This window comes from Alnus glutinosa, chromosome 1 (assembly GCF_958979055.1).
Source record: "Alnus glutinosa chromosome 1, dhAlnGlut1.1, whole genome shotgun sequence".
NCBI classification, from domain to species: domain Eukaryota; kingdom Viridiplantae; phylum Streptophyta; class Magnoliopsida; order Fagales; family Betulaceae; genus Alnus; species Alnus glutinosa.
In genome coordinates this window covers 51693094-51763390 of record NC_084886.1, presented here as the reverse complement: position 1 = coordinate 51763390, position 70297 = coordinate 51693094, and the positions used below count along the sequence as shown (strand labels likewise).

The 70297-nt window shown below is 35.2% G+C and overlaps 8 protein-coding genes across 12 annotated transcripts; 3 read left to right on the top strand and 5 right to left on the bottom strand.

Moving 5' to 3' along the window:
* The first annotated feature begins 5655 nt into the window (after window positions 1-5655).
* On the top strand, window positions 5656-7488 carry LOC133862488 (ethylene-responsive transcription factor CRF3). The gene has a single exon (XM_062298328.1). The coding sequence runs from the start codon at window positions 6163-6165 to the stop codon at window positions 7189-7191; it is 1029 nt and encodes a 342-aa protein (XP_062154312.1). The 5' UTR covers window positions 5656-6162; the 3' UTR covers window positions 7192-7488.
* Window positions 7489-21938: 14450 nt separating this feature from the next.
* Window positions 21939-25443, bottom strand: LOC133857935 (plastid division protein PDV1). Its single transcript, XM_062293331.1, has 2 exons — window positions 24954-25443; window positions 21939-22773 (listed from the first exon to the last, which is right to left on the bottom strand). The coding sequence occupies exons 1-2, from the start codon at window positions 25296-25298 to the stop codon at window positions 22258-22260; spliced, it is 861 nt and encodes a 286-aa protein (XP_062149315.1). The 5' UTR covers window positions 25299-25443; the 3' UTR covers window positions 21939-22257.
* A 4842-nt stretch (window positions 25444-30285) lies between these two features.
* Window positions 30286-35492, bottom strand: LOC133861544 (low affinity inorganic phosphate transporter 4-like). Its single transcript, XM_062297332.1, has 2 exons — window positions 34068-35492; window positions 30286-30480 (listed from the first exon to the last, which is right to left on the bottom strand). Exons 1-2 carry the CDS (start codon window positions 35490-35492, stop codon window positions 30286-30288), a joined length of 1620 nt encoding a protein of 539 aa, XP_062153316.1.
* A 4745-nt stretch (window positions 35493-40237) lies between these two features.
* LOC133857912 (mitochondrial carrier protein MTM1) lies at window positions 40238-46960 on the top strand. Of its 4 annotated transcripts, none has more exons than XM_062293321.1 (11): window positions 40238-40363; window positions 40623-40891; window positions 41392-41481; window positions 41930-42058; window positions 42408-42467; window positions 42654-42824; window positions 43924-44023; window positions 45190-45281; window positions 45380-45529; window positions 45766-45824; window positions 46360-46960. In XM_062293321.1, exons 2-11 carry the CDS (start codon window positions 40652-40654, stop codon window positions 46490-46492), a joined length of 1224 nt encoding a protein of 407 aa, XP_062149305.1. In that variant the 5' UTR covers window positions 40238-40363; window positions 40623-40651; the 3' UTR covers window positions 46493-46960. The 4 variants fall into 4 exon arrangements, with proteins under 4 accessions (XP_062149305.1, XP_062149282.1, XP_062149299.1 ...); XM_062293298.1 differs by having other exon boundaries at window positions 45187-45281; XM_062293315.1 differs by having other exon boundaries at window positions 40289-40363; window positions 40627-40891; window positions 45187-45281.
* A 1660-nt stretch (window positions 46961-48620) lies between these two features.
* Window positions 48621-49438, bottom strand: LOC133862480 (arabinogalactan protein 41-like). The gene is made up of 2 exons (XM_062298318.1): window positions 49204-49438; window positions 48621-48922 (listed from the first exon to the last, which is right to left on the bottom strand). Exons 1-2 carry the CDS (start codon window positions 49310-49312, stop codon window positions 48849-48851), a joined length of 183 nt encoding a protein of 60 aa, XP_062154302.1. The 5' UTR covers window positions 49313-49438; the 3' UTR covers window positions 48621-48848.
* Window positions 49439-50566: 1128 nt separating this feature from the next.
* Window positions 50567-55200, bottom strand: LOC133857898 (uncharacterized). Of its 2 annotated transcripts, none has more exons than XM_062293277.1 (4): window positions 55084-55200; window positions 53877-54590; window positions 52217-53300; window positions 50567-51004 (listed from the first exon to the last, which is right to left on the bottom strand). In XM_062293277.1, exons 1-4 carry the CDS (start codon window positions 55145-55147, stop codon window positions 50818-50820), a joined length of 2049 nt encoding a protein of 682 aa, XP_062149261.1. In that variant the 5' UTR covers window positions 55148-55200; the 3' UTR covers window positions 50567-50817. The 2 variants fall into 2 exon arrangements, with proteins under 2 accessions (XP_062149261.1, XP_062149268.1); XM_062293284.1 differs by having other exon boundaries at window positions 53877-54579; window positions 55084-55162.
* Window positions 55201-56202: 1002 nt separating this feature from the next.
* On the bottom strand, window positions 56203-60683 carry LOC133857889 (uncharacterized). The gene is made up of 4 exons (XM_062293265.1): window positions 60569-60683; window positions 59356-60091; window positions 57328-58399; window positions 56203-56741 (listed from the first exon to the last, which is right to left on the bottom strand). Exons 2-4 carry the CDS (start codon window positions 60071-60073, stop codon window positions 56555-56557), a joined length of 1977 nt encoding a protein of 658 aa, XP_062149249.1. The 5' UTR covers window positions 60074-60091; window positions 60569-60683; the 3' UTR covers window positions 56203-56554.
* Window positions 60684-61117: 434 nt separating this feature from the next.
* On the top strand, window positions 61118-67935 carry LOC133857881 (dihydrofolate synthetase). The gene is made up of 10 exons (XM_062293253.1): window positions 61118-61487; window positions 62066-62163; window positions 62309-62459; window positions 62793-62855; window positions 63077-63238; window positions 65099-65290; window positions 65452-65551; window positions 66081-66212; window positions 66845-66976; window positions 67447-67935. Exons 1-10 carry the CDS (start codon window positions 61200-61202, stop codon window positions 67797-67799), a joined length of 1671 nt encoding a protein of 556 aa, XP_062149237.1. The 5' UTR covers window positions 61118-61199; the 3' UTR covers window positions 67800-67935.
* The last annotated feature ends 2362 nt before the right edge of the window (window positions 67936-70297 follow it).

Genomic DNA, 70297 nt, shown 5'->3' with positions numbered 1-70297 from the left:
TAGAGAAAGAGAAAACAGACACCAAAATTGTTCGGAATGCATTTATAAATACAACTCGAAACACACTCGGCCGCAGACCACCCGGTGCTTTGTCGAATTTGGTGTACTTCGTTACCTGTCTTTTCTAATGCATGTGGTTCATGCACTTGGCTCAATCTATACAGGTGGGCCACACTCCAAGAAGCTGCTGATTTTGTCTGATCTGCTAATAATCCATGATTATTATCTCTCTCTCTCTCTCTCTCTCTCTCTCTCTCTCTCTCACTCTCAGTACACATTCCGCTGAAACGTTTGCAAAATTACCCAACTTATAGATCTTGTTCTTGAGCTAATTAGATTCTCAGTTTGATCTTTATTAACCGACTACGACAGTTCATCTTTTATCAAAGATTTTTGTCAATGATTTGGCCTTTTGGTTTACATGGGCATTTGGATGACAATTCATGTTGTGTCGAGATACTATATAATTAAGATTATATAAGTTAATTTTAACACTTTATTTAATTAAACAGGTTAGATCATTTAATCATAACCGTTAATTTTGTATTTGGTTCGCAAGTTGTGTAAAAAATGGACAGCCCTAAATATCATATGTCAAACTCGAGTCGTGTCAAGTCATAAAATTATATAGTTTAATCATAGCTTGATCAATTTAATTAAATGGGTCAAACCCAGCCTCAACCGTGATTTACTAATTTCATGTAGGATTTGTCTTGAGTTTTCGAGTCGTGTAAAAAATTGTGTGTTCTAATTGGACATCTACTCGCTAGGATTATTAATTAATTGCAATTAGAGCTAAAGGAGAGGCATGCTGTGCATAATAGGAGAGATTTATAGGGCCACCCATGACCTAGCATTTGGGATTATATCCATATAGAGAGATATAAATGTTAGGTACTATAATTCTATTTAGCATTCATCAAACAAATTAACAAAATGCTTAGAGCACACAACTTTTATTATAATATCCTTACAAATTGATGTAATAATCTATAATTAATAAGAATGATTAAGAGTGAATGCATGATTTACAATTCAGCCACTAATTAATTAAGTTGGGAACTCAAAATTTTTGCTTAATCATTCAACCAATTACAGGTTGTTATGTCAGTGTGTGTTATATAATTGTAGTAATTAAAAGCTATAATACTCTTAAAAGCCTCAAAATTGTAACGAAAGCAAGATATAAAGAATATAATTGATATCTTAAATTGCCATCAAACAAGGTCGATCGCATGAGAGGCAGAGTTTTCTACTCCACAAAGCCCTGGAGAGTAGAGATCGATCGATCGATGTGTTGTAAGAATTCATGTGACATACAAAATGGTACAAAGACATAATCATGTGAGACCACCATCGCATAATTAGCTCCATATAGCCCACTTGTGCTTTTACGTGCAGGAGTGCTACGCATGACGTGGAATTTGCCCCCAAGTTTGGCAACAAATGCTTACCATAGTCTATTCATATATATATATATATATATATATATTTTAAGGATGTATGGCTAGACATATATATATGAATGCCAAACCATACACATAAAAACTATTTGTCTAGAGCTTTTTTTTATTTTTATTTTTTTTTTTGTCAATTTTAAAGTAAATATAAAAAAACAAGTCGGCTGCTTTGTTTGATGCACCGTTTGAGTTTAGTGTTCGATTGTTGTACGTGAATTGCCAGTTATATAATAATACTCAGCCTCTCACTCTCTCTCTCTTTTGAGTCAAATCGATCTCTAGCACTAAAACATGACTGTCTTACAAACAATAATTTTTATTTTTATTTTTATTTTTTAAAAAAATGACTGTCTTCATTGTTGCAAGCAAGAAACTATCGAAGTTCAAATTATCTTAGTTAGTTCCTTAGTTATTGGAGCTTTTATACTGGCATGCAAATTGATGGTGACAATTTGACGGTATTTTTTTTTTTTTTTTTTTTTTTTTTTTTTTTTTTTTTGACATTAACACTGCTTCATCTTTAATTGTTGGACCACGAAAACCATCCAATCTGATAAATAAATGTATTTTTTACTTTATTTTATTTTTTTCCATGTTATATATATATATAGAAGTTTTCTTAATCCTATAAATTAATGGGTTAAAGGCAATACTTTTTAATTGACTTTATGCATTGCTAGCTATTAATTAAGTGGCCAAATTAACACTTGGGAATTCAGATTGTCTCGTTGATTATTATTTATTTTCTCATAATCGAACTTCAACCACTACGTACAGTCTACAATCTACATCCACCTCATGAAGATTAAATTCTTGTTTTTCTATTCCCGGTAAAGCAATTTAGCAAAATATCCGCTGATAATTATTCCTTAATATCAATTAACGGGTGACTATGGAAGGCATGCAAAAAGTGATCGAGGTTATTTATTTTATTTTATTATTATTATTTTTTTTTTATAACAAGTGAGGTGTTCGATTTTTTGTGTAAGGACAAACAATACTTAATTTTCTCTATATTTGAGAGAAAATAAAACACTAACCCGTTATGTCTCATGGAGGAGATGGAGAAAAGAAGCAACCAAGCAAATGAAGATTAGTTTGCTGGATGAATTTGAAGCATTAACATAATACTTTTAACTTTTAACTTTTTTTTTTTTTTTAAAAAAAAAAAATCCTTTTAGCCGATCCAAAACTTCTTATTCCCAAAGTTTTAATTTCTATTTGAAAAAGAAAAAAAAAAAAAAAAAACAATTTACATTGTAACATTTTTTTAATGTGATATATTAACACATAATTTTATTCTTAAAGTTCAAAGCTGTACCAGATCGATCGAATTGCTATGTAAAGTTGTATTTCTTAGTAAGTCAAACTGATCTACCAAAATATGCCAACCATCTATTTAACCTTATCGAATTGTACGGAAAATCACATTTATTCACTTGGATTTTGTGTATCTGAAAATTCGGTGCTTGACCAGAAAAAAAAAAAAAAAAAAAAAAAAAAAAAAAAAAGAAAAAAAAGGGGGAAATTAGAAGCCGTTTTCTCCAACTAAAATCAAGTGGGGGAAGGTCTTTTCATTTTCCACGAGGATCATCATGAGCAATGTGTGTGCCATTGAAAAAAAAAAAAAAAAAAAAAAAAAAAAAAAACAAAAGAAAAGTTTTGTTTGGCAATTGGCATCAATTTAACCGGAAGAGGTGGGAAAGACTGTTAGGTTGCAAAGCAGTAAATTTGCATCGCAAATCTCGTCTCACGCGCCACTTGACGGGTTGTATTATACTAAATTACCTCTAATCTCAAACTTGAGAAAGTACTAAACGTTTTGACTTTTGAGTAATGTTTTTTTTTTTTTACAATTTTAGTATAATTTTTATATAATTTTAACATTTTTTTAAAAAATTAATTATTAAATATTTAGGATTCACATATAGAAAAATATATCTAATAGTTAATCATAAAAAAATAAAAAATAAATGTTAAAATTATATAAAAATTATACAATAACTGTACATCAATCATTTTTAAAAGGTTTTTAGTTTATTTTTCCACGCCGAATGGTTTGGTTTTATTTGTCGAAGTATTGTTTAAGAAATGGAGAGGCAAGTATTGTTTAAGTTTCAATCTTTCAATTTTTCAGTGTTTTTTTATCATTTTTTTAAAAAATAAAAAATAAGTGTTTTAATGATAATCTCATTTTTGGAGCGTTTGGATGGAGTTAATCTTTAAGGATTTTTTTTGAAATCTCAAAAAATTATCTAATTTGGTCGTGCTTAAGACATAAGAATTCACATTTCGCCTTAAAAATGTTTAGTTTCTTTTAAAATATAAGAATACCCATCCCAAAAGGTTTATTAATTATAAGGTGAAAAAAAAAAAAAAAAAAAAAAACTTCGAAATTTTCAAGTAAATTAGTTTATTAGATAATGAACCTTCTAAATTTTCAAATCTTCTCCTCGATAGTTAGTGTGGTTAGTGTATACAGTATAATTATGTTGTTGTCTTGACGTGAATCTTACCGCTTTAAGCCTTTTTTTAAAAAAAAAAAGAAAAGAAAAATTTGACTACAAAGCGCTGCACTGAAAACAGTCTTTCATCTTTATTTAATTTATTTAAAAAATTTAAAATATTAATAAAATGATTAAATTAATTTTTTTTATTAATTTAATCTTTTCAGATGGGTGATAGTTTAACAAAAATTTACATATACATATTATAGTGGAGCACGTCACCCGTGTCCTATTAATAATGCTCGTACTTTGCTAATAGTCCCCTCTCTCTCTTTTTTCCCCCACACCCAAGACTGAGCAAAGGGAGGGATCTTTCACCATATTTTGGTTTCAGCAATGCTTAACGTTTTTTTTTTTTTTTTTTTTTGAATTGTGAGGATTCTTGTGGGTCTGTTGAATTTATGGGGCCATGTTTTTCTACATTTATTACTTATAAAAAAAAAAATCCTGTACATTTGTTATTATTATTACGTTTTAATCAATTCTTATTTTATCCAAAAAAGCCTAAAAAGAAAAGTAATCGTATCGGGTGTTTTATTTTTTATTTTTGAATAGTAAACGTACAAATTGTATAAACAATATAGACAAAAACACACATAAGGATATTTTGAAAAGAATAAATAAATTTTACCTAATATTTTCTATTTTGATGGGGCAAAAGCAGAAATAAAATAAAATAAATAATTTTCATAGATTCCTTGAAATTATATAGCAATCTGTGAAGATTCGATTTAGATCCTTTTAAGTTTTTATGGAATAAATCTGTGAAGATTCGATTTAGAAAAAGTATTTTACAATTTTGCTCTGGTACTTTATTTTCCATTAATTGGAATGAGGAACATATACGGCACGGGCTATAAGGGCGCGTGTGATCGACATACCTCGGTCATGGGAACAAAGAGAACAGAAATAACCCGGAGCCGTACAAAACCGAATTATAAATGGCGGCGAATTCTAGGTTGCCCGCCACGTTAGTCCTAGCTGTAAAAATGTAAATATTAAAAGATAAAAAAAAAAAAAATTAATCAAGAATAAAATTAAATTCAAAAACTTTTTTAAGGGTAAAAAATATTAACCCCTACAAGCCAGCACGACATGAATTATTCCACACCTTCGAATTACCCAACGTACCCTCAGAAAACATCGCCTAATTACCCAATCAACCACCCCACTCTCACGAGGTATTAACCGGTCCGTCTAAGGGAACAAACAGTAATTAAGCGTAGTCAGCCTTTTAAATGGTCAGATATCAATTTTGACCGACTAAAATTTTTGACAGAGCGGGTATCTTGGGCCTCACGTGACAGGCATCACAGTGTTCGAGACGTGTCATGTGCTGACTCAGCACCGTTTGATATAATCCCATTGGACCAGATCTCTGCATTGTACCCATCGTGAACACGTGTCAAGATCCCAAACCATCATCGGGATGCGGCGGGCCGCACACTATCCATCATGGTGAACACCCGGAATCTTTGGCCCGACCCACCGGCCCTCCGAATAGGTCCTACCACCCCCCTATTAACTTAAAAGTTAAAAAAAAAAAAAAAAAAAAAGTTTTTTTTAATAAGACCCAAAAAAACTAATAAACAAATTAATATGAATATAAATATTAAATAAGGGGTTTTGTGTTCTGGGTTTTGCGATTTCGGCTGTTGGGATCCTATAAAACAGCGATTTCAGTGTTTCGGTTTCGACCCCAACTGGACTCTTTGCTTTGCTTTTTCATACATCTTGCTTCGACTACCATTTTCTCTCGTCACAGAATATTTTTTAGTACACACACCTCCTCTCCTTTTCCATCTGGGTGGGTGATTTCTGATTCCTACAAGGAGCAGGGGATCTTTGGCTGTGATTTTCCAAGCCAATTTCTGGGTACTTTCTGTATCAACTAAGTGAATCGAGTCCAATATTTTCTTACCTTTTTGGTCTGGTACAGTCCCGTTTTAAAGTCTATTGCCTTCTGGGAAGTATTTATTAGGCTGTCTCTTTTCCTCTTCACCGCCTTCATGCATCGAGAAATTCTTGATGGGTTTCGAGATTTAAATAGTGTTTTTGATACTTTTGCTATTAGTTCCACCTTTTTGTAATCGGCCTTCTCTCCAATCTTCTGTTTCACGATTCTCTCGCTTTCCTGGACCTCTTTGTTCTCTTTTACTTTAGGAAGAATCTGGTGACAGCCAAAGAGAAAAAAAATGGATCAAGATCAAAGTTTCCTATGCCCGATCAAATACACAGAGCACCGAATGTCTACCAAAAAACTCACAAAGCCTAGAAAACAACAAGTAGAGCCAAACACTCCGAGGGTGGTACGGATATCCGTGACCGACCCAGATGCCACTGACTCGTCCAGCGACGAAGACGACGAGCTCTCCTTCTTCGGCCGCCGGCGAGTGAAGCGGTACGTGAACGAGATCAACATCGAGACAAGCTCCAAAACCGACGTGTTGTTGAACCAGAAGAAACGCCCAGCCGGAGAGTCCCTGTCTTCCCGCAGGCGGCCAGTGAAGGCAGTTCCAGCGAACGGCAAGAAGTTCCGGGGAGTTCGGCAACGGCCGTGGGGCAAGTGGGCGGCCGAGATTCGAGATCCGGCGAAACGTCAGCGGCTATGGTTGGGTACTTACGACACTGCTGAAGAAGCTGCCATGGTGTACGACAACGCTGCGATTAGGATTCGAGGACCTGACGCTTTGACCAACTTTGTGACTCCTCCACCTAAGGAGGAAAAGCCCGAAGTGAATGTGGCCTCCGTTTCCGGTTACGATTCAGGCGAAGAATCTCAGTCTCAATCTCACTCTCACAGTCTCTCTTCACCAACCTCAGTTCTTCAGTACAGAACTCATTCTAACGAAGAAGAAGCCCAACTGCGAAAATCCGAAAAACAACAAAAACCGGTGAAAGAACCAATGGTTGACAAGGGTGTCTTTCGAGAATGTCAAGCCGAGACCATTCTTGGTGATTATTTACCGCTTGATATGCCGTGTTTTAATGAAGTTTTCAATTTCTCGGTTCCCGACGCCCCAATACTCTCTGATATATTTTCCGGGCCGGATATGGTTTTCGACGAGCCGATACCGGGGGATATATTCAAGGAGGATATCGGTCTTTTGTTCAATGATAACACATTCGAAGGTTTCGGGTCCTCGTCCTCTTCGATGATGAACCAAGGAGAAGATTATTTCCAAGACATATTGTTCGGCTCGGACCCTCTTGTGGTCCTCTGAGAGTGCTTACAGACTTTTCGGGACGAGTGCTGTTGCCACCGTTGGCTCGCCGGTTTCTCGGCAGATTTTGTACCGGTTGCAACAAAAGTATCGGCTAGTTTTTATATATTTATTTTTTATTTTCTTTTTGTTATGGAAGAGTATTATAAACTATAAAGTGCTATTTATTCGTTTAAATATCTCCCTTAAAATTAAAGGAGATACGAGTGGAGTTTTGTTTTCGTTCTTTTGTAAGGCTTGCTAATGATTGTATAGTTTTGACGGGCTAATGGAAAAGTATAATCTTCTTCTCCATAATTACTGTTCGTTTTGAGGTTTAAGCTCATTATTGACCGTTTTGATAAAAATTATACGCTCTTTAATATGCTTTTGCCTAGAACTTTTATTTATTTATATATATATATATATATTTATGACAGATTTATATATGGAAAAGGTAATTTTGTAGCATTCCTTTTGCCCCCACACGAGCAGGCGCAATTAGCGGTTTATGGGCGCCTGGGCGGTCGATGGGGTCCGAGTCGGTGAGAGTTGATCCAAGTCTTGGATTTTGCTTTTGCTTTTCTGCAAAACTATTTTTTTTTTTTTGCTGTGTCACGCGTGGGAACGATCTGGAAAAGCCAAGTCGTGCTGCCGCAGAGCCAAAGTTTATTTTAAATCTGGAATGCGGTTGAAACGGCGCAGCGAGTTTCGGATTGTTACCAATTCTGCTAACAAGTTTCGTTTGGGTTTAAAATTTCTAAAAGTATGATTTTAAAATATATTATTTAAAAAAGTGATTCTTAAAAATGTAATCGCAGGCTAGTTTTTAAAATTTTGCGTTTTCAAAAAAAATACCACTTTGACTACGATTCGAAAAAACAGTTTTCTACGTTTTCAAAACGCAATTTTTTAAAAATGAAATTTTCAAACGATTCATTTTCTACGATTTAGTTTAAAATTACACTTTTTGTCTGCAAAAACGCAATCTCAAACACGCCTTAAATATGAGAAAGCTTTTTATGAGATTTATTCGTTCGAACACGAATTTCACTTTTAGCTCACCGGTTCAGATAGATAGGCTTTATAAAAGTTCTCTCTACATAATAAATTGTTGAAGCAAATAATTAAGGTATATTTGGCATTGCAATTTCGTAGATAAAAAATGCGCTTTTAAAAACGTACAAATTTTAAATGTAAAATGCAATTTTATCAAACAATTAACTACATTTTTAATAATCATATTTTCAAAATCGTATTTAAAACGTATCCTTAACGTGGAATTTATGGGGGTAGGGATAAGGACAATTAGCTTCTTTTTGTTTTTGTTTTTTTTTTTTTTTTTAATTGAACATTAAGGACGATTAGCTTATTTGCCTAACACTAGAGATATGATGATTTGTGAAGAGAGCCGGCGATGGAAGAGCATTGCTATTTGGTAGAGAGACTTATAGGCACGTTGTAGACTTAAATGACTAAGATGGATTAGTAGAGGGGGAGATGGGATTTTATGATCTAAAACCAACCCACCAACTGTTTAATTTAAAATTGGCTCAGAAAGTCAAAAAAGCAATAAAATTAGAGGCCAATAATTGGGTTGGATTTTGATTTCACTCAGCACGTACAGAGTGGCTAGGTTGTGTACTACGTACCGGCAACCCTTTTGCATTAGAAACTGCTTAGAGACTGTAAGATAGCTTTCAGTCTAGGGAGCATCACTAAACAGATTCTTCAAATTTCTCTCATAATCAAGGGACCATTATTATAAAATCAAATAAAATCAAAATCAATATAATGTAGGATGTGCTCTTCATTTCGTCAAAATTATAAGGTTGTTCTTCCTACTTCGCAGCGGATGTGAAAAAACACTTACAAGATGGACGGGTTATTCAAAATTTAATCCGGCATGCAAATTTGCTTGAACAATAAAATTGGTTGGAATCTTTATTAAATGCCATAAAGAGAGAGAGAATCACAAAATTTTGTTCTTTGTTATGGAATATAGACACCCGAATCTTCATAATAAGGTACCCCCAAGAGAAAGTCAATTACAATTAATTTATCCAATACACGCTTTTGATTATGTTAATATCTAGTCTAAAATCTATTCATAAATTCGGGTCAACCCGTTATCAATATTGTATGGAAAAATGGATATGGGCAAGTTGGTTACAACTTGCAAAAAATCTTACTTTTTTTCTTCACCATCTTTTTGGCTCCTATTTAATTCATAACAAGGGGGTCGACGGTGAATCATTTGTCTTTGGTAAGTTTTAATGCTTTTGCCAACTAACAAATTAAAAAGGATTTTGCAAGATTGCTTTCTAATTAATTTGCAATCACTCATTAACTTTAAATTGTAATAATCGACCCTCTTAAACTATCACGCACTCTAATTTTGACGGGAAAATAGATCACGTGACTTAAACATGACAAAAGACGTTTGTTATATCCTTATGAGATGTGTACAAATACAATTATATCCTTCGATTTTTTTTAAAAATAAAATTGAAAAGAAAAATACGTTCGCTCGGAATGTAAACTCAAAGCCAAGCTCTGGCTGCTATGAGTCTTTGACCATTGAGAACCACAACCTGACCGTGGCTCCCCACTCATGATATTTTATTATTATTAATTTTTATCTAATTTAGGGGTATAAAGGACATTTTGAGTCGCATGTGAGTCCCGTGAAGTAATTCTTCTCTATATTGACAAAGTGAGAAAAGGGAAAATGCTTTGGCAATTTAAGGGAGTTGATTGCAAATGAAGTGTTAAATTGAGGAAAGTAATAGTAATTTCTCCTATCAAATGAAAATGGTATTTGACAGAGTATATATGATTATTTAGGACAATTAATTGGTTTAATATGAATCTAATAATTAACAGGGGCGAGTGTTTCTTGGTGTTGATTATTCAAAAGGTAAGAGCAACAATTGCAGCTTTCAACACTCAGAGAAATTTGTAAAGACTTTGATTGAATCACATCAGAGCCAACAATGTCGGCGCCACTATCTCTTTCCCCTTCTCTACACTCATTAACTTACGTTGTGAAAAAGGTGTAATAATATTCCTAATTAACCATATATATATTTTTTTTTCTAATTACATTGTTGTACGTGCTAATACTTTCTCTCTTTAAGAACATATTTATTTAATGCTTTTTTTTTTTTTTTTTAATGTGGGGGAAACGTCCTTCTCCCATACAACTTTTAGGACTCATTTAGTGAAAATTTAAAAATAATGACTGATTTTTAAAAAATTGTATGAGAGAAAAGAAACAAATAACAGTTTTAATTTCATGTATATATATATATCAGGAGAAATGATTGTTGTACAACTATAGACACAATTTTCGTCCAACTTTATTTACGTGGCAGTTTATTTATTTTTTATTTTTCAAGAAAATAACCTAACATTCTCTCCTACGGGCTACGGTGGTTTCATCATTTTTTGAAAGAAAAATAAAATTCCAAGTAGGCAAAGTTGGAGGGGAGTTTTATTTATGGTTGAACAACAATAATTTCTCATAGGATATATAGGATCTATATGTTCATCTTACAGATTCGATAGTAGATTTAAAGAAAAAAAAAATGTATGAATATTGATCGGGGATGGATGAGGACGGAAAAAATAGCATATATGTATATATATACTCCATCCCTTATTCATCTTCATTTATCTCTTTTTAAAAAAATTAACCATTAATTAAATTTGTAGGTACTTCTAATGGTTGATTATTATTATTATTTAAAAAAAAAAATGAAAAATAACAAGGTTCTCATATATTGTTGTGACAGGAAAGGAAAGTATGTATATGAGTATATCCTGCGTGAGAGTATGAGTATACCTGCTGTGACACTTGCTTGACCACTACTCAAACAGAGGCATTGGAAGGACAAGAAAAAGATCCCATGATTATGTCTCAAACCGGATAATAATGCCGTTGTTATTATTTATTATTAAAATAGCAATTTTTACTCCCACGCGCTCTCACATGTTTACCCTTAACTAGAAAGAAACTTATCATTATGTCTTAACTAAGTCCTTAATTTTTTTTTTCTAAGCTTTTCAGTTTTCACGTACTAATTAATTATATTATGCATCTTCTAGACTTCTATGACGATGCCTTTGGTTCACCCACCGTATTAGATATCTATCTCATGCGTCAAAAGTTGTAGAGTTAGAGGTCTTTAAACTTATCATATATCTATCATGCTAATCCAATCTAGCTCTTGCACTTTAAATTGGGCTCCATCTAGATCATAACACTCCACCTCACTTACGTCCCGACATTCACGACATACAGTTCACTCTGTGATACAACTTTTACACCGACTCTGATAGAACTTTTCTATTGTGTAGCGACTTTACTCAGGTACTAGGTAGTCCTAGCCTTTTCATAAATTACCCCATTCAAAATTCAAACAAGCAACATGTTGCCAACTCTAGTACTAAATGTTGGGTATCTGATCGATAAGCCGAAAGTTTCATAGCTAATATGACACAAAAAAATTAGCTCCTTAATCTTATATAATATTATACTAAATTAGACTCCCACCAAAATCATAACACGTGGAGGGTTTGCTGTGGTAGTTTCCAATTTTTTTTTAATTATTATTTTCTTTTTTCTTTGTAGGACTTGGGATAGCAAAATTTGGCCTTATTTGATGCATAAATTGTATAGTTAACTGCATTTGTCTTATGAGTTTGAAAGGTGGTCTAAAGTGTTGGAGAATTTTAGCCACCGACTTGTGTTTATGGAGATGGAATTCAAAATGATGGGACATTAGAAGCATTAATTTCAAGATCAAGGTAGATCATGTGCTTAAAGTGTTGTTTGGAAGAAAATGTGAGTGCCGTATAATTATTAATGAATGAGCTTAAATTCCATTTGACTGCTACATATATATATATATATACATAGACTAATAGACTCTCTTCATCGTACAAGAAACAGTACAGGATCACTAGAGGCCATAGAAGCAAATAGACTTTTTATGACCGAGAGCTTTCTCTATTTCGGTTAGTCATGGAGGGGTCCTTTTTTTTGGTGGTTGCCGGTTGGTGCATATTTAGGGCATCGAAATTGGGGCAGCATAGGTTGTGCTATGGATATGACCCATTACATGTGAAAACATGTCCCATGCTCGCTGCCTTTTTTATTTTTTATTTTTATTATTTTTATAATATATTGGTTGCTTTATTTACATGTACGTTTTAGCTTATGGAAAATGTGGAACGTGCTTCTTTCTATCCCTTTGTTCACACGCTCTCTTGTGGGGTATTCATATTGGTTTAAAGAAAACAACATACGGAGAAAAAAGATGTAAAAGTCAAATTTTGATTCCTAAAAAGCGTACACTATCATTTACGGACAAGAATTCCCATCGTGCTGAAATGAGCTTTTATTTTTTTTAATGCCACATAGTATATGCTAAAATCGTGACATTTTTAAAATTTTTCTTTTTGTTGTAAAATAATGTTATATCTTCCTGCTTTAATTGCCCAGTTTTTTTTTTTTTTTTTTTTTTGGGTGGATATAGTATTTTTTTTAGAGAAAATTATTAAATGGGTCAATAGGATTTGAGTGATTTGACCATCTATCAAATAAATCCTTGTGATACGCCTTTATATTAAAATAATCACTCCGAATAAATTAGGAAAAATTAAACACCTTGGTTAGGGGTTGAGCCACCCCCCAAGGCTAGCTCTAGGGGTGGCTAAACCACTTCCCAAAGGCTTATGGTTGACTAGAAGGGGGTGACTCATTACCCCCATAAGCTCGTGGGTGGTCCGTCAATTTTTTCTCTTTGTCATTTTTTTTGTTTTTAGTAGATTTTTATTTAATAGAAAACGTAATTTCACAAGGATTGTCATACAAATAACAAAACTTTTTACGAATGGATTGGCCTGTGGGCTCAGTTAGTATATCCGATTCGAAGAGAGACCCATGAAGATCGGGTCAGCCATAACTACCTTGAATATTCTCTACAGAATCTTATGAATATCCTCGGTTAGCAAGACCGGGGATAAATACAGTTGATACCTCTTGGAACATCATTGTCCTGGGAACACGAGAAAGAACATGTACGAGAAGATTTGATCCATAATCCTTGAAGAGTTCTAGAAGGATTCTATCCCAAGTTTTCCGAGATGATTTTATCCCACAAGATACGATAAAAAGCCTATTTAGATTTGGCTAAAGGGTAGTCCAACCCTAACTAGACCTCACAAAATATAAGACTTAATCCCACACAATCTGAGATTAGGTTTCTAATTGAACTATAATCAGAGCGCTCCAGTTGTATCAGAACTATATGCCTATAAATAGGTACGAATAGGTTCCTAGTACTTGCTACTCTAGGTATAAAAACTCACCGTAAAGACTTAGGCATCGGAGTGAGACCCCATCTACACACCCAACAAGTTCCTTGTCTAATCTTTTTGTCTTGTAGGTTGTGGAGAGAGTGAATTTAAAGGCAACACGTCACCATATCAGAAACTGTATCAATAATTTATAAGATCAGTTTGAGACTCTGGTGATTTACTTGATACAAGATCAAACCCTAGGGATCAATTTAACAATTTTTCCTACTTTTTGTTTAAGAATTCTACTAGGTTAAAAAAACAAATTTTCTACTAAAAGCTCCACAATGATTTGAAAGTTACTTGGACAGGGAGATTTATAACAATGCTTTACAAGGGTGCTTTAAATAATACTTTCACACAATTCACTATACTACGAGACCGTTTCAACAGTTGAAGAAGTATATCATTAATTAGGTTACTAAAATATTTGAAATAAAATCGAAGGTATAATTTTTTTATTTATTTTAAAAAAATTGATGTTGTTTGAAACTTAAAAACAAAAACCATAAAACAAAAGCAAATAATGTAATGGTTACAAGTTAAATTCCTTTACATTTATATCTCCCACGGACAATCTTAAATCTTAATTATATTTTTCCTCATTTGTGTTTTAATTGTTATACCATCTTAATATATATATATATATCCATTCGATCTCCTCGATCGTTTAATTTTCTTTATGACCTCGCTCATAAAAGGGGTCATCAAATAAGTTACTTCCATCAGGTGCCATTTATATTCTTCATAAAAACAGTTACTATTATTCTTATTTATGGCATATTTATTAGTTCCAACGAAACAATTTCTGAAGTCAATAAATTTAGTGTCGAAGCATAATAAATCCCGACCGACCAGTGCCACGGTACTAAGAAACAGCCTTCAAAATTTACACATCCAAAATATTCATTACTACATTAATTCTTTTAAAAAAAATGTAAGATCTAGATTTGAGTTTATAATTTGATAACAAATCGATCAAAATTGTCGGACGTGTGATGTACGAGATAAATTTATGGAATTAGATGGGTATATAAATATGACACAGAAATGTTAATAAATTCACCACAGTGTGCAGGGCCAAAAGAACTGGTAATGAAGTCATGGCGTGTAACACTAGGAGCTCTCTACAGACTGGCAATGCCGTAGTGTTAAAGCAACTGATCTACACAAAAAAGGACACCAAGAAATCATCATGACATTATGATTGCAAACCAGTGTTTGAGAAATTTAAAAAATATCTTTTAATTTTCTGTCTCAATTAGTTAATTTCATGATGTTCTTCTTCACGTGAGATATTTAATCAATGTTTTTTTTTTTAAAGATTTCAACTACCATTTTGAAGGCTAGAACATCAACATGTGCAATATTGTAGGAAGATTTGGGGTAATAATAATAGCTTTTACTGCGATCACGTTCGGCAAGAACTGACACTTCTGGTAATTACTTAATTTTCAACGACAACCTTTTCAGTTACTCACTTGCCTAGTGTATCAATAGGCCTCTCTAGTACAGTAGTACTCTCTTGTTCATACTGAGGGTGGTTGCCCAATTAAGTAGTGCCAGTTCATTTTTCAGTTGCTTTTGCTAAATAAAGCCGTTTTCCCCTCAACGAAATATAATATATATATATATATATATATATATATATATATATATATATATATATATATATCATTTCTTACCCTATTCTTCCGTAAAATGCTTTTACTACATTTACTGACCGTCGATAGGTGTCCATTTGCTTCCATAATTTTCCTACGTTTTATTATTATTATTATTATTTTAAAGCTTTAACCAACCCTGTTTTTGAACTCTGTTCTTCAATATGAATGTAATGCTTCGTGGAATTGGAACTACTTGGTCTCCTTTTAGTTTGCTTTTGGAATAACTTAATATCAAATAATTCAACGCTTAATTAAACGGATGAAAATATTTCCTTCGAAGATCATCCATGTTATGAATAATAGCCAGATGTTTAGAGATTTGATTCGATTAATTAAATGTGTTGTGATCGTGTCGATCTATATATATATATATATATTACATCATTTGACACGACGACAGGAGCCGACTATGATTCGGAATTGCCATTCCTAAATAGTAATATATTTGAGAAGTTTTAGCCCATATCAAGTAAAATTTGACGGTGTTGGCCTGTTGGATAAAAGTTACCTTGGGCGCAGTACTTTTGCTTATAGGCGAAATGAAAGGTAAAAACAAGAAAAGCATGAAAAGAATAAAAAAGTGAAATTTCACCAATCAAGGGAGAAAAGACACAAGTTGATGTAAGGTCATGAGTTTCTGGCAAGGGAAAAATTTAGGCCAGGCTACCCCAATGGCTGGTTAGATTGGGCAGGCCAATATACAACTGGACAGAAATTACAGAATTTTTTTAGTAAATGAAAAAAAAAAAACGATACGTACTTGAGCACATTTCAGAGAAGAAAATGAAACAGCATATACATTGTACCTGGCGAAAACTTATAATTAAAATTTCAGAAATTCTATGTTCTTTTCTAGTTTGTGGACGAGCAATTTATGTACTTTGTCATGTTGGAAGAACTCGATCAGGGAATATGGCACACACTTCCTCACTGAATCTCTCTCTCTCTCTCTCTCTCTCTCTCATAATACTTCATCGCCAAGAATAGGATGAGTCAATCAGGCATCAACTTTTCACTATTCACAGTATTAGTTTTTTGATTTTGGGCAAAATTATTTTTCTAAATTAAACCATTTTTCAGTTGGCCCAGCAACAGGGGAGATCGAAGAAGACGTTAGACCTATTTTTGCTGATAGACTATATTGTAATTGAATATACTCATGTACTTCGATGATTTTTCTTTCTTTTTTCTTTTTCAAAATCAAAATGATATTCACAAACTTTAAGAATGAAACTACAACTAGTGAGGAAAATAATGGGCACATATAGGGTGGTGAGTGGTGACAGGTCATAAAACCGAGTTCTAATAGACATACATAGGCTCCTCTTTCTCTCTTTCTGTGGGCTATTATCATCCTAGTCTTGGTAGTTGCATTGGTTGCCGAAAGGTACTTGGTGGAGAGAAGGGAGGAGCCACTTGTTGCAGAGGCCGAGGCAAAATGACGACTAGGCTGCAGCCTGCAGGCTTTACAGAGAAATCAGCAGGGAGTTGAGCTCACAAGGAGTGCCAACTTGCACCATCTGCATGTGGGTTGTGGCATCTCTGTGTCTCTTTCTCTGTGTCACACGTTTGGAAGTGTTGCAATGCAAGTTAATGAACAGGGACAACACCTGACCTGATCCCCCTTGCATTGTTTTCCAATCTCTTGCTCCCTCTTTTCAACTTGTGGTGTCCAAAGCTTTGGTCCTCCACCTAGACTTAGAGCACTCCTAATAGTTTATCTATTTTTTAATTTAGAACAGCTAATCAATACTCACTTTATTTAATTTAGTTAATGCATTTTAAAAGGTACCATACATCTGATTGTTTATTCTTAACTTTATATTCTTTTTTTATTCTTTTTTATTAACAAGTTGAAAGATGAAAGAAAAAATAATAAAATAATTATAAATTTGTGAACAATGCAACTCCACATGTAGAGTTGCGTTGTTCACAAATGGAATTCGAATCTATTCTAGCTTTTGAATAGATAAGCTAATGGATGACCTTTTTGGCACTTTCATTATTTATTCTAGCAAAAAATTAATTTTACATAATCTACTGTGAGTGCTCTTAGGAATGCTAATTGATGCATCGGAATCGTGTCGGGTCGACTAGATATATACACAACGCAATTTGCACAACCTATTTAATAAATATGTCGTGTTGGGTTGACACGTCTGGATCCGAACAACTTAAACCTTTTAATAAATAGGTCTTGTACGTTGGATTCACCCAAACACGATCCGGATCACCTGTATATGAATTTTAAAAATGAATTTATATTAATTTTAGCCTATTATGGATTTGTTTTTTAATTGTAAAAAGAAAAAAAATATATATATTATACAGCTTGTACAAATCACCCCTTGGTTAAGGGAGTTGACAAGGGATTAACTTGTTTATTAAACGCGTTAATTCAAGTCGACTCAAATTGATCCAAACCCGATTATACAAAATTTTTAATCCACTAATTTAATGTTGAGTTTGCAAATTGTATAAAGAAATTGCAAACCTTACTAGCCTTCATAGCAACCGATACTCGTACATGCATTTCTCAATTAATGGTGTTCCTTCACTATTATTGAAGTTAGGGGTTTATGTGATTGAGATTCCCTGCCGTCGAGATTTGTAAGGAATTACTGTAATTATGAGAGAACCCGATGAAACTGACTTGTCCAACCCTTGCAAGTGAGCAGGCAAAAATGAGAAGGCCTTTCACGATTGCATATCCAAATGTAGGAACATTCAATTGCAGAGAATCCGGGAATCCCGATCCAATAATTTTTATATTCAAATCTCAATAAACGAAATGAAGCATATATATATATATATATATATATATATATATATATAACTTGAGCTTTAATGAAATTTTAGGTTTGCAAGGCTACATCAATAATATATTTTAAATGCATTTTCAATATGCCTGTCATTGTTGGACATTATAAACATGTGCTCTTTGGGGCTACAGGCTACTGGAGATAGACAGACTCAGTCTGAGTCTGGAAGGGGTAGATAATTGCCTGAGGTACGCGTGTAGTTTGTGGATTGAACGACCCATGGGGCATAATGGAGCACTCCAAAAGTAGCATAATAAGTTCGACCCGAGCTTTGTTTGACCCACCGGAGGTTCGGACCCACCGGAGCTGGCCGATTTGACAAAACCCGTATCTGCTCCACCAAACTGTGCATAATTTGTGGCAATATCATCATAACCTTTTTACCACAACGATCTTATCACGGTTGACTGATCAAATCACGGACCTTGATCACCCACGTGCCCTATGTACGGTTAACCAAACCAGACCCATGAGATACTGACCATTTATTTTGTTTATTTAAGAAAAGACCATAATCATGGGTGCCCACGTCCCTACCCAAAGAAGAAGAAATGAAAGACAGACAATCAGGTCGGCCACACGTGATATGTGTATGGGGACTTCTGCACACAATTACTATTGTCTCGGGATTTTATCGACGCGGCAGTCATGATCTAGGACACGTGGAATTGGGTAAATCATGGACTTTTTTTTTTTTACTTTTAGATCATTAATCGTGTGTATCCGAAGATGGCAACGCAGGAGGTCGGCAGGGCCCCACAGGATTTCTCAATTTCACCTACCGACCAGAGAGGGTCATGGGGAGGGAATGTGAAAATCTTTGATCGTCGACTTTTTCCTTCGTGATCTATTTCTGACCAGAAAAGCATTTGCAGCTCCACGTGCATTTTAGGCGCGTACGTGTAACTCGACATCATTCTATTTTTAAGGTTTGTACAAAATTTGTCCAGATAGAGCTTTCAAATTCTTGTCCAGCATTTCCTTTGCTGTGACTGTGAGACATTCCACATTTTTGCTGAATGATATCTTAGTTTATCTAAAATTCAAGAGCTAAATTGAATCATTTGAATATCAAATTACCCATCATTGTTTTAGAATTAATAAAAGGATAATATAATCGATTAATGGATCATGTCTCATAAAGGGAAAGTTATTAGTCTAATGCTAATAATTTTTCTAAAATGCTGATGTAGCATTCTCAACCAATTATCAAATCAATTTTTGTTACCAAAAGAAAAAAATTATAAGAATTGGTCGGGACTGCTACATACATCACTATTGAGGAATAAAAATATGGTATATAATATTACTCTTTCTTTTAAAACCAAGACTCGCTTATAAAAAGAAAAAAAATAATAAAAATTAAGCCAATATATTTTGAGTTGTTTGAAACCTACTCGTTTTAATTTTGCTTAGGTACAGTTTCAATTAAAATTGGATTTTTTAGAATTAGAATACGTGTTCTTTGTATTGTTGTATAGAATATGTCTTAATATTTCAACAGGTATAATTATAACCGAGACCAAACACAAGCCAAACCCTGGGTGCAAAATGTCACATGCATGACTACAAATTAAAAATGTTAAAGGTAAGACTTCGTGTAGGATGGTGGGAACCTTTTATTTATTATGGTTTCCAAATCAAATGTGTCCCACAACTTTGTTTATATCATTCCTTCACAGTGGCTTTTCTCCACCCTCCATTTAAAAACCATAACGAGAGAGAGAGAGAGAGAGAGAGAGAGAGCCTATTTTCTTGCATATATATATATATATATATATATATATATATATATATGTAAATGCAAATAAATAAGTCATGTGCATGCCTCTGGCACGTGTCTCTGTGTAAAAAAGTCATTATGTTTTTCCAGCTTACATGATAACGTTGTGGGTCAGAACTCAGAAGCAGAAAATCAAAGGTCTATTACCTTTTTGATGATTCAATTAGCATTAAAAAGTGCAATTAACATACATTCAAAAGGGAAGGCATTTGAACACAACCTGTCATATCATTTCTTCGATCGTACGATTCAAAGTAAATGTTGGGCGCAAATCGCAGGCAACAAAGGACGAAAAGTTGACTTAATAATGCATAACACCTATATAATTTTTTTTTTTTTTTTCTGGCCTAATATTCTTTTGTACGGTTATAAATTGAAAAAATTTGTCAAATAATTAAACAAACAATCTAACTTATCAATTTAATTATTTAGTGACGGACTTGTTTAACTGTTTACCATATACTATTGATTATTTTATTAATTATAGATTATCCTCTTAATTTATAAATGATAGAAATTTCTTACTAATAAGTTTAAAATTCCCTTGTGATACTTATTATAAAGGGATTTTTGTAGTAATTAAAAGGTGGATTAAAATTAGCTTTTTTCTTCCTGCGCCGAAAACACAAAATCTTTTAAGATATTACAAAAAGAGTGAAATGGGGAAGAAAAGTCGGACAGAGAGGGAAGTGTGTTTTCTTCTTGTCTTTCACCTTCTAAAAGACAATTGCCAAATTTGAGTCATGCATCCAATAGGAAGTCAAAGAAAGTGGTTTAGACAGCTGCAAATTATGAGGCTAATTATGTGTTCAAACGCCAACTTTTTGGCCTTTGCCTCTTTAAACCATACAATTAAAATTAAGCCGAGTAATAAAGTGCATAAATGGAAACACAACTTTCCGACATTCTTTCCATTAATGTTTTGTGATTTTGGAATTTTCCTCCCATTACGCACCCGCTTTTAATTTTTATATTTGCAACCGCATTTTGTGAATCCTACTTGCTGTCGGAGTATATATGACAAATAATAACGAACTAGGCTAGGCTGCCAACAAGAGGCTTTGTGGTCCGGACAAATGTGACATAGTGACTACAGATTTTTAACAATTTTGTGTTAGCTTAATATAAATCTTTCAAATTAACGGAAAGATTTAATTATATAAATACATCCAGTCATGATTCTTAAAAAAAAAAAAAAATTTAGAGAGGTTATTTTGTTGTTTGGATTGTGAGTAATTTGGACAATAAATGTGAGAGATCATTTATGGATCACACTTGTCTGAATAAATATCAGATAACCAATCCTCCATTTACTTGAGCAGATCAGTTCCACATTAATGTTTGAATTATTAGCAATCCAAGCCGTAAATTACTAGAGATCCGAATCGGTGGCATGTCTGAAATGCAAGACAAAATTGCCCAAACTTATCCGAGTTCAGATTTGGTTTTGACAGAAACGTGGTTTATGGCCTTTCCTTTTCTTTTCTTTTTTTTCTTTTTTTTTTTTTTTTTTTAAATTTTTAATTTTTTTTTTCCTGGCCCCTCCGTTTTAAAGGTCAACGTGGTTTGTGGCTGTAATCTGTATGGCCTCGCCTCGTAGTCACACATTGAGGCTTGAAGTCTCACAAAGGATGGCCCATGCACAACCGCACAACTGAAAATTAGACGTTGGTGCATGGGTTGATTTCATACTCTCAAGGGTCAATCTTGACTTGAGAGGATTGTTTCCCAAATTAGCTTTGGCCCACTACATCAATCACTACCCAACTCACAATATTTTAAACTGTTTTGGCACAGTTTAAGGCCCAATTGTAGTAAGAGAGATCTTAGAGCCAGAAGCCCAAATTGCTAGATATCCAGCCCATGAGAAATTAACCAGCAAGCTGGAGTCACGTGAATTTGAATCCAACAGCCAGGATCACATTGGAGCCCAATACAAGCAACAAGTAACGTTCGTAATATTTTCTTGACCACTTTTAAAGCATATAACTAGACCACTTTTAAATACCTATGAAAAAAAGAGGTGATTCTAAATTTGATTCAGAAGAGAGTCCACATCCAGGGACTTTGAGAAAGGCCACTGGAAAATTGATAATGAATTGCCCAAGGAAAACAGTAATTACATGCTCGTTTAGAAATGTCAATTGAGAAGAGATTGAATAAAATATGGAAACCGCAAGAAAAGGCATCCACGTACAGATTATATCCCCCGTCAGAGGTTGGAATATACACAACGAATTCAAAATAAAACTCGTGGAAAAGGGCCAAAAACAAGCAAACGACTATGAAACTCTACAAATTGCACGTGATCATCCTAATTACTAGTTTGGCAAACCCTTTTAAGCTTTCATGCAAAGTGGCTTAAAAACAACAAATCAAATGTTTTCTGAATCATAACATCAAGGCCTCACATCATTTGACCAACTGTCGTAGAATTCAATTTTTCACCTCAACCCCTGCCTGCTAACACATCCAACTGGCTCAAACGACCATTTGAAGAAGATTCCTCAAGCAAAGAAGGTTGTCTCATATTTCTGTTGCTGTCGAGATTATCTTCTCGCTTCTGTGGATGCTCTCTATAAGCAACCTGATGCAGATGCAGCCATGCAAGCATGCTAACTGCTACCAAAGCAGCATTGCCCAGTATCCCACCCATATGATCCAATTTAAGGGATTTCTTTGCAAAATCAAAACTTGAAATGAAAGCTTTGATTAGTATATTAGATCTCTTCCCTTCACGAGTCACAAATTTCTCACCAGATGGACTATATGGTGGACCATATAGATTTTCAGGTGAAACGAATTGGCCTGCATCACGTACATCTCCCACAAAGGCCAGAGCTTCTTCAATGACTTTGTGCTTCTTACCGTGATGGTCAGCCAATCTCATTGCAAGAACAATTCGACTTTGTTCTAATCGGGCAATTGCAGCATCTCTCTCAGCCCGCTGCTGTATTTGAACAGTCTGAGAAAGAGAAAAAACCATGTCAAAAACAAAAAAGCAAAAGGTTGAAGGACAAAAATATCACTTCTTTATCAAAACTCTAGCACCTAGACACAAATCACGTCAACAGAGCCCTGTCCCAACTATTTAACTGCATATGTATTTTATAGATTCATTCCATTCTACTCATTCTAGGACCAAAACTCCAGTTATAGTTTAGCATATAAAAAGAACGTTACTTATCATTCAACAGTTAGAGCCCTCCAAAAAGCCCTAGAAATTGAGAAAAGAACTTTGAGAACTGGCCTTGGAAGGATATATATTTTTTTTTTTTCAAATCATAATCTTCCTTGAAATGGAGACAAAGAAAGGTACATGCCACGTCCATCCAACAATTACAAGTTCTGTGTAGCCAACTCCACGATTCCAATCATCCAGTACGTGCCATCTTCTTTAAAACAGTTTTTTGACTACTCTCTTTCTCTCTTGTCAAATTCCAATTCCTGAGTCATCTTCCACGCTTTAATATGAATATTGCATGCCATCTTTTAGCTGACTAACATTTTGAATGCAGTTACATCATTTTGAATGCTGCAGAAACAGGTTGGAAGCTCATATACAATTTATGCATCAAATAAGGCAAAATTTTCTTATACCAAGTCCTGGAAAAAAAAAAGAGATAGAGAGAGATTTGGCTATTGACCTTGTAATTCTCTCTTTCTGAAACTTTTTCTTTTTTTATTTTTAATAAAATTTGGAAACTACCTACTGCGAACCCACAGTGTGTTATGATCATGGTTGGACCTAATTTGGCGTATGGGAACTAAATTGGGTCAGCCTAGTATGAGATATGTATGAAACTGCTTGTTAAAAGCTGTTTGGTGGGACTTTCTCAATGTTACAACAACTTTTAACAAGCAGAAGCAGCTACATTCTGTTCGGTAATGCAGAGGTTCTTCAAGTTTTTGTCAAGTTTGTGAAGTGGCTTCTGCTATTTAGGTTGCTTTTGAGAAGCAGCTCAAAGGTTGCTTGTCAAAACAGCTGAGCTTCTCATAACATTAAAAAGCTGCTGTCTACCCAAACTGGCTCTGATTTCTATCTTGTAATTCTTATTGTAACCAATTGAACCCGAGTAAGGGCCAGAAAAGGAAACCATTCAGGTTCAATACTCCAGCATTTAAACCATGTTCTTTTGCATCCTCTTTATATTTTTTTATATATATGTCACATGAGATAAGCTTAATGTCAAGATAACTCAAGACTGATAAAACAAATCTTTTACAATTTGTTTTTGAGAAATTGGAGGAGAGAGCTTCAATGTTTTTGGCTACCAATACATAACGAGAACCTTAGGACAGAGTGGTATATTTCCTTTCCTTCTCCCCCATTCTTACGCGAACAGAAAGTAACCAAAACACCAGATAACAGCAAGAAACCCAAGAAATAAAACTCACCTCAAAAACATCAAGCTAATTTTCAATTTCCTTAAAATATGCAATTCCTTCCCTTCCCTTTTCCCTCAATTTTCCTGCTAATCAAACAGAGCTCAATCCAAAACACAAATACATAACAAAAATACCCTTTTGATTTCTATTTGTTTTCTTTTATCTCCCATGCAACCATCTACATATTCATTTGCCACAAGTTCATTTCTTTGAGCATTTACGCCTAAATCAGACAGCGTCATCGTTCTAATACAAATTGCCTCAACTCAACAAAGCCATTATCCAAGTACGATCTCATCTTTCTGTCTGTCACTCTCTACATTTTCTCAGCAACCAAACAGAACATAACCAACCAAAAATGCATGAAATTCATAAAAAAAAAAAAAAAAAAAAAAAAAAAAAAAAAAAGATTAGAGATGCAACTAACGCCAAATAATTCGAGCTAATCTCAACTTCCATAAAAACCGCATGAGACTCAGAATGTCTCACGTCCTTTGAACCTTTTCTTTCCCTTTGTCACAATTTTCTAAGGAAACAAACAGAATCCAACCAAAAACAGCGACAAACAAACCCTAGAACATCAAATAAATTCTTAATGTTCCATAAAAACCATATAATACTCAAAATATCAAATTCGATTCCGCACAACTCAATTACCAATATTCTCAGTAATGAAGCGCACAGAACTCAACCAAAGGCACTCACATCGCATAGAAAGAAACAAAGCAAGCCCTAGCAAAGCAAAGCGAGACTCACGTGAAAAAACTCGAGCTGGTCCTCGAGGTTCTCGAGCGCGGTCCGAATCTCGTTGAGGCTCTTGGCCTCCTGAATGGCCGAGTCGTCGTCGTCGTCGGGTCCCTGGAAATCCTTCACGAAAACGAACCCGGCCGGGCCGTTTTCCTTACCGGCGTCGTTTAGGTTGCCGGTGTTGTTGCTACCATAGAGCTTGTTCTTCTTCTCTGGAGGCTTCCTCAGGGATTTGACGGAGTTGAGGAAGTGAGTCCGCGAGATCAAGTGGATGGCGTCGCTCAGCTTGTCGTGTAGGTCCCAGATCTTCTCGAGGATCGCTTCGATTTCCTCCAGCTCCATGTCCCATCTCATGAGGGGAAAGGTGCTGAATTCCTCAATTTCTAGGGGTTCGTTTCTTTTGGTTAGGGACTGTTTGGATTTATTTCGATTCTCGCCTACTTGATGACACGACTGATTTACTTTTAATCTTTTTTCATTTCTCTGTACGGAAACACTCTTAAAACCGCATCAGCATCGGTGACTTTCGCGCTGCTAGAGGGCGACATAATTTAACATCCTCTCTCTATATATATATATATATGATTCCTTCGCTAACTATCTAGAGGAGATTGAATAGTCTTGCGGTCCATGATATTGCTGACCAAAAAATATTTGACAAGGGGCAAACTTATAAAATTACCTTCTTTTTTTTCTTTTTTTTTTTGGAGGGAACTTTAATTTTTGGGGTCCATCTCATAAAGATTATATAAAATTCTGTAACAAGAAAAATACGGTTTTTAGCCGTCTAAAAAAGAATCAAATTAAATTCTAAAGGAGAGGCAAAAAAATGCATAGTTAGAGATGGCTCGATAAAGGAAATGCCTTAAGGTTTTCTTTTAGGTTAATTGAGAATTATCCAAATTGAGTTATAAGGATATATATGAAGGGAAGAATAAGGAATAAGAAAAATTACTTAAATCATAATTTAATTGATTTGATTGTTCTATTTGATATTAATTTATTTGAAGGGAATTTTTAAAATTTTGGAGACTTTGGCTCCAAGCTAATGCCTTGTTCCACCCGGAATAGGATGAGTATCCACTTCATTATATATATATATATATATATATATATATATATATATGAAGTTAACATTGATATGTCTTCTAAAAAATTTAAATTATATATGCCATTAAATATATTAACTTAAAATTCTAACCTTAAAATGAATGCTATCGATCCTTGTCAATTTCACCCTTACTAGTCTCTTGCTATCGAGGGAATTTTCAAGTCCATGTAGTTTTGCCTAATTTGCAACTCACTCCTTATGATATAAAAATTAACTGAGATGTCCTTGTAGTAGGTGAAATTGACAAATTATTAATTGAAGTCGATTTTCATCCACTAACTTGATAGAAATTGTTTGGTTGCCACGTCAGCGTCATTAGGTCTAATAAAAACGCAATAAGTGTTTTATAAATTAGGCCAACTATGTAGACCAGTTTTACAATTATTTTTCTTAGTTTTGAACTAAAGTGATATGCTTTGGCCTCATCACCCTTAATTTATAGAGATTAGAGTATGGTCAACCCTAAGGTTAATGAAAACGGCGCCGTACGTAGGTCCTTTCTTTTTTTTTCTTTTTTTCTTTTTAAGTGAAGGTCCTTTCTCTTTGTTGAAGGGATATACGTACAAGGCCCTTAGAGTTTTGAGCACTCGCTGAAATCCCTAGGTCTTGCAACCTCCATTTTTGCATGCATTAGAGAGTTAATTAAAATGGTTTTAAATTTCTTGGTGAGGTAAAATAGTGAAGAATCTGCTTTAAGAGCATTTACAATGGGCTCTTTAATTTTTTTTTTAAATTTAACTCTAAAAAATAACTAAGCTAGCTACTTTTTAAATACACTAAATATCAAACTCTCTAAATATTTATCTACTTTAATTAAATATTATTTTTTATTAGTGAAACTATCTACCAAAATGTAATTTCTCTGCCAACTACAACTTCAATTCAAACAGTAGCTATGCATCAATTCAAACGGATGGGCAATCAATTCCAAAAAAAAAAGAAAAAAAAAGGCACAAACACTAGAAAATGAAGACAAGAACCAAAAATTGTAAAGAAAAAGGTTTGAAGCAAGCATTTAGTGCTATACCTGAGGAAAGTTTTGGATCTCAGTTGCTGACGAACGAGATCGATTTGAAGCAGTCACCCACGGTCTCTGATTTGAAGCACTGTCTCTGTGTGCGTGTGTGTGACGAGAAGAGGAGATGAGATCAATATTGGGGATGAGAAAGATCGAAAAATAAAATAACAGGGAAAGGGAAAAATGTTGGCACTAGAGAATAATATTAAAAAAAAGTTAATTTTTGTTTTTTGGGCTATTTACATTTAAAAAAAAAAAATTATGACCAATATTAAATATAACATATATTGGATAAAAAACCCGTTATATAATTTTTTTGTCAAATTTTAGAGTAAAGCCAAATATAAAAAGCCCACTAAAAATTTACTTTTGGCTAAAATAGATAATAAAAGTGTAAAAAACGTCATTCATTGGCTTATTTATTCAAAAGCTAGAATAGATTTAGCCTCAATTTGTGAACAGTGCAACTCTACATGTGGAGTTGCATTGTTTCATCTATAATTATTTTATTATTTTTTCTTTCACCTTTCAACTTATTAATAAAAAAAGTAATAAAAAGTTATAAAGAATAAATATAGAGTTAAAAAATAAATAATCGAATGGATAGCGCATTTTAAAATCTTCCCCATAAACTTGATAAAATAAATTTTAATTAATTATTTTAGATTGAGAAATAGACAAACCATTGGTAGTGGTCTTAGCGCTTTGGACCATTTGATCTTCTTCCGTGAGCTACTTGCAACTCAGCAGGTTTGGCCAATACCCAAAAATCATACAAAGGAGATCGTGAAGCCAAAACCAATATTAATTGCCTTTTGCTCTCTATTTTTGACTTTTCACATATATAAATATATAAATTAATATAATATATACATATGTCATGAATGCATTTATCCTTTATATAGCCCCATAATTAATTAATTCTTGCAATCTGAGTCGTCGGATTCTATCTGAGCCCCGAGTCTCCTTACCTCCACTCACACCATCTGGTATTCTAGGGTATGTGTCGAACAAAGCCATAATAAAATGGCACTTGAGGTGACGCAGAATGGGAAGGATTTTTCACAAAATAGATAAAGAATAACAAAAAATAAAAGTAGACCTCGTTGATCACAGGTTAACAATAGAGTTTTGGTAGTCTTATAAAAAAAAAACAAAAAAAATTCTATTTATCACATAAGTTCACCGAATAAAGCTCTAAAGATTATATTTAATTATAGAAAAATTAGAGTGGATAAATATGGTAAATGTTATATTTTGCTATTATTCACTTGATATTTTTATCATACTAAAGACTCTTATTTAATTATAGGAGAATTAGGATAAATAAGTATGGTAATTAAATTAATTACAATCAATCCTATAAGGTAATTATCCTATAAGAAATAATTACTATATCTTATATTCTAACACTAACCCACCAAAGGGAAGATAACTCACCCATCAAATAGAGAAATCTGATTTCAAGATTCAATTACGAAGGAAATGGTAAAGAAATCACCATATGTAAAGACTTGAATACATATTAGCATAAAACTTTTTTGAAAAGATATTAGCATAAAACTTGAATACATGCACATGTAAATTAAAGACTCTGCCTTTCAAAAAAATAAAAAAATAAAAAAATTAAAGACTCTGAAGAGGGTTTTTTTTTTTTTTTTTTTTTTTTTGTAATTAATTAATTATTATTGTTATTTTTTTTTACAAAAGCTTTATCCTAGGTTTTGAGGTAGTTGACATGAAATCTAACGATATATACGGAGATATATTCTCTTTTTTGTTTTTTTTTTAATATTTAATTTGGGTAACCGGCCAGATTACTGAAGAATATGCCTCATTAATTTAGATAGAAAGGGACCCGGATTAATTAATATTGACTGTAATTCCCTACCTGAATTGCAATATCCATCTTAAGCTGTCCACCTTGTTGTTATCGTTGCACAAGTTTGGAAGTACATAGCCTTTCAATTCATACAAGGAAATGCCCAAACAATCTCGGATTTATCATTTAAAACAGAGACAAAACAGATATTCATAGCCACGTACGATATTGTTACTTGCCCATTTTGCGACATATATAAACTAAACCATATGTGATCTAATTTTCTAAACAGTCTACATTTAATTTTAAATTTTTTTATGTGAAAAACAAATAATGAAATTAAACTTTTCTGTTGAAAAAACTATAACACATATTATATTTTTTTACACCACTTAAGCCATATCTCATTTTCCAAAGCAATTAAGCTAGTATGCTTAAAAGAAACATATTTAAAAGGAGGCAGTTCGTTTAGTTTTAAGATTTTCAGTAATTTTGTTAACTTAACAAGATTGTCAACAATTTAGCAAAAAAAATTTGAGATAATCTCTCTTAGGCCCATCTTTTCCAAGCAAATTTTGGGCAACCTCTAAGTATTTGGATCCAAATTTAATTTGTACTTGTTGGGAATTTTACATATGTTGTTTTCGGCCGTCAAGCATCCGGTATATTCGTGTTTGGACTGAGAATAATAACTAGTCCTAGACCTCAGGTTGGATTTGTTAGGACTAAGGATTTCTTATGTTTATTAATGAACCTGATGAGTTCCTGATGACTTGGGCCATTTGATCTAATATTTCTTAAACTATAAGTCTATATTGGACTTCAAGTTAGCAAGTTCACCAATGAAAAATTATACAAAAAAAAAAAAACATTTAGTTTTTCTCTGAAGTAAGGAAAAACATTTCACATTCAAGTACATAATGCTCATCCCCCACCCGCATCTTCTTCGTTGTCGTTTGCTAAGGGTTCCATGCCCTTTGATTTTGCTTTAGTTTCTCTTTATGTGATCATTCAGCGAGGATCGGGTCAATTTATATTTTTGACCATTTTTACAGTTTAATTAGTTGTATTTTTGGCATCGTATTTTTGTTTCGGGCTTGTCGCCGGAGAGGCGGAGAGTCCACCGGTTTTTCGATATTTTGATCCATGTAACCTTTTCCCAGTTTGCTTAGAAAAAAAATTAAAAATATAAAAAAGTATATAATGCCTACTTGGCTACTTTTCACTATTACCACTTCACCCTTTAGCGGCTCTTATTCTTACGTAGGACAGACGCATCTATATATATAAAGCAGAGACTTTTGGCTTACTTATTTTACTTGTCACGCGCGTATACTTCATTTCATATATGCTTCTTTAAAATTAATATACCAGACCCAATTTTTGACCATCACACAGCCTCCCCGTGATTTCCTGTAGTCCTAGACACCGAGGTTCTAGCGGAGCCCCCGGTGTCGTTGCCAGCGCCGCCACCATCCTCACCCGATATCTCCTCCAAAGACCGCCCTTTGGTCTCGGGCACTAAGAATGTGCAGAAAAATCCTAATAAGTTGGTCACTGCCAAAATGATCATGGCCTTCCTAATCTTAGGTGTTTTACCATCCAAAGTGTAGTTCTGTATCCCAAATGCCGCAACCATTGCCCCTGCCTTCCCGGCTGCTGCGCTCAAAGCATGACATGTACGTTGTTAACACTGTGGGGGAGCTTTCCGGGGGTTGCGGGGATGGGGGCGTAGTAAAGGCGGCCCAAGAGTTTAGAAACCGCAGAGATGCAGAAAAGGTCGTATGCATCAGTGAAAAAACCCATTCCGGCGATGACGATGGCTGTGATATGGTACCATTGCGTGCGGGCAGAGTCAAGGGCGTCGAGCACAGCTAAGGCCATCTTTGTGGGCTGCTTTATTTGACTGCTTAATTTCTGTACTGTGCATGTATATTCTGGCTTCCTCATTTTATAGTTTGTCTACGAAGGATAGTAGGATACGATAATGAAATGATCATCAGGGACGTTTAATTCTAGGTTTTGGCGGGATCGACAAGAAATTAACTAATTAACTATGGTATATGAAGCTATAGAAGATTCTTTTTGCCTAGACATATATACAATAAATTAAGCATATCATGAGGATAAGAGCATAAACACGAATTAATTTGTTAATTAATTACTTGTATATATGCTGTCACCTTAATTAACCAGCAAATCATGATCATTTGCTATAGCTGAAAAGCTAGCTTGTACAAATCTTTGCTAGATGGAAGATCAAAGTTAAAAAAAAAAAAAAAAAACACTTTATTTTCTATGGGTGACAGCTTTATGATTTCTCGATCATATATTTTATGCTATTTTGCAATGAAACCAAAAAAGATTTTGGCTTTGAATGATTTTTGGAGCTAGCATAAGCGTGCCAAGTTAAAATTTCGGCACAATCAATGACAAAGTTTACACCAAGATACATACAATAACATATCCTACAATTTTTTTGTAAAACAAAAGACAATTAAATGTATTGTCTGGTCTTATATTAGTGAAAGTTATAAAAATATCATGGGCCCCTAGAATTCATTGCATGGGTACCATATTTCATAACACGTAAATTTTCTTTTCAAATTAATTAGTTAGAATATTTTTATCTCATCATTTATTAAATTAAAAAAGACTAGTTGAAGTTACAATTAAAGTTCCCTAAAATCAGTTATATAATCCAGTATTGGCAGGGGCGGAACTAGGATTTAGGATTTGGGGGGCCAAATTGAAAAAAATAATAATTTGGGGGGCCAAAACTAAAAAAAAAAAAAAAAACAATTAGGTGTAAACTTTAAATAATTTTTAAGAATTTTTTTTTTTTGGGGAGAAACCCCTGGCCTTGGGGGGCCCAGGGGTAGCTCCGCCCCTGAGTATCGGCTAGTACACAATCAATATGAGACTTGACCCATGACATCTTTAAAATTTACCGAACCAATTACAGTACTTAATTTTTAAAATCTTGGATATCAGAATCTTAACCCATAAGATCAATGTCATTCTCCAATATTAATAGGTACTTTTCTTATAGTTTTCACATATTAAGAGTTTGGAACAGAATTTTTAGCAATTCGAACAATAATTATGAGAGAGTCTATATGAGACTCACATGACCAAGTAGCTAGGTAGGAACAGTTCAAAATTTATTTGAGCAAGTGGATTCTATTTAATTGAGCTCTCTTACAATTGCTATTAATTTAGTTAGCAAATTTTGCTGGACATCCCAATCCTAAGAGTTTGACGTGCTATCGTGCAATCCCATGCAAATTGTACAAGTCCAAGCTAATTAAGCGTTATATGCATGAATAAGCTCCTTGGAAATATATGGTGAGCTTGTGGAACATGTAATTCTAAAGCTATATTAATTGTCACACAGTTACACTGGAACGATGATTTCTTAGGAATGTGAATGAGTATTATTAAAAGTACAATAGGCTAGTTAGAACGGAATGATTATTCATGTTCTTTCATTTGGTAACATAACACAGTAATTATTTATTTATTTTTTAAAAAAGAAAAACTAGAATTGAATCGTATTTTGCCCAAATTTCTTAACCCTAGAATTGAATCGTATTTTGTTCCCCATGGTCACCCCTGATGCTTCTTTTGGAGTACGGGTCGATCATCCAGGGAGATGGTTTCTTTTTTTTGCCCCCCAAATTATTTTTTTTTTAGAAAAAACTTCACTTAAGGGTACCGAACTTTCACAATTTTTAAAAGAAGATATCTAAACTTCAAACCGTCTTAATTTAGGGTATCAATTTTTCGAAAAGTCTTAATTAGGGATTCTCCATTAGGATTTTTCATTAAATTCTATCAAAATTTCCAAAATACCCCTATATTTTTTTGGGAAAAAAAAATTATTAGGATTTAGGTGTTGGTTAGAATTTAACAGAATTTACAAAAATACCCATGCCTGAATCTTTGAAAATTTTTAGAATTATTTTTAAAAAAAATAAACATAGAGGTATTTTGGAAATTTTGATAGGATTTAACAAGAAAAATATTAACGGAGAACCTCTAATTGAGACTTTCTGAAAAATGTAAATCCTAAATTGAGACGGTTTGGAGTTCACATATTTTCTTTCAAAAAATGTGAAAGTTCGGTACCTATAAAAAAAAAAAATCAAGGCTATATTTGATTGATAGGGACATAGATATTCCTCTCATTTTTTAAATAGAATAATCATTCTCATCAAATAGATATTCTCAGGAATAATAAACACCCTAAACAACAAAACATATAACTATTCTATAAGAATAGTAATTTCATTTTTGGCTCTATTCCTATGTATATACCCTAACCTAAGTTTTTGAGAATCGATAATTTTGAGTTCTAACATTTGCCTGGTAATTTTTAACTCAGGTTATGTATATGCTTTGCCCTCGTTTGATTTACTATATATCTAAAGATTAGAGACTTATCAAGCTTTTGTTTAACAAATTAACTCATCGATCTAAGAAAATGGCCAGCAAATATTGTATTTAATTAAGCTAATTATACTTTAGCTTCCCAAACTGTTACCCTCTGCATGTCAAATACCTCATTAATTTAAGTAGTTGTTATTCATCTCTTTATTTGAAGTTTTAGGTTCAATCTTTCTCCGTCTAAATTGATCGTTAGGTTGGATATATGTGTTTGGAGAATATGTGTTTGAAGTTTCTCGAGCTACTCTACTTATTACAGAGGAAAAGAAGGCAAAAATAACAAATAAGTAATTTATTAATATTCTACATGCATGGTGTGGGAAAAACTTTTACATTCCACTATTACAGGGGAAAGATTAGAAAATAAAACACACAAATTAAACAAAAAGAAAAAAGAAGAGAATACAAAGACACATTCAGACCCGTATTAAGCAAATACTTTCAATTCACTTGATTTTTTTATTTTTTATTTATTTTTTCCTGAGCGCTTAATTATTTGGCTTGTCACGTATGCTTCGATCATTAATTTCATAAATATTGCGCGCTTTCTTTAAAATATAGGAGACCAATTTGATCCTTCACAAATTAAGCCTCCGCGTGATATTCTGCAGTCCTTGTTTCGTTGCCGGCGCCGCCGCAATCCTCACCCGATATCTCTTCCAAAGACCGCCCTTTGGTCTCGGACACTAAGAATGTGCAGAAAAATCCTAGTAAGTTAGTCACTGCCAAAATGGTCATGGCCTTCCTAATCTTAGGTGGTTGACCATCCAAAGTATAGTTCTGTATCCCAAATGCCGCAACCATTGCCCCTGCCTTCCCGGCTGCTGCGCTCATAGCATGACATGTGGCCCTCACCCTGGTTGGGAACAACTCTGCTGGAAGCACGAAGGTGGTGCTGTTAGGCCCAAAATTTGCAAAGAAAAACGTTAGCCCGTATAAAATCGCAAAGATGTAGGCATGATTCTTTTCCAGGAGGTAATCATAGTTGAGCCCTATTACAAGCATGAAGACGGACATCATGAAGAAGCCAACGAGCTGGATGATGAACCGGCCCAGCTTCTCGATGAAGATCACGGTGAACCAGTAACCAGGGAAGGTACCGAGCAATGCGACGACAAACATGGCACGCGAGGTCTCAAAGACTTCTTCGAGAGCATTAACTTCGATAGCTTTTTTGGTTAATCTCATTACCGGGAAAATATCCTTCTGGGTAAGATTTTGGCTGTAGAAGGCTATGTCCAACAAGAACCATGTGCTCATTGTGCCTATTAGATGACGCCCGTGCCGCTGAACGAACTCCTTAGAGAGCAAAGGGTAGCTATTTGCAGCTTTAAAGTGGGATAACTTGTCTTGTTCAGCTTGGATTTCAAGTTCAAGAACACTACCCATATCGGCAGCGGCTTGTTTGGCGTTCCCTTCGATTAAGGCTGTGTACCGACCCGTTTCGGGCATTTTCATTCGCCAGTAGAAGGTCAAGAGCGCCGGAAGGGCTCCTAGCATAAGCACAATCCGCCATAGATAATCTGCCTCCGGTCGCGTGGAAAAGAGTGCATTAGAGTTGAATGGAACCTCGTCGTACCTTTTGAGGAAGATGAATGAAAGTGTCATGGAAACGAGGCCGGCGAATATAATTCCCACACCTTGCATTGCAAAAACCGCGGCGATGAATGCCCCACGAGTTTTTTTGTTAGCGTATTCAGACATGATTGTGGCGGAGAGGGGATAGTCTCCTCCAATACCAAAGCCTAGCCAGAACCTGAAGAAACAAAGTGTTCCGATTACGGCTTCTGCGCTTGAGCCGAAAGACAATCCGGAGCATATGGCGCAAATGACCATGAGAACTAGAGTTACGCCATAAACCCTTTTACGGCCAAGTTTGTCACCAAGCCAGCCGAAGAATAATTGGCCCATTAGGGTACCAACTAAGGCAACACCAGTTACAGCGTTGTTAACACTTTTGGGGAGCTTTCCGGGAATTCCCAAGCTGGGGTCGTAGTAGTACAGGCGGCCTAATAGTTTTGAGACCGTTGAGATGCAGAAAAGGTCGTATGCATCAGTGAAAAACCCCATTCCGGCAATCACGATGGCGGTGACATGGTACCATTGTGTGCGGGCAGAGTCAAGAGCTTCTAGCACAGCTATCGCCATTTTCTTTTGTTGGGGTTAGTGTGTACTCTGCATATTAATCTGGCTTGCTCTTTTTAAACCTAAGTTTTGGGAGAATCGACAAGAAATGACAAACGTTTAAAACTAAGTTTTGGGAGAATCGACAAGAAATTAACGAAGGAATATAATGGATATTCTTTTTCCATAGATAAAATTAATTAAGGATATGCCTCATATACAGAGACATAAAGACAAATTAATCACTTATCTAGTATACTGTTATATTAATTAGCTAATCAGCCAGCCATTAGCTAGCTAGCCGAAAGCAATTGTATGGATCATCTTGCTAGCTAGCTACTTGGAATTAAGATCAAAGGTTTCTTTTCTTCTTTAAAAACAATAGATTATATATTTGTACCAATTTGTATTTAGTAGGAAAATGCATCAATATCAGTGGGTTGTGTTAAATCACTACTTATAATTATCTCAAAATGTTAAGCTAATAAAAACTCTAGCTTCTTCTGTCAAACACATAAAATATTTAATTGAAATGTTAGGTAAATGACGTAAACAAGATTCGAACTCATGATCTTTATTCTAATACCAAATATGCTAAATCATTACTTATTTTAAAAATTTAAACTTCTAATAAATGATTGATTTAATTAAGATTAATTCTACATGCATAGTAAATTAATGGATTTCTTGGAAACTAGGACTCCATAACTCGTTTACTTGAAGCTTATAATTGGACATAGATCCTGACGTTAATTGTTGAAACTTTTTAAGTCCTTGTCTTTGCCTTGTAATTTTCAATCAAACTTATATGTGTTGGCCTCGTCCGCCTGATCAGCCTTTAGCTGTCCTCGTTGTAATTGGTATCGTTACTCAAAGTTTGGAAATGGCCAAAGAATCTTGTGTTTATCAAGAAAGGGACAATCTATATATATATATATATTCATGAAACCTTTACTACTTAATTAATATTCATTAAAGAGGCAAACCAAAACCTAGGTTGTTTTTACGAGACCATATCTGAAGGGAGAAATGCTATATATGCTTAAGCTTTTACAAAATGAGTTTTATTAATCGATGTGGAGCTTATTTATTGGAGATTATCAAAACAATTAATAAAATACGAGTACCAATAAATAAGCTCCATATCATTTTAGTAAGGCTCATTTTGTAAAAAATTAAATACATGTAGCATTTCTCATCTGAAAGAGGTATGCTCAAAAAAAAAAAATACATATAATTTTCACTTCCAGGCAATTTTTCCTATTATACATTTGTATGTGTACGACATGCGGTGTATTCAGGAATAATCTCTCTTGGTAGTGGGCTCCGAAGCTTGTTTGAGATAAAGCCAACAAGCCCAATCTGATGGCCCACATTGTGATAAAGCTCATCCCAGTCAAGCCCTTTGAAAGCCCAATGATTGAATATATACTTGTTAATCTCGTGAGAGTTACTTTGCTTCTTTAACACATAATCATATATGGCATAGCGTGCAGCCGGACAAACCCCACCGTCAGTCACTTCTTACATTCTTAGCTGAGTATTAGTCAACTTTCCACTTTGATTAATGCACGTGCCCGGTCCTTACTGACTTGTTTGGTAAGTAATTGTGTTGTAAAATATTTATGTGTTGTATGGCAAAAAGTGATTGATGTGATATAAAATTTGAGAACGTTTTATAGAAAATTGAAAAAGTTTTGTTTTGTAGTGGATTTTTTATTTGAATAATAATAAAATATAATTGATGTGATATAAAAAGTCTAAAAAAGTTAGAATGTTTTTTATTTGATATTTTTAAAAGAAGTGAAAAAAAAAAAATAGAGGGAGAATGAAAATGAGTTGCCAAACTACCTCTTTGCAACAGTAGCAGGTGTCATTTAAACACCACACCCTTTCAGGGCACTGTCAAGTAATAGGAGGACATCGATCTGACAAGGCCAGGTTGAGGAAAGAGAGCTTCTTCACATCCGACGAGATCACCTATATCTATTTCTTCTTATTGCACGCAAGTTCCATAAACTTGGGAGTACATGCAGCGTCCAATCAACTGATCAATTCTTAGCATATATCCATATAATTAAGGGATTTGATTCTTGCACTACACCATCATAACAACTGTACAACAACCCCTCACATGAGAGTGGGTCCCAGTGTGTGGATCCCACCCTCATGTGAATGGTTGTTGTGCAGTTGTTGTATTGGTGTTGTAAATCTAACATTTTCCTATAATTAATACTAACCAAATAACACACTAGTACACTCGTGTTTGTACAGATTTATGAAGGCTTATGTTTTCTGAACGTAATGATTTCCTGATGCTTTATGGTTTTTGCTTGAAAGAATCTTCTTCAGGAGCAGGCCGGCAACATGTTGATTAAGCAAAGAAAAGAAGCGATGAGAAAGAAAAGAAGAACTGTGTACTGTTCAATTCTAAAACTTAACAAGCTAAAGAATTAGTTTTGTAAAGCAAAGAAACTCGAATATTTATTAATATCACAAAAATCCTTCTAAAAAATTCCTCCTGCAATATATACAATTATGATCTGGAACCTCTTTATAATAGTAAAAGCAAGGCTTCAAAAGGAAAGAAACTAATGCTGGAATCAATCTAAAGATTGACATTTTCTTAAATATGGTAAGCGTAACTCATGCTAGACTTCCTAGTGATAATCTAAAGACGAAAAATCCTAGAGTTGGAAATCTAATATATATATATATGTCAAAATTAAACTAAAATAAAAAATAAACTAAAATCAAAATTGGTCTGCACCTAATAGATCCACTCGAGCCCTACGTCGAGCACATGCAACTCAAGCGGAGGGTTCTCTATGTATGTCCCTCTTGGTAGACCACAGCTCAAATGGATCCGGATCCTCTCCAGTTCTAATGAACTGGAGAGGAACCGGTTCACGGCCTGGATCTCTTTAAAGAGATCCAAGGCCGTGAATAAGCCACGTGTTTCTCAAAAAAATAAAAGACAAAAAAATGGGTTAAACCCATCGTGTCTTCAGTCTTCCCCATCTTTTCTTTTTGTTTTCTTCTTTGAAAACGTAGATTCGCGGCCGTTCTTCTCCTCTCTCTCCGTTCTTCTTTTTCGTTCTCTTCTTTGAAAACGAAGACCAGCCTTTGGGCAAATCTCTCTCTCTTCCCTGAAACTGGCCGCCGTCTTGTGCTTGTTGCCACCACCGAGTCTCATCCCGAGTCGACTCGTCAGAATTGCCCGGCTCCACCGGGTCAGCCCCTTGGCCGACATGGCGAGAACCCGGTCCGTCTCCTCCCAAACTTGGTGTCCACTGAATACTTTACCAGCCTGCAAGTAATTCTGACGCACCTGGTGGAGTGCCTCGAAAAGCTTGGTGGAGTAGATCCTCTACTCCGTCTCGGATCTCCACCTGGTTTTGGCCTTTGGGTCCCGTATTCGGATCTTGCGCTTCGTCCTCTGTTTTCCTCCTCCTTTTCCGATTCGAACACGTGGCTTATTCACGGCCTTGGATCTCTTTAAAGAGATCCAGGCCGTGAACCGGCTCCTCTGAACCGGAGAGGATCCGGATCCAGCTCAAGTAGTGCATGGTTGAGCGCTTCATTTTGCCCAACCCCACCGCTCGAGTGGTCCTCTCGGGTAGGGGAGGGGACCGCTCGAGCGCTTGAAGAAGGGTTGACGCGCTCGAGGGGCGGAGTATCCAATTTGTTGTACATTTGAAAAAAAAAAAAGAGTACAATTAATTAATAAGAAAGACTAATCAACGGGATAAAAAAAAAAAAAAGTTACAAAAGCACATGAATTAGCTGAACCCAAAACAGGAATAGCTAGAAAACACAACAAAACAAGCACTACAAAACATGCAGCAATTAGCCCCATGTCTATAGTAGTAGTTATGGTAGTGGTTATTTTAGCTACGCGGCCAACTAGTCATATGTCTTGATGACAACGTAGCAAATTGATCAAGAATAATAAGTGATGAAAGATCAAGAATAATAAGTAAAGTTCTCTTTATAAAAAATTAAAATAAAGAGAAATGCTAGACTTTTCAAGATTTTCTTTCAAAATTTTGTTCCCAAATGATATGTCACAATCTCATGTGATCTATCATTTTGGGAAATGTATCACAATCTCATGTGGGAACCAAATTTTGAAAAAAAATTTGGGACGTGAAGCATTTTCCTAAAATAAAAACAAATAAAATTATAAATTTGGAAGAGTACGAAGATGTCAACTTATTCTCTCTTTTTTTAAAAAAAAAAAAAAAATTAAGAAAAAAAATTTGAATTTTATTATTAAAAAAAAAAAGAGTGCATTCTTACATCAAGAGATTGTGATACATTTTTCAAAATGATAAATCACATGTGATAATGATACATCATTTGAGAACCAAATTTTAAAAAATAAAAAAAAAAAATTTAGATATGTAACATTTTTCTAAAATAAAAATGGATTAAATTATAAATTTGAAAGAGTATGAAGATGTCAACTTATTCTTTCTCTTTTTTAAAAAAAAATAAAAAATAAAAAAATTAAGAAAATAAATTTGAATTTTATTATTAAAAAAAGAAAAAAAAGAAAAGAAAAGAAGAGTGCATTCTTTCATTAATCCTTGCCCTAAATTTGCTCTTTATTCCACACCGAGACTCGCGCCTCGTCTTAACTTTTAAGCACCATAGAAAAGAAAGCCCTAGAAGCCCAACGGCCAAACCTAAGGCTCTGTTTGTTTTTACAATAAGCAAAAATCACTTTTGCGGTTTCCAAGTCCAATAGCGGCCTTGACTTTTAAGGTGCTTCCAGAAGTGTTTTTGTTTACTTTTTAAGTCGAGCGCAGGCGTTTTCATAGTGTCAAGTGTCAACAAACGTGGCCTCACCAAGTACAGGGAAAGACACGCGGTTCTCTCGCTCTCTTCTGGTAAGCGTTTTTCTTGGCCTCCTATTTCCTCTTCTCCAAGGAACCGGGAAAATAAAAAACGCTCTTTTTTCCTCGTTGTTTTGTCATAAAAAAATAAAATAAAAAATTAAGCTGTTTTTTCATTTCGATATAAAGCTGAAAATCAAAAAACAGGTTAGTGATGACTGGATTTTCCTTATTCGCTTCTATCAACTTTTGTTTCCTAAAAAAAAATAAGTTGTTTTTTATTTTTATTTTTTGCTCTCGAAATCAATTCTAGAAAGTTCTTAAGAGAGGAGCAGAGGGAGGATGGTGGAGTCGGAACGAAGCCAAAATCCGTGGATGAACACGATGGACGGGTACGATTCGGCGGTGGTATTGGAAACGACGGTGGAGGACAGAGAAGGGCTGGGATTGGGCGCTCCGCAGGCCCAGCCTTCAAGCAACAGTAGTTCGGATGGGAATCTGGGGATCGCTGAGCGAGCTGTCTCCGCCGCCGGCGCCGCTTTTCTCTCCGCTATAATCGTTAACCCTCTCGACGTTGTCAAGGTAAAAGTACAACAAATAAAAAGAAAATCAATGTGTGTGTGTGTGTGTGTAAATTATTAGTAGTTTATTTGTTTATTGGGTTTTGGTTGATTTTATATTTGTTTCGTGAGGAACTGTGGGGAATGAAAGGAAAAATTAGGTTTTGAGTAATGGAAGCGTTGGTGTTGTAATATGTAATATATGGCTTTTGTGTTTGATATATATATTTTTCTTTGTATATGATTGTAATTGTTGGAAGAGCATAACTATATTCTTCGTATTGTAAGTGTGGCTCTAAATTCTTGGTCTCTGTGTGGTGCAATTCTTTGCCTACACAGTGTCACTGCGTTATAGCTAAGGAAAAACTTTTAGTAGCTACTGGATTTGTTTTGCTTGATGTAGCGCAGTTTTTCGTTGATATGCTTTTGATTTGGGCTATTAGAGAAAAGTTTGTTCCTTTTGTTGTTGAGAAATTGTCGACTTTAAAGTCTCAAACAATGTTGTTATTTTCTGTCTGTCAGACAAGATTGCAGGCGCAGGCTGCAGGAGTTGCTTACTCACATCCGCTAAGTAATATCATTAGTCGCATGGCGTATTTTGGACCAAGAACGGTAAGCATGCTGCATCATGTCCCTCAATCATTAGAGCTTTTTTGTTCGATGGCTAAATTGAAAATTTAGAACTTATTATAACATATTGTTGATACCTCTGTTGATGTTCCAGCTTAAACATGAGTGGCTAGAGTTTCTTAGGTTACCTGAACAGACTGATAGCTGTAATTTTGGGGGGGATTGGAGCACTCCTTAAAATATATTGTTCCGTTGCAACTATAAATGGCATTTAACATTTAATGCACCTTTCTTTTCTTGTGTATCTTTTATTCTAATTTTCTTCTGGGGTGTGGGGGTCTTAAGGGAAAGAATTACCCAGATGTTAGGAGACCCTCCTTTTACTAATGGTTATGCCATATCTTTTTTACATTGGTAGCATTGTTGTTTTGATTAAGTTTATCATCAACCATTAATCAATTAAGTTTTCCTTTGCCATATGTTGGCGCAGATGTTTGCCGATCTAAGATGTTCTCCGTCTTGCACACGTGCTGGAATTCATGGCACTGTGTCCATATGTCCTCCTGATTGTTTTCAATACAAAGGAACACTAGATGTCTTCTACAAAATTATTCGTCAGGTTAGTGGATTTATAATTATTGAGCATATAGTTAAAAATGTATGTTGTTAGGGGGAGAATAATGCTTTTGCTATGATTCATATGTCTCTGCTTTAATGCTTCATGAGGATATATTGTGCTTGTATATGCTTATCCTGGTCTGATGCAACTGCTGGGTTTAGAGGCTGGCATGATTTTTCTTTTGAGAATTTGAAACTTGTGGGCGCTAAATATTTTTCTATAATGATGTAAAACACATTTTAATTTGTGTTTCAGATTGTAATCTGTTCTTTCTGCTGTTTAAGTGCTCATCTTGGTGGTATCTGTACATTACGACCACAATGGTTTAATGGGAGGGTACTTTTTGCAGGAAGGATTCGCCAGGTTATGGAGAGGCACGAATGCAGGTCTGGCACTTGCTGTACCAACAGTAAGTTCCTGATTTTATTATTTTTTATTTATTTATTTGTTTTTTTTTTTTTTTTTGGGGGGGGGGGGGGGGGGGGGTTGCTGTAAATGGATTGCATTGCTGGAATTTGGGGGTGTACAAAACTCTGTCTTGAGTATGCTTCAATTGAGATTTACTCATATTCCTTTTTCTTCCTTTCACAACCAGGTGGGAATCTACCTGCCTTGCTATGACGTATTCCGCAATTGTTTAGAGGAATTTACTGGACAGCATGTTCCAAGTGTGACTCCGTATGCCCCCTTAGTCGCAGGCTCATTGGCACGCTCTTTAGCTTGTGTATCTTGTTACCCTATTGAACTGGCTAAAACTCGCATGCAGGTAGTTTGAATCTTGATTTTTTCATTATATAGTTTCTTGTCTATGAAGTTTGGATGTGGATGATGTTTGTCTTGAGTTGTAACTAATAAATCTTGACACTACTCTATAGTAAGGACCTTGGGTATTTCTTGAACATGGAAGTAGTGTGGAAGTAACAGATTGGTGTCCTATGTCCCTGGGTACACAGCCAAGATGTGTGTTTTTTATATTCTATGCTTGTACTTGCGGTGGACATGTGGTTGATTACCATGATATAGGGGCCCAATAGATTATGTATGATTGATACTAAAACCATTGGAGTAATTTTTATGAATCTATAAGAAGCATGAATTGGCATTGGTTTCAGTCAATGTTGATTCCTAGAGTAAATATGTCAAGTTTTTGTTGAAGGGTTGATATGGAATTTGATAAAACAGAAGGTTCTTAAACAATATGTAATAAAAAAATTGCAGAGAGAGGACACCAATAGTAATTATATTTCATGTTAAACTTGAAGTTTTGACTTCTCATTTATATTTTTGGTTTGTGTATTTATGTATGTTGCCTTCATCATCTTGCCAATTATCTATGTTTTAACTACAACTGTGTATTCTCTTGTCATGTTCTGTTTATTTCTTTGTGAAAAGATTATGAATCCTGATGAGAGAGGAGTTAGTCAATGTAGAATCTTTATCAATATTGTCGCCTATTTGTTGATAGATTTTCCTTGTTAGTGTTGCATTTTCTATTTAATCTATTGCTTGCATCTGTTTCAGTACATTCTCTCTGTCCTCATTATTTAAGGAATTATAGGGCCAAATGTGTGTCTCATATCTCTTTTGTTGGTACAATCAGATTTTTGGCATCAAAAGAACTTGTGAAAAATAAATTCCTATAAAAACCTTCATTTGAAGAGTTGGGATGTTATTTGGGCCTTTTTCGAATTTTTGGAAAGCTTTTATTTAATGCATATCGGTTAACAGTGAGATTGGAATGCAATAATTTTTACAAATTTGTCATTGGTTTCTTGAATTATGTTTTCTGCGTTTGTTGGAATTATTTGTGTACATGATTAATTCCATTTGTGGTGGCTTCTTATCTTTCATTGTTCTGACAATAGGCATTTAAGGTGACCCAATCTGGTATGAAGCCTCCTGGAGTCTGGCAGACTCTTCTTGGGGTCATCTCACATGTCCAGAGCACTAGTGTTCAAAGCAACTGTAAGTTGACTTTTCTTGTGCTTATGGTACTAAACTTGGCATGATTGGAAAGCTTCTGTTAACACAAAAGAATTGTGCTTGTTCCCTGGTATTTTGACTCTATATAATGGCCCAAAGGCCATATATATTAAAGTAGATTTTGGAAAAGCTAATCTCAGTACCATCTACCATGGTGTTGGTTCTTTTAAAGTTGTCCATTAACACTAGACGTCTGGGACGTAGGGCTTGCGATCAGATTAAATGTTGGTCTGGCACAAAAGTTCATCATTTTTGGAACTTCTGAAGTTTCAAACCAAAATACCAGATTTATGTTTTGGCGGTTTAGGCTTCTACATAAAACTATATTTGTAAAAGAATTCTAGTTGTGACATATATGTCCATCCTGATAAGGATTCAACTATACTCTCTTCAGATGGAGTTATTTTTTGAGATTGTATAAGTTAGCGACAGCTTAATATACAATATCCTAATCCCCTCTACAAAATATCAACTGAAAGTGACAGTTTGATATACAATATCCTAATCCTCTCTACAAAATATCAACTGAACTAGTTATAGTCAAACTATTAGAAACCGACAGAAGAAAGGACTATTGACATAGCACCGGTAGCAAAACACATGGATAGCAGCAGATCTTCACAAACTCACGCACACAAAAACGTTGGAGTCTCACCAATGTTGTAGAGTAGTCTCAACCCAAATATTTATACTAACTTCCAAATATTTTTCATTGATTAAAATCATAACGTTACATCACCTTATATAACCCCCTAACTTATTAGACTCACATCCTAGATGTAACACTTAAACAGAAACGTAGATAAATTAAAAACAGAGGAAATCGTAACGACATAAAAACTATAAGATAAAAACATTGGACATCATCAGACTCCCATCACCAATAGAATTCATAATGCTCCACAAACACCTCGCGAATAGACTCCAATTTCTTCACAAATGTTACTATCGTGATTAGCTGGGTTGTTGATAGTAACCCAGACTCTTGCTGACTGGACACATGACCTTGTTGGTATATGAGTTGAATTTCTACATCAACTGTACTCATTACGTATCTTTATTTTCATGCTGGCAGTTCTGCGCATAATGATTTGTTGTTTTACCCATACATTTCAGTTGTGATTAACATACTCTTTATTTTCTAGCAGTTCAAGGCTACCGTGTCCTTTGGACAGGCATGGGAGCTCAGCTTGCTCGAGATGTTCCCTTCTCTGCAATCTATTGGTCAACTCTTGAACCGGTAAGAATTTATTCTTCAAACAGTTTTTTACATGTATACTGGGATCTGTGTATACATGTTGAATTGTTGATGATTATGTCTGTTCTCTATTTGTACAGATGAGGAGAAAACTCCTTGGTCTGGTGGGAGATGAAGCTGATGTGTTGAGTATCCTTGGGGCAAATTTTTCTGCTGGTTTTGTTGCAGGAAGCCTTGCTGCTGGTGCTACATGTCCTCTAGATGTTGCGAAAACTCGAAGACAGATTGAGGTTCGTCTCTTTAGAATGAAACTTATGCTTTTGTTTGGTTTGCAGAGATTTACACTTGCATTGATTTCTGCTCGGATTTTCTCTCAATATCTGAGGGTTTTACTTATGAAGTTTTGAGTTCCAATACTGTTGTAGGAATTTAGAGGTGGATGGTGTTTTGGGTTCAATTGTTACTACATTTACTTATATATGTGTGTTGTCTTTTCATCTTTTTTTTTTTTCTCTGAAATTTTCAGAAGGATCCAGTCAGGCAATTAAGAATGACAACAAGGCAAACTCTTTTGGAGATTTGGAGGTATAGCACTACTACTTCATATAATTATACAGTTAATTTTTATTTTTATTTTACAATAAAAGGTTTATGATCAGGAGACATGATCTTCATCATTAAAAAAAAAAAAAAAAACTGGAGACGTGAGGTTAAAAAAGGTTCACCTATATATGTCAAGACTTGGAAAATGGTCTTGTAATTGCTAAACATTATTATAGAGTGGGGCCAAAAGGTTGGGATTTTCCTTAAGATTTAGGTTTATTGTCTTATAGTCTGGTATTTTCTGTTGGTCTCTATTCTCTAGTGTTTGTGTTCATAATTGCTCAAATTTCCTATACTGTTATCTTACTAGATGTGTATCAAGGACTCTGGAAGTCCATGCCTCCCTACTGTCAGAAGTTTTAAAAATATTCTTCTTATATTTCATTTTCAGCGGAATAGACATTGGATGGTAATTAAACAACCAATTACTTATTAAAAAAAAAAAAAAGTATTTATAGCTATACAGTGATCAGATTTTTCCTACATTACTCTTGAATTCTAAATTTGCTTGAAACAGAGATGGAGGGATAAAGGGACTTTTTACTGGAGTTGGTCCCCGTGTTGGCCGTGCAGGCCCTTCAGCTGGGATTGTGATTTCATGTTATGAAGTTGTGAAATATGTTCTACATCACCATTATGCAACTTCATGATATAGGCGGGAGCTGCTTTTTATCCAGTTTTGACTTCTTCGAGGCTTGCTTCTCTGTGGAAGGCTGGAAGCAATTTTGGTGACTTGGCGGAGAGGCCACTTGACCTTGAAATCATACAAGTTTTTGTTCTGTGGATATCATAGCATGCAAAGAGTGTTTATGCAGTCTTGATACTTTTGTCCATGGTTGATGCTCTTCCAGGGCCCTCAAGGACAGAATCTAACGTCTCACCCCCAGTTTTGGTTCTTAGGTTTTAATTTGTTGCTCGGTCGGAGCAGAAATTTTGTGACATTTGGGTTTACTCCCTATTCAATGACATTTGGAACGAATTGAAAAATGTCACCTATTAAAAAGGTGGCATGTTACTAAGGCAGCCAAAAAGAATTCTCTTTGTAAAGGCTTCTTCACTTTTGCAGTGATGTTTCTTCCGAAAATAATAATAATAAACAAAACATTTTTTTGACTCAATGCTTTTTTACAAGATACAGAGCAAATATATGATAAAAATATCATCCATTCTTATTGGTAACATAGAATGCATTTTCTAAGCCTATCAATGGAAGGAGCCTTTCTTGTCCGGATGAGTTTGGAATTCACTACCATTGCAAGCTAAAGTAAATTGGGTCAATTTCTCATACTTAGAGTTAGGACCCGTATGAACAGATGTATATTTCTCATATGATGTCTTCGAATTTCTCTCTTTTGTGGAATTATTTATTGGCTTAGAAATTAAAAAACAAGCGTTCCAATGGGAAGTGTTTTCTTAGAAAATAATTTCTTGTAAAATTCTAATATAAAATGATTTAAGGGTTTTCTATAGTAACGATACTTTTACTCCCATTTTTCTTCCTACTTTCTACTCCCTAATGTAGCCGTACGCACTGCCACGTTAGGGAGTAGAGAGGAGGAGCTAAAATGAGAGAGGGTAATTGGTTACGGTTGATAATTTTTTTTTATGATTCGTGAATTTGACATGAACCTAACATGAAATTAACAGATTAAGGTTAATGGGTCTAACTCATTTAATTAAATGGGTTGAATTAGAATTAACCTATATAGTTTATACGCGTGCCTTAATACGACTTGAATTTGACATGCGGCTTTTAGGAGTGACAATTTTTAACACGACCTACAAACCTGATGAGAATGCAAAATGTCATATTTTTCTCCGTTAATGTTTAGTCTTATCCTTATTTGATGCCTAAATGTACTCATTATTCTTTTATTTTGATTTAGGATGCAAATAGATATGTTAAATGCAAAACAAAGCTAATTGGTCGATTTTGGATAGTTTCGACATTACTTCGTAATCTGGGCATAACTCTCTCATCCAAGCTCCGATTGAGATGATTCAAGATGCTATGGAACACCAAGAAAAAAGATATACAACTTTCATGTCTTGCGTTTTGAGAGGTACTGATTGAATCAAGGTCGAAATCGGGCTTGAAGTTGACGTTCTAATAAGTGGTCTATGTGCGGAAGTTTTTAGATCTTGTGCACGAAAGTCCAGTTAAAAATACCACCTTCCTAGTTATATTAGGACTTTATTTTATTTTTAATATTTTCCTTAATTAGTTATATTTGGATATTGTTAATTAAGAGATAAGATTTAGAATATCTTTAGAAGATAAGATATAAGATTTAGATATTGTTATCTTTAGAAGATAAGAGATAAGCTTTAACATATTTTTAAGAGATTTTGTAGGCTTCTAATATGGGGGGATGAATGTGTATAAAGTGGGAGAATCATCTGACTAGAAAATAATCATTCTCTTCCATCTTCTCTAACTTCTCCTTTGAGTTTTAATCATGGCCACAGCACACCAAAACTCAACATGAAATTAGCGGGTTAGGATTGAGGTGTTTGACCTATTTAATTAAATAGGTCAGGTTAGAGTTGATCTATATAGTCTTATACATATGTTTTGACACAACCTGAATCCAACACGTGAATACGAATTGCCACCCCTAGACACCACCTCCAAACCTCCACCGTGGCGGTGTTGGAATCACCCGATCTAGTGGTAGTTGTCACCAGATCGAATGTCGATGGTAGTTAGACAATTTAGACCACCCTAGAATTATGGGATAAGTTGTGGAAATATGTTTTTTTTCAAAAAACCTCTAATGAAAAAAAAATAAAATAAAATAAAATTGTCATTTGGGTATGAAATTAAGTACATACATAGGGCTTTAATTTGATGAAATCTCTCCCCGCCATTTCCCCAAGTTGGTGGATACCACCCATTCCAAATACACTCTTTCACCTTTTCCTAACAACATAATGTAAAATACATCCATGATGAAAAATAAAAACTAAACTTCTAAGGGGATGACGAAGCGTGGAGTGAGTGCATTAGTGGATGATATAGGTGAGTACCAACGCCAGCAGCATTAGCATATATGCTATTCCTTGATCTACTGAGGTCCCTGCAAACACAGAGAGGAACATATGGCGTCGTCATCATCATTGTTAATGAAAATTTACAGAATCTTGAAAAAAAAAAAAAAAAAAATGGATGAAGAAGTTTTGATTCCAAACATATATTTCCAGGTTGTTTGGTTGGCCCTTTAAAAATAATAATAATAAAAAGAAAAACAAGTATGGGAAAAGTAAGTAAAACTTGTTTTAATATAAACGCGTTATGCTTTCAAGTATTTGCTGATCAGAAATCAAAGAGAAAACACACGAGAATAAAAAGAAAAGATACCGTCGCTAGTGGGCGCGGGCGCGGGAGCGGGAGATTGTGCCTGAGCCATTTGCAAGATGAGAAAGAAAATGATAGCCACCAATCCGAATGAAGCCCCTGAAACGGCCATTTTCTTTCTCTCTTTCTCTTTCTCTCTGTCTTTTTTACTTCTCAGAGAGAGAGAGATCGAGAGGAAGAGAGAGCCTTAACGTAGAAAAGAGAGAGAGAGAATTAAGGGTGGTGGTGGTGAATGTGGGTGCGAGGAAGGGATCCTTTTTATAATTAGCTTTGACGAGAGGGCTAGCTTGTTCTGTACTGTGCATGAGAATGTGGGGTGGCACCTCAAAAGTTTTGCTAATACACCTCATCACCCATGTGGCCTTTACTTCTTTTGTGCCATTTGCTGTACGTTGCTTTGTTGCTGTTTATTTTTTATGCTTTGTTGGTTTTGTTCATTGCTTAGTGCAGTTCCAAGCTGTTTGTGAGGAGGACAAACTGTACATTGTTATTTGCCAGCATGCCTAATTTTTTTTTGGGGGGGTATATGATGCTTTGTTCTTGAGGAAGAATCTATTCGCATACTTAAATTATAGGTTGGCAATTGAAAAAAAAAAAAAAAAGATTTTTATTTTTTTTATTTTTTATTTTCAGAATGGACCAATACAGAATTGGTAGGGTTGTAATATTAATTTAGGTGACAACTCACTTGCCAAAAGAGTAATGCTTATTATTGGTAAGATGATTAAGCAAGCAATCCGACTTGCCAATTTAATTAATTAGTGATTAGAGATATGTTATTTGCATAACTCTTACATAACAATTGCATAACAATGCTGATATGTCCAACATTTTTATTTTTTTTGTAGTAAACATATTTCTTGCTTTTATTATCAGTCTCCTTACAAATTGACGTACGAATGCATAGTTGATAAGTAATAGTCACATTGAGATGAGTAATGTTTCTTGCACAACTCTTACACAATTATAACAACTTTTTTTAAAGATCAACCATTAAATATTTAGAGCTTACAAATAGGAAAACAAATCTAATGGTTGATCATAGAAGAAAAAAAAAAAAAAAAAAAAAAAGTAGTTAGAGTTATATAAAAATTGTGCAAGAAACATTATTTTAAAAGCTAGTACTCCAAATATTTTTCTTGCCAGAATTTATTGGAATCTTTTGCACAAAAAGAATTCACTAGCAAAGCAGCCGAATCTATCCTCCATGTCTTATTCGATGTTTGAGCCTTGAGGAGCTTTGGATAATTATCATTGGGGCGCCAACTTCACAGGTCGTCCCAATAGTGTTTTTCGTGACAACCTTTGTACACGAATATCGTCTATCATGTTGATGTTTTCCAAATTACGAAAATGATAAATGAAATTATAGACGACAGAAAATTATAGTATTACATTGATTTATACAAACAACCTAGGAAGCTTGTTCGTAGGAATGATTTCCTGTGACCTTTTCTTCTGATAGACATACATAAAATTCACTTAAATCATATATACAACAAAACAATAAGGCCTAGCAGAGAATGGAAAACCAACAGGAACACCATTCTCGAGGAAACACTTCTATGGAGGATTTTGACCAGTAACATCTTTGCTTTCAATTTGTTGCAGGTCATGTCAAGAAGGGAGAAAGAGAGGATCCTCTTTGTTCTTGTAGATCTCAAACAATTGCTTTGAGTAGTGATTTGCCAATCTTCTGCACAGCTGCACTGCCTCGGGGCCATACTCTTGCAACTCCTTGACAGATTTCTTAACATCACCTCCTGGGTCTCCACCAGTGAGAAACTCGGCCAAAGTAGAGCCCCTGTATGAAAGTACAGATATTTCAGAAAATATACAATGTAGGAACCCAACAGAGTCAATTGCTCAATACAAAATGATTGCATAACTTTAGTTTTCAAGAAAAGGGAAAAAGGAAACAGAAACATGTAGTGCTTTCACTAAAAAAATAAACTCAGGCCAAAACAAGAAAATGGCACATCATTACAAATCAGCTATATGATGCATCTGAAAAAACATCTTCTCTTGCCCTATTACACTGCAAGAGGGTAGGGGTATGTGAGTGCAGGAGAGGGTCCCACCTGCTCCACCTGTCCGGGCACCTGTCCAAGCAGGTGACACCCTTCCCTTGACTCACATACTGCAATTGGGTAGGGGTATTGTGCAGGATCTCTATCCGTACCCAGTTAGGTGCATATGGAAAATGTTAGATTTAGGTTATATTTTCTACCTGATCCAATTGGAAATCTCGTGTGCTTACGCAGAAGAAACATCTGGATCCAAATGCAGGGACAAGATATTGCTCAACTTGTTCAATAAATGAAAAGATTAAAAGCGGGGGTGTCTCAAAGAGTTCATGTAGAAACACGGGAGATTTTCAAATGTTAGAATCAATATAATTTATATAAACAAATAGTGCAAAGTGGGGGAATCTGAATTATTCAGGCTAAGATTCAAACTCCTGTTGGGCTATATTGATTGAAGTTTTGCCTTGGGCAGAAAAGTCTAGCAACATTTACTTGGTCTGGAATGTGACAATTTTTTCTTTTGGCCAAAATGTGGAAAATTTGAAACCAAAAGATTCAGAAATTATCCTTTAAACCAAATGATTACTGGAAAGTTCAAAATGGGAAAGCTTAAGGAAGATTGTAAAGTGATGGAGGAGGGAAAGTTTTTTTTCTCAGGCAAAAGAAGTTCAGGATTAGATGCTCATTGCACCAGTTAGGAGAAATATTTGGCCCATTAAAAAGCTAAAATGAAATTTGCCCAATTCATAACAGGGGGAGTTTAGAATCAGGATATCTGATAAAAATTCTTTATCCAAAGAATTTGAGGGACTGAGAATGAGGTAAGTTTATTGAAAGAAAGAAAGATGAATCTACATCATCTTATCATTGCATTAGATAAAGTAGGAAGCAAATAGTAAATGGCATCCCAAAAGAAAAACGAATTACCTACATCAGATTGCAAACAGGTAAAACAAAAATATATGAGCACTATGCATTCAGATGCATACCTTGGAGCATCAAACTTGTCAAAGCCTCGGTGATTGGAGTAAAATGCTTCCTTGCTGGATTTTTCCTCAGAAGTTTGCTGCCGATAGAGAGCACATACAGCCTTCATGCACAATTCAGTATCCTTTCCAAAGCCTGCAAGCATATCCGCCTCAAACTCCCATTTTAATTTCTGATCTTTCTTCCGTTGAAGTATGGACAAGATCTCATCAAAGTCCATAGTTTCATCTGATACATCTTGTGTCTCACTACAAGCATCATCTGCATCAGAAACATCAGAGCTACTGACAATAAATCCACCCAAGCTTTCACCCTCGCTGTCTGACCCAAACTCTTCTGAATCATCATCTTCAGCATCCTCACATGTTGGGATTCCTCGATCATATTTAGTTTTACTGACCTGACTTGAAGAGTTTCTTTCCGCCCCACCTTTTCCTACAGATTTTCTTAAACTCATCAGATGCTGCCTTTGAGGGGTAACACTACCCTTGACATTGTCACCTAGAGAAGTAACAGTCACTGAGCAGTCATTCAAATCAGAACCTACTTCATCAGGAACATTTTCCCGGAGACGCAGCCGCTTGAGTTTAGAAATGAGTTTAGAGATCGGAACATTATCATCCTCGTCACTCTCAGTGTCACTAGTAACAATATTAGAAGCTCGTTTTCTTTTGGGCGTCAGAGTAAACAAAAGGTTCTCTTTGCAAGCATCCTTATCTTCTTCAGCATTCACGTCATAATGTATCTGTTTCAAACTATTCCCATGAATGTTTTCTTTTTCACTTCCCATAGATAATCCTAATTTGCAATCATCTGAAATGTGAACCTTGTCGATTGTCTCATCATTAGAAGTAGGTAATAGGATATGGGTAGTTTGCTCATCGTCACTATCACTGCTATCAATGATGCCAAGAGAAGCTGGTCTAGCACCAGCTGGCGTGGATGGAGCCAACTTTTTGCTGGGGCTCCTAGCTTCTTCGAATGACAATTGTTTTCTAACTTGTCTACCGTATGCCAAACAGAGACCTTTCTTTTCTTCCTTGATACAAGCATCTTTGCTATATGTAAAGTCATTAAAAGGCGTGCCTACCACAAAACATGAAATGAAAAACAAACACAGTCAAAGACTATCTCATCTCACTCAATCAGGCAATGCCATTAAATATTGGATCATGTAATAATTTTTCTTTCCTGGCAAAAAAGGCTTCAGGCCAATATGATATGCATTGAAATATAAAAAACAATTAAACTCCAACCACCCTGAAGAAAAAGACTTCATCCACTGATCGGAGAACAGCAACATGCAATCACTTTAGACTAATGCATTGTACTAGGAATCTCTGTAACACGTTGGAAGGGTTGCTTGTAGAGGAGATGCAACAATATAACATTTGACGATTTCATAACCATTGTCATAATGCACATGGCTAAAGTGGCTCACAGAGGAGATGCCGAAGGTCTAAGTTAGACATACATAATTTTCAGTTATACAAATCAAACCCAACCAATAAAGTGCACCCCTCTGCAGCTATTGTCCCAATTTACATAAAACTTAAGAAGACATGAGTGTTCAAGTAATTGAGCTCAACTAATTAAACATAATCTCCTAAAGCTTGTATTTAAAAAGGAAACAAATAATAAGGATGTCCTGTAATTTAGTACCTGCTGCTTGCAGATCACCAATTCCTTTACCAGGGGAATGACAAATAGTAGAGCCAACCTTCACCAAAGTCTCAATTGCTTCAACTGCTTCTTTCTTCACTCTCACATCATGAGTAACATTTTGTAATCCAAAACCCCTTTTTTTCCCACCAATCAATGGCCACTCTACACATCTCAAAACTGAATTCTCATTTAACACTAAAACCAGCGACTCCAACTCCTTGAACTTTTCTTTCCAAACCTCAACCTCACTCTCGGCCCTCTCCTTCTCACATTCCAAAACCCTGATCTCAATCAAAAGCTGAACAATCTTATCTTCCTCCCAATTCTCCTCTATCAAATCAACAATCCTATCCATATCCCTCTCGCTTCCACTACTAACCTTCCTTTCACCTTCAAGGCCACTAACAAGCTTGTTAAGTTCATCATTCTCCCTCTTCAATGCCTTAAGTTCATCCTCAATTGCAAGCTTGTCAGCTTCCAACACCCTAAATTTGGTCTCAAGCGCTTCGTACTCACTCTTCTTTTTTTGAATATCCAATTCCAACTCAACACACCTCGCTTCAGCTTTCTTACTCCTCTCGTCCAATTCACTGCATTCACAACCTACCAAATCTTGCATGCATAATACCTCAGATTCACATTTTGGCACTTCTTTATGTTCCACTTCTTCCACATCCATCTCCATATCCACCCACCCTCCCTTAAAGTTACCTAAATCAAAATCACCCATTGAAAGCTGTTACACTTAAAAAAAAAAAAAAAAAATTGCATTTCAAAATTTAATAAAAAACCGATACAACTTGGAAAACAAAGAAAGAAAAACATTATCTTGCAGTAAAAAAAAAAAAAAAAATACCATGAACAAATTTTTCTGCTCTTGAAAATTATATGGGTCAGAGTAGTTTTATTTTTTCTATCCTATTATTTTCTTTTCCTTTTCTCAGTCTTCTCAGCAGCCAAAGAGAACTCTCTGAAAAACCTCATGCTCAACAACAACAACAAAAAACAATGAACTTTGCATATTAACTACACCCATTTCAGCGTCTTACAACTATTTGCCTTTAATGGTTTCGCCCCCCATTACTTGATAGAGTGAAACAAAAAAAAAAAAAAAAGCCACAATAATAAATGAAGATACTTTCCTGCACCAAATACATACATTAAGAAGTAGTATTAAGAAAGAGTAATAATCGCCAAAACTTACAATAGAATGTGGGATTCAAAGCGGAACTCCTTTGGGGTTTTGGAAGGGAAAGGGTAATCACCATGAGACCGAAGAAAGTAAGCGGAATTTCGTGACGAAGTCTGCAGCGAATGCGGATGTGACGTGTCAGTTCCTTTAAGAGGACCCACACATCCTCCTATCACTCTAAACAGTGCTTAGAGAAAATAGAAAAGAAAAAATGAGGCTTACTACACGTCGTTTACAAAAATATTGTCCTTCAAATTGTTGAGCCACATTTTTGTAGTTACCACATGATTTTATCTTGTCGTGTGAACAATTTTTTTTTTTTTTTTTTTTTTTTTTTTTTTTTTTTTTATGAAAAAAAAACATATCATAAATTCAGAATTCTAGTCTTTCAAAAAGAAAGTAGTCAATAGAATCAAATTACACAAAAAAAAAAAAAAAAAATCTATAATTTGTCTCTTGAATCTCTAGATTAAGCACATATTTATTTTCATAGAAAAGAAAAACAATGTCAACCTCTTTTAAACCAGTTCTTCTATCTTTTTTTTTTTTTTTTTTTCCTTAAAAGAACTCTAAACAGAATTTACAGACAGAGAAAAGAAAGAACTATTATGAAAAATGAAAAAGAAAATAAATCATATTTGGTATATATGTCATAAATAGTTTTTTTTTTTTTTTTGCGCAGCTGTAGTCCCCCCCCCCCCCCCCCCCCCCCCATTTTGTCACAAGGCAACAAGTATTTAAAAGTATGATTTTTATTTTGTGAATAATAAAAACTATGTATTTATTAATGCCAAAAATCTTGGTATAACACAAACGCAAAGTAAACTTGAAACTATTTGCACTTTATTATGTACGTTATGAATCCTATACATGCTATTGACAATATCATCATCCACTAAGAATGTCCTACTGGCTACTGTTCATATATTTCCTTAGAAGGAGCACAAGGTGTTTGGAGGGATTTTATTTGAGATTCTTAATGAATAACAATTGTTACGGCGAGAAATGATGTTTTAACAATCTGAAAACACCACAAATACAATGGCCGGATCATGCCAGAACAATAGGCCCAGTTCATAACTTAAATTGCTCATAGGCATAGGGAGTCTTCTGCTAAATTACGAGTTGATGTTTATAAACTTTCACTAAATTTTTCTATAGACACCAGCAAATTATAGTATTACCTTGATATATACAACCAACCTATGAAGCCAGTTCGTAGGGACAAATCCATATGACCTGTTCTTCTGATAGACATGCAAGCACATCCTTCTATCATATGCATACAAATAAAACATGCTTATCCAGAAGGCCTAACAGAGAATGGAAAACCAACAAAACACCATTCTCGACCTGTTCTTCTGATAGACATGCAAACACATGTTTATATCATATATACTAACAAAACACCATTCGCGAGGACACACTTCTATGGAGGATTTTGACTAGTAGCACCTATATGTTCAATTTGTTGTAGGCCATGTCAAGAAGGGAGAAAGAAAGGATCCTCTTTGTTCTTGTAGATCTCAAACAATTGCTTAGAGTAGTGAGTTGCCAATCTTCTGCACAGCAGCACTGCCTTGGGGTCATACTCTTGCAACTCCTTGACAGATTTCTTAACATCACCTCCTGGGTCTCCACCAGTGAGAAACTCGGCCAAAGTAGAGCCCCTATATGAAAGTACAGATATTTCAGAAAATATACAATGTAGGAACCCTACAGAGTCAATTGCTCAATACAAAATAATCGCATAACCGAATTTTTCAAGAAAAAATTAACTCACGCCACAAAAAGAAAAGAAGGGCACATTATTAACCCACAGAGAAATCAGATATATGACGCATCTGAAATAACATCTTTTCTCTCTTGCTCAACACATAAGTACACCTTTCTGATTTTTGATAACTTTCAAAACATAAATAAGGGACTGAAAATAAGGTAAGTTTATGGAAAGAAAGTAAGATGAACCTACATATTAACATTGCATTGGAAGTAGGAAGCAAATAGTAAATGACATCCCAAATGAAAAAACAAAATACCTAAATCAGATTGCCAACAGATAAAACAAGATACTTTATTTCTTTAAAACAATTAAATGCATCCTAAGGACAAGAATGTATACAAGCATTATACGTTAGCAATTAGCATTCTTAAAACCAATAGGTCTAATGAGATAATTTCATCTAAAAAGTGAGCAATAAAATTACATCTTAAATCTATAAAAATAACTATGAGCACTATGCATTCAAATGCAACCTTGGAGCATCAAACTTGCTAAAACCTCGGTGATTGGAGTAAAATGCTTCCTTGCTAGATTTTTCGTCAGAAGTTTGCTGTCGATAGAGAGCACATACAGCCTTCATGCACAATTCAGTATCCTTTCCAAAGCCTGCAAGCATATCCGCCTCAAACTCCCATTTTAATTTCTGATCTTTCTTCCGTTGAAGTATGGATAAGATCTCATCGAAGTCCATAGTTTCATCTGATACATCTTGTGTCTCACTACAAGTATCATCTGCATCAGAAACATCAGAGCTACCGACAATAAATCCACCCAAGCTTTCACCCTCGCTGTCTGACCCAAACTCTTCTGAATCATCATCTTCAGCATCCTCACATGTAGGGATTCCTCGATCATATTTAGTTTTACTGGCCTGACTTGAAGAGTTTCTTGCCGCCCCACCTTTTCCTACAGATTTTCTTAAACTCATCAGATGCTGCCTTTGAGGGGTAACACTACCCTTGACATTGTCACCTAGAGGAGTAACAGTCACTAAGCGGTCATTCAAATCAGAACCTACTTCATCAGGAACTTTTTCCCGGAGACGCATCCGCTTGAGTTTAGAGATTGGAACATTATCATCCTCATCACTCTCAGTGTCACTAGTGACAATATTAGAAGCTCGTTTTCTTTTGGGAGTTGGAGTAAACAAAAGGTTCTCTTTGCAAGCATCCGTATCTTCTTCATCATTCTCATCATAATGTATCTGTTTCAAACTATTCCCATAAATTTTTTCTTTTGCACTTCCCATAGATAATCCTAATTTGCAATCATCTGAAATGTGAACCTTGTTGATTACCTCATCATTAGAAGTAGGTAATAGGATATGGGTAGTTTGCTCATCGTCACTATCACTGATATCAATGATGCCAAGAGAAGCTGGTCTAGCACCAGCTGGTGTGGATGGAGCCAACTTATTGCTGGGGCTCCTGTCTTCTTCGAATGACAATTGTTTTCTAACTCGTCTGCCATATGCCAAACAGACACCTTTCTTTTCTTCCTTAATACAAGCATCTTCCATACATGGAAAAACATTAAAAGACGTGCCTACCACAAAAATACAAAACAAGAAAAACAGACATAGTCAAAGACTAGCTCATCTCACAGAATCAGGCAATGCCATTACATATTTGATCATGTAATAAATTTTCTTTCCAGGAAAAAAAGGCTTCATACCAATAAGATATGCATTGAAATATAAACAACAATTAAACTCCAACCCCACACCCTGAAAAAAAGAAGAAGAAGACCTCATCCAGTGATCCGAGAACAGCAGTATGCAATTAAGACTAATGCATTATACTAAGAATCTTTGTAACATGTTGGAAGAGTTGGTTGTAGAGAAGATTCAACAATAACATTTGATGATTTCACGAAGATTGTCATAACGCACACTGCTAAGTAGCTCGTAGAGGAGATGCTGAAGGTCCAAGTTAGGCGTACATAATTTTCAGGCAATGCCATTACATATTTGATCAGGCAATAAATTTTCTTTCCAGGAAAAAAAGGCTTCATACCAATAAGATATTCATTGAAATATAAACAACAATTAAACTCCAACCCCACACCCTGAAAAAAAAAGAAAGAAGATCTCATCCAGTGATCCGAGAACAGCAGTATGCAATCACTTAAGACTAATGCATTATACAAAGAATCTTTGTAACACGTTGGAAGAGTTGGTTTTAGAGAAGATTCAACAACAACATTTGATGATTTCACGAAGATTGTCATAACCCACACTGCTAAGTAGCTCATAGAGGAGATGCTGAAGGTCCAAGTTAGGCGTACATAATTTTCAGTCATGTAAATCAAACCTATCCAATAAAGTGCTGCCCTCTACTGCTACTGTCCCAATTTACATAAAACTTAAGAAGACACGACTGCTGAAGTGATTGAGCTAAACTAATCTAAACATAATCTCCTAAAGATTGGATTTTTTTTTTATTTTTTTTATTTTTTTTTTAAGAAAAAACAAATAATAAGGATGTCCTGTAATTTAGTACCTGCTGCTTGCAGCACACCAATTCCTTTACCAGGGGGATGACAAATAGCAGAGCCAACGTCCACCAAAGTCTCAATTTTTGCCTTATTTTGCACATAGCCGAAGCTGGTTCCATCACGCAATCCATCTCTAGTTCTAATCCCTTCAATTGCTTCTTTCTTCTCACTCACTTCATGAGAAATAACATTTCGTAATCCCCACCCAGATTTTGTTGAATTCTCATTTAACACTAAAACCCGCAACTCCAAATCCCTGAACATTTCCTTCCAAACCCCAACCTCACTCTCGGCCCTCTTCTTCTCACATTGCAAAACCTTGTTCTCAATCAAAAGCTGAACGATCCTATCTTCCTGCCCATTCTCCTCTGTCAAATCGACAATCCTATCCATATACCTCTCTCTTCCACTACTAACCTTCCTTTCACCTTCAACGTTGCTAACACGCTTTTTGAGTTCAGCATTCTCCCTCTTCAATACCTTCAGTCCATCCTCAATTGCAAGCTTGTCAACTTCCAATGCCTTTAATTTGGTCTTGAGCACTTCATACTCCATCTTCTTCCTCTGAATATCCACTTCCAACTCAACGCACCTCCCTTCAGCTTTCTTAATTCTCTCTTCCAACTCACTGCATCCACAACCTACCAAATTTTGCATGCATACAACCTCAGATTCACATTTTAGCACTTCTTTATGTTCCACTTCTTCCACATCCATCTCCATACTCACCCTCAAAGTTACCTAAATCAAAAGAACCCATTGAAAACCGTTACACTAAAAAAAAAAAATAATAATCAAGAACCGATACAACTTGGAAAACAAAGAAAACATATACTTTCAACAGAGAAACAAAGAAAACCAAGAACAATTTTCTGCATTTGAAAATTACTTGGGTCAAAGTAGTTTTCTTTTTCCATACTATTATTTTCTTTTCTTTTCCTGTGTCTTCTCAGCAGCCAAAGAGAACTCTTTGAAAAACATCATGCTCAACAACAACAAAAAACAATGAATTTTGTGTATTAACTACACATGATTCAGCGAAATACAACTATTTGCCTTAACTTTAACGGATTCTTTTTTCTTTTCTTTTTTTTCCATTTCTTGTAAGAGCGAAACAACAGAAGGCCACACACCAATAAATCAAGAAACTTTCTGGCACCAAATACATTAAGAACTAAGAAGTAGTATTAACAAAGAGTAGTAATCGGCAAAACTTACAATACAACGCGGGATTCAAAGCGGAACTCCTTTGGGGCTTTTGAAGGGGAAGAGTAATCCGTACGAGACTGTTAAAGTCTTCAAAGAAAAAAGAAAAAAATCGGAAGTTCATGAAGTTGTGCAGCGTATGAAGGTGACACGTGTCAATTCGTTTAAGAGGACCCAGCAAACAGTCTTGACTCTATCTAAATTTTATGTTTACTTCGTAAATTATCTAAAATTTATTAATCTTAAATATTGTTTATCAAGTTCAAAGCCGTATTGGAATATATATATATATATATATATATATATATATATATATATATATATATATATAAAACTTTATAAATTAATCGCCTTATTTAATTAAACCACCATAACAATCTATCCGAATTCGTTAATTTCGTCTTCTCGTGTTGACTTTGCTGGGTGTTTTTAAAATTGTGAGTGCTAGACCAAATTTGGAATCGCATATAAAAAAGTGAAAAAGGAAAAATGAAGGTTACTACACGTCGTTTAGTAGCAAAAGCGTGCGTTGGAATTATCCGGTGCGGTGCGGTACGTTTCGAGAGTGTTATTCACTTCTCAACTAAAACTCACTCTACTTTCGCGGACTCTCTGTCCCGAGAAACAAACGGGAACTAAGGAAATGAAAATTCTCCAGCTTTTCACCCGCCACCCAATCCTTTGCCACAGACAAGCCCTAGTTCCTTCGATTAGTTTCGGAGCTCTCAGACAAGTGAGCTCCAAACGGTGCTTCTGTACGCACTCGGAGGATCCGGAGCTGAAGGACTTCATGGAGTACATGGATTCTCTGAAGAACTACGAAAAATTGGGCGTGCCCAGAGGCGCGGGTACGGACTCGGAGGACGGGTTCGATCTGGGCCGGATGAGGCGGCTCATGGAGCACCTCGGCAATCCTCAGTCCAAGTTCAAGGTTCGAGCACTGTCCCTTTGCTTTTCAGTTGGAGCTTACGCCCTGTTTGGTTGCTCATTAAACGGAGGAAGACGAAAAATAAAATGTTGAAAAGTTTTGGGCTTTGAATTTTTATGCTATTTTGGTTTCCTAAGACTGCTCTATTAGGTAGCAATAAAATTTGTGATATAGACTGTCCAAAAAAAAAAAATTGTGAAATAGAATGTCAGATATTTTACTGTTTAGAGTCCCCAAAAGAAAAGCCTGGAACGACATAAGAAAGGATATACAAAGCTTCTTTTTTTTTTGTTAATGAAAAATGTTACGTTATTGAATTGAAAAGAAAAATGAGAAATAATGGCTACCCATGTTCTAGTAGTTTTCTTCTATAATTGGTTAAATAATGAGGCACGTATTTTCAACGATACGATAACAATATGGTTTGGCCCAGAGCGTTTGACGTCTGCAAACTGCTTTGCTTCATATCCATATTCACACACTAGTCTCTAAATTTTGCAAATTTTATTTCATAGTTTTATATTCATTTCGTTGATGAATCTTAGTATAAGTGTAAGTAACTAGAGCAACAGCTATTATAGGCTGTTCACATTGCTGGTACAAAAGGAAAAGGATCAACTGCTGCATTCCTCTCCAATATTTTACGGGCAGAAGGGTATTCTGTAGGTTGTTACAGCAGGTATGGGTTGTGGTAATAGTGATTAATTTCTTAATGTTTCTCAGAAGGATTAATTTGGTCTGCAGCTTCTTGTATCTTCAAATTCTAGGTATCTCTACTTATCAACTATTTTGATTCTAACAACAGGCTTCATTTTCTTAAGCAGCCCACATATTCAGACCATCAGGGAACGCATGTCATTGGGAAGATTTGGCGAGCCGGTGTCAGCAAAGACATTAAATAGCCTTTTTCTTCAAATTAGAAAGACTCTTGACCAGGCAATGGAGCACGAAAATGGGCGTATGACTCATTTTGAGGTATCAACTTGTGTATGGTATTGTTTTTTAGCCATTTGATTGGATGAACAATGGGAATTTCCATGATCCTGCAAAAGCTTGGGTCATGTTTGTATAACTGATTCAAGTAGTTGGCTTGCCCTGCTTGTTCTTCTTTTGTTTTCCTTTCAAACTTTTACTCTGTAGCTTTCTGGTCAAAGTGGTTACCATAAATATTTTCAGATTGAACTCTCTTGTTTAGAGGATATACTTGTTTTTGTTGCCTAGCTACGTGCTTTTCTGTTAATGATTGGACGTCATTTTGTGTACAAATTATGTTTGTAATATTCACACTCACTAATGTATATTGTTTAGGTTCTCACTGCAATGGCATTCACCTTATTTGCCCAAGAGAATGTTGACATCGCAATTATTGAGGTAACTCATTTTTGTGATTTGATGTCTTCTTTCATTTTTTTTCTTTTTCTTTCTTTATTTTCTAATTTCTGTTGCTGGAAAAAAAGTTGGTGTTCCTCTCATTATTCTTATTATATGTTTTTCTATGGAATTAAAGTTAGACCGGTTACTTTTCATAACCTAATACAAAACTGAAAGATGGCAATTCGAATACTCATTTTAATATATTCTATATGTAACAGGCTGGGTTGGGGGGTGCACGGGATGCAACAAACATTATTTCTAGTTCTGAACTTGCTGCATCAGTCATAACTACAATTGGTGAGGAGCATTTGGCTGCGCTTGGGGGTTCTTTGGAAAGCATTGCCATGGCAAAGTCAGGAATCATTAAACATGGCTGCCCAGTTAGGTTGTTCTCCCTGTGCAATTCTTTTGCAGATTGACATGATCATATAAACTGAAGAATTTGCATTCTGATTGCATTCAATCTTTGGTTATGCCTTTTCCATGTATGGTTTCCTTCATTTCATGTTACACTTGCAAAAACTTTAGACCAAATTACACAATGGATCCCACCTCATTGCTTTCCTTGGTACAATCTATTTGAAGAGTTATGGCTGTATCACCCTTTTCTGATCTTTGTGTCTGTCTTCCTTTATGTTCAAGTTTCCATACATGAGGCATCAAAACAATCACTGTTTTTAATTTATGGTCTCTTACAGGACTTTTTTTTTTTTTGAACAAAAAAATGTATTTTCCTTTTCATACTTTATGGGTACCTGACAAAAAGAATGAAGACTTTGAATTAGCACATAGCATATGAGCAGGAGCAGAAAGGAATCTGTGCTGTGATGAAAAGCCCATAGTTTTATTTGATTGGTGCAACCCTAACATGTTATCAATTACACTGACTAGATGGTTTTGTAGTATACAGTGGAGGAGACGGGAGCTGGCAGGGGCCATGCCCCCTCTCCCTCTCCAAAATCTTGAAACATAAAATGGTAGGACTTAGAAAACAAAAAATGCACCCCCCCCCCCCCCCCCCACCAAAAAAAAAAAACAGGCCATGGACACCCTCAAACTATTATTATGCTAGTAAAATTCTGTTATTCTCATTTGTTTCAATTAGTCATGTAATGATTGTGTTGTCCTCATTTATTTTAGTTAATGGAATTTAGTCAATTTTTTTAGTCTTCTGATATAAGAAGAAAACTCTCTTAGTTGTTAAGAATAACAATTCAAAGAAGATTGACTAGAATTTAAAGAAATTTCCTTTATAAGGAATTTTTGTTTGGAAATGTCAATAAAATATATTTGTGTATATGTGTGTGTGTGTCTAACAACTGTATCAGGCCTTTTGTAAGTAGAAAAAACTATTTAATTCAATTAGACCAGCTTGTTGTTTATGTCACTACACAAACCTAGGAAACAGTTAAGCGAAATGTTAGATGTAGTATCACCACTCTCCTTTCATGTGTTGGATGGTATGTTTTGTGGGAATGAACAATTAACAAAAATATAGCCCCCCCAAAATAAGAAAGAGGGGGAGAACAAAAAAAAAAACTGTGCAAAAGAGTTGAGCGAGGATTGGAGAAATTTTTGCATTATTGTGTTTTAGTTTTGGTATAGGGAAAATTCTCTTTTCATTTTTTGTTCTTCGTTTTTTTCTCTTTTCCCAATTCTTTGTTCTCCTTTCAAAAAAATAAAAAAATGAAGAAAATAAGAAAGAGGGGGAGAACCAAAAAAATACTGTGCAAAAGAGTTGAGAGAGGATTGGAGAAATTTTTGCATTGTTGTGTTTTAGTTTTGGTATAGGGAAAATTGTCTTTTCATTTTTTGTTCTTCGTTTTTTTCTCTTTTCCCAATTCTTTGGTTTGTTGTGCATGACAAAGTTCTAGCGCACCTGTTTCTTGGTGCTCTTGTTTGTTTCTTTGTTCATCAACTTTCTATATATTAGTCTGGCCTCCACAAGATATAAAACCTGGCACCGCCACTGGTAATATATGTCCACTTCTTCAACTCATAGACGTTCAATGGTGTCTTGAAGAGCCACCAAGTGTGTATAATGTGAATATCATTTTACATCATTGATGCAACAGTTTGTGGACCAAGATAAAGGGTGGTTGGACTTATACAAATAAGGATTCTAGTAGAAGTTGTACTTAATTGTGGACCAAGATAAAGTGCGTATAATTGGTCGCTATGGGTATTTAGATAAAATATTATAACTATCTTGACTCTGTTAATTTGATTAAAATTTTCAGTTGGTGCTGGGTGGCCCATTCCTTCCACATATTGATCGTATTCTTCGTGATAAAGCATTGTCAATGGCTTCTCCAGTAGTATCAGCATCTGATGCTGGAAATAGAAGTACCGTAAAAGGTATTAGCATGTTCAACGGTAGACCTTTCCAAACTTGTGATCTAATAATACAAGTTGAGAGGGACTTTAAGGAGGTATGCACTTGAAGCATTATTTTTTAATTCCTTATGTATGATTAATCATGCTGTAATATCATTTTTCTTTTTTCTTTTTTAGAGTTGTAATTATGCCAAGTTTTCATTACTGGCATTTGAAACTTTTGGAGAACTTATTGTGTTATTTCTAACTCATGCAGTTCATTGAGTTACTGGATGTGAAACTGTACATGCTTGGACATCACCAACTTCAAAATGCGGCAACTGCTGCTTGTGCAGCACTCTGTCTTCATAATCAAGGTGAAGATCTTTTTTCCTGTGTTCTATAGTTTTGTTTTATCGGGCCTTAAAACCTAAGAAACTTCCTGCAATCTTTGAAGAGTCATAAGTTGTATTTGTGTGGTTTGGTTCAATTTAGGGTTTTGGTTCATATATGCCTACCTTCATTCTATAGACTTTGACCATTACACTAATTCAATGTCTGTTACAGTAGACAGATATGCCATGACAGAGGATAACTCATTTATCTTCATATCTACACAAGGTTACTGATAGTCTTAGGTGTGGTTTTCACTTTTCATGCTGGCCATTTGGGACTTCTTTCCTGTAAATGTTACCCCCATGCTCTCTCTCTCTCTCTCTCTCTCTCTCTCTCTCTCTAAATTCAGAATTTCTTGATAGGAACCAAAACTGTCACATTGTGAGCCAACCATGGGGTATGGTAGAAAGGTGCAAAGAAATTAGAGCAGCCGGCTCAAAGAACTTGGTTTATGACTTTTTTGAGTAATCTTTCATTTATTCCCTGTTAATAATTTTACGGATACTTCAGGATGGAGAATTTCGGATGGATCTATTAGGGGTGGTTTAGAACATGCATTCTTGCTGGGAAGAAGTCAGTTTCTAACACGGAAAGAAACTGAGGCACTTGGGCTACATGGAGCAACAGTATTGCTGGATGGAGGTTTGATTCTCATGCTCAATTTTTTTAGATGAATGAAATACTTTATAAAATCTCACAAACATTACAAAAACCCTCCAGTATCCACTGGAACAGCAAATGAACAACAAAACTCTCAAACAAGAACAAACCCCTACAAAAATGCTTACAACCATCTGCATAGTAGACTAACACTACACTCTTAAGACCCAACCGACACAAATACAAAAGCAGAATCCAAACTACATTAAAATTTTCCTCGACAGATTCCATCTATCAGATAGCACCATATTAACCATTGAAACTTTGAATTGCCCCTTAGCCATAATTCTGGTTTGAAATTCTCATGCTCAATTTGGTTACTGATTCCACTATTCTGAATGAATTGGGCTGAGGTTTTAACTTATACGCATGACTTTAGTAACTATGTAGGTGGCTTACTTTTTTGCTTCTCCGTAATTTGCCGAGGGAATTGTTCTTGGCAATAATTCTAACTATCTATTTAATCTGACTGTAAAGTTGTCGTATTCTTTTGGGTGTTTGCAAAATCTTGTGGGCATTGTAGGGGGGAATTTTCTAAATTTGGAGTAGTTTAGTTTTACCACCTGCTACCACTAGATAATAGAAGTCTAATAGTTCCTTTGAATGTTTTCCAGCACACACCAAAGAATCTGCTAATGCTTTGGTGAACACAATACGGATGATATTGCCAGAGGCGCCATTGGCTCTTGTGGTTGCAATGGCAAGTGACAAAGACCACGTAGGTTTTGCAAGAGAGTTTCTTTCAGGTAGGCTCCCTTGTATTTTTATTTTTATTTTTTGCTTAAAATGGTCAGGTGGAAGGTAGCAGAAGATGAGAAGATGATCAATTTTAATGTTATCAGACCCCACATCACTCCCTTTGCCAAAGAGAGAGAGAGAGAGAGAGAGAGAAGAGAGAGTAGGATAATTCTAGAATAGCATTAAAATTGATCATGTTCTCATGATCAATTTTAGTGTTATCAGACCCCACAACACTCCCTTTCCCAGAGAGAGAGAGAGTAGGATAATTCTAGAATAGCATTAAAATTGATCATGTTCTCATGATCAATTTTAGTGTTATCAGACCCCACAACAGAGAGAGAGAGAGAGAGAGAGAGAGATGTATGGGGCTTAATACAAATTAACCTGAAATGTTTGTTGTTAGTAAGCAAACACAAATAAGCAGTTTTGTAGAGGCTTGGAGAGGCCTAATTCAGATTTTACCACATTTCGTCAGGTGGACAGCTAGAGGCCGTCTTTCTGACTGAAGCTAACATTGCTGGAGGCAAATCTCGAACGACTTCAGCTTCTTTATTAAGAGATTGTTGGATCCAAGCTTCCGAAGAACTGGGCATTGGCATTGTTCATAATGGACCAGCAAAATCCAACCGAGTGTTCAAGGATCAATTGACTTGCTCTGTAAGCAATTTGGAAAATGGAACCATCTTAGCTGCTGAGAGTTCATTAACGGTTTCATTGAAGGTTGCAAATCAGATCCTCAGAGAAGGAACAGGGATCCAGTCGGGCATTATTGTAGTGACTGGATCTCTGCATATTGTTTCATTGGTATTAGCTGCTCACATTGGTTAAGGCAGAGAATTATTGCACTTATTCTAGTAATTTTTAAATTCATCATGTTGCTTTCCCTTACAGTTCCTTAAGCGATTGCGTCTATGGAAATTTTTGAGAGTCGGACTTAATTTTTATAAGAACCGTTTTGCTGTCAGTCACTTGGAATTATTGTATTCTATTATCATATTTCCCCTTAGTAATGCTATTATTCACTCCGGCTAACATGGAAAAACACTAAAAACATGCCAATGTGAAGAGTAGCATTACTTTATACCCTTATATAAAAAGTGTAATGCTACTCATTTCACTCATTTATCGCATGCATTTTATACTAATTGGTGTGACGTCTTTATATTTTTTTGTTGAGTGAGTAACATAAGAAGCCACTTAAAACACGTTACATTAGTCAATGTGAAATAGATGTGAAGAATAGCATTAGTTTATAAAAAAAACATCTCTAAGGGACTGAGCATGATGCTTGACCTCCTAGCACATCTTCTCCTTTGAGGGCACGCCTAAACCGGCTTATATCTAAATCCTTAGTCTTTTACTTAAAGCAAAATCTACTATCCCAATAAGTTAATCATCGACCCCAATAAGCCTTTTTATTCCCGATTGATCTTAAAATCCCCAAACTGGAAATGAAAAAGTTAAGGGAAGAGATCGAAGTAGAGGGGAAAGCAATTGGATTTGAAGCAAAGTAGCTAGGTTGTGTTAAGGTCGGTCCCCAGATGTTCGAGACATTCCTGCAGGCACGGCCACGGAGTGGGCCTGAAGCGCGTAAAACGGCAACCACCTCTCATCTCAGTGGTCACCATCGGCAGCAGAGTGTGTAGAGACAGCCAATTCAAAATTTTGTTTTGTGTGCAGGCCTGCCAACAACAGCATTCAAGGCACATTTTTTGGAGTACATTTTCACACTGATTTCGACATCTCCATGCCACCTCTACATCTGCCTAGGTGTCCTCAATCCTGCTGATTCGACAAGCATGCCATGAATATATACATCATATTCTTTTGCCTCTTGTCTACCAAAATGCCCGCCCAAAGGGAATTCTAATTATTTTCTCCAATTTGTTGAAATCATCTTGTCGGTCTCTTCTTTATCAAATTCATCCATCTTTCATTAAAAGACAAGTTTTGGAGTAAGAACGATCGATCTTCTTCTTCTTTTTTCTTACGCTTTTATTCCTTATTAATTAGATTGTACTACCACAATTTAACCACTTGTTATTTTAGAATGATTATTTATATATACCTGATATCTATCTGTTATGATTATCTAATGTTCTTTTACCCGAGTTATATGAATACATTTTGTAATTAAGATGATCATTATAAAGAGTAATGTTAAACCTACAACTCTTTTACAATTTCTTTTACAATTTGTTGACATATGTTAGCGAAAATTTAAACACATGTCAATCACATGCTGCCACGTGTCAGCCATTTGTAAAAAAATAAAAAGGTTGTTAGTTCTTGCATTTTTTTCATTTGAAAATGTAGATTATATATTGACCGAGATAATAATTTCTCATATGGCCTCAATTTTTTATTTTTTATTTTTATAAAAAAAAAAATAACAGGCAAAAAAGAAAGCAAGAAAAAGGAAGAGAAAAGTAATTAACATACTCTTTTCGAACCACCACTCCATTGTTAATATTCCTCCAAACTACAATTGTGTCAATATTTCCTCTAAACTACCAAAAAATGTCAATGTACCAAAAGCCAACAAAAAGACAAATTACCCTAAAAAATTTCCAATAAGACAAAAATATCTTTATAAATTCGAACAAAAAAAAAAAAAAAAGGGTTATGGCTCTTTTTTTTTTTAATTTTTTAATATTTTTTAGTTTTTAGTTTTTTTTTTTTTTTAATTTTAAGAATTTTTTAAATGTTATGAAGGTTATTTTTGTTAATAAGGAACATTGACTTTTTTATTGTTTGAGAGACATTGATAATAGAGTGGTAATTTTGAAGGGGTATATGACTTTTATTTTTTTAAAAAAAAATAGGGAGTATAAGATTGAATTTAAATGAGGGGTGGAAGGGGGGAGTGTACCGAATTGAGCCCCCAACAGCAGTAGGGGCAGGATGGAGACATGACACCCCAAATGGGTCATGGAAATCTATTATGCAATCAAGCCCGTAGGACCCACGGATTTTTGAAGTGGGGCCTCCGACATCCATCCGATCCGATCGTGACCGAACAATTCCTCATCAAACCTCCGAAAATCTCGACCCCTTGTTAACCGGCGCGCAACACGACGAACAAATTGGGGGGTTGAGAGAGAGAGAGAGAGAGAGAGAGAGAGAGTGCATGGAAGGTTAAATGCGTAGTAGTAGCTAGTAATAATGTTTTGCTCATACATTTCGTGGGTGGTATTAATTTTTTTTTTTTTTTTTTTTTTTTGCAGTGGCCTGTGGGGGATATATCGAAGTGAATGAAGCTTTGGGGGAGGACCCAATGCATTAAAACTATATGTTTTAAAATTTTGTCCCACATTCCCCATACG

Coding starts and splice junctions, on each gene's coding strand:
- LOC133862480 (XM_062298318.1), bottom strand. CDS start 49,312: ATGGCCGTTTCAGGGGCTTCATTCGGATTGGTGGCTATCATTTTCTTT. Junction 48,923..49,203: donor GCCCGCGCCCACTAGCGACG/GTATCTTTTCTT, acceptor CTGTGTTTGCAG/GGACCTCAGTAGATCAAGGA.
- LOC133857898 (XM_062293277.1), bottom strand. CDS start 55,147: ATGGTGATTACCCTTTCCCTTCCAAAACCCCAAAGGAGTTCCGCTTTG. Junction 54,591..55,083: donor TTTGAATCCCACATTCTATT/GTAAGTTTTGGC, acceptor ATTTTGATTTAG/GTAACTTTAAGGGAGGGTGG. Junction 51,005..52,216: donor GACAAGTTTGATGCTCCAAG/GTATGCATCTGA, acceptor ACTTTCATACAG/GGGCTCTACTTTGGCCGAGT.
- LOC133857889 (XM_062293265.1), bottom strand. CDS start 60,073: ATGGAGATGGATGTGGAAGAAGTGGAACATAAAGAAGTGCTAAAATGT. Junction 58,400..59,355: donor TGGTGTGCTGCAAGCAGCAG/GTACTAAATTAC, acceptor TTTTTGTGGTAG/GCACGTCTTTTAATGTTTTT. Junction 56,742..57,327: donor AGCAAGTTTGATGCTCCAAG/GTTGCATTTGAA, acceptor ACTTTCATATAG/GGGCTCTACTTTGGCCGAGT.
- LOC133857912 (XM_062293298.1), top strand. CDS start 40,652: ATGGTGGAGTCGGAACGAAGCCAAAATCCGTGGATGAACACGATGGAC. Junction 41,482..41,929: donor CGTATTTTGGACCAAGAACG/GTAAGCATGCTG, acceptor ATGTTGGCGCAG/ATGTTTGCCGATCTAAGATG. Junction 42,059..42,407: donor TCTACAAAATTATTCGTCAG/GTTAGTGGATTT, acceptor TACTTTTTGCAG/GAAGGATTCGCCAGGTTATG.
- LOC133862488 (XM_062298328.1), top strand. CDS start 6,163: ATGGATCAAGATCAAAGTTTCCTATGCCCGATCAAATACACAGAGCAC.
- LOC133861544 (XM_062297332.1), bottom strand. CDS start 35,492: ATGGCGATAGCTGTGCTAGAAGCTCTTGACTCTGCCCGCACACAATGG. Junction 30,481..34,067: donor AGGCCATGACCATTTTGGCA/GTGACTAACTTA, acceptor AAAACACCTAAG/ATTAGGAAGGCCATGATCAT.
- LOC133857935 (XM_062293331.1), bottom strand. CDS start 25,298: ATGAGATGGGACATGGAGCTGGAGGAAATCGAAGCGATCCTCGAGAAG. Junction 22,774..24,953: donor ACCAGCTCGAGTTTTTTCAC/GTGAGTCTCGCT, acceptor TCTCTTTCTCAG/ACTGTTCAAATACAGCAGCG.
- LOC133857881 (XM_062293253.1), top strand. CDS start 61,200: ATGAAAATTCTCCAGCTTTTCACCCGCCACCCAATCCTTTGCCACAGA. Junction 62,856..63,076: donor TTGACATCGCAATTATTGAG/GTAACTCATTTT, acceptor TATATGTAACAG/GCTGGGTTGGGGGGTGCACG. Junction 63,239..65,098: donor TCATTAAACATGGCTGCCCA/GTTAGGTTGTTC, acceptor TAAAATTTTCAG/TTGGTGCTGGGTGGCCCATT.